This window comes from Manduca sexta, chromosome 12, assembly GCF_014839805.1.
Source record: "Manduca sexta isolate Smith_Timp_Sample1 chromosome 12, JHU_Msex_v1.0, whole genome shotgun sequence".
Taxonomy (NCBI): Eukaryota; Metazoa; Arthropoda; class Insecta; order Lepidoptera; family Sphingidae; genus Manduca; species Manduca sexta.
In genome coordinates, this window is record NC_051126.1 from 2,504,460 (window position 1) to 2,576,548 (window position 72,089).

The following is a 72,089-nucleotide window of genomic DNA, read 5'->3' on the forward strand; positions in this document are numbered from 1 at the left end:
GTCGTTAGGAGTGGAGCATCAACGAAAAATCATACAAATAACTATAAATAACAATATGACATCACGTGGGACGTTATACATCAGCCTTTGAAATACTGCCACTGCGATTGTTAGTCCGAAGGGCACACGAGTATAATAGTACAATCAATAAAGTATTTTCAAAAAAATTAAAACAAATACTGCCTCGTTGGCGTAGTTGTATTACCATACGACTATAATGCTGAGGTATTCCACGGGTTTAGCAAAGTAATTCAATTTCTTACTCAGTATTAGCTCGGAGTTTGGAATTAGTGCCTGATATGGCGATAGGCTTCTATCACATCATAGGACGTAAATTAGGTGCACCAATTGCGCTGCTGCATACCTTTTCGGAGATAAAACACGTCAGTATGACTGTAATACAAACGCTAGAAGAAATTCTTCGTAAAAATCCTTTACAAACCAGTTTGCAGTTTCAGCTCCTCTTTACTGAATAATAAGACTTCACGAGCATCATAAACCGAATCAGGCCCATATCCTGCGGGGTAAAAGCATCGTACACGTTTCACCCATTTTAAAACAAAGGCATGTTCGGAACCCTGACAATAATGAAATCACGACTCCTTTGTATACAAAGTGAAAGCCTCGATGTCATATAGAGTCGGGTAATGGACCGGATTTTTACTTTTCTTTTGAGCTATACAGCTTTTGGATTTATGTTTTAAAGCCTGTCTACTTATATTTTACTATATATAACATTATTTTAAGTATATTACAAAATGGAAATTAGTTTGTCGGTAATCAGCACAAAATTTTAACATATTTTTTATTTTATCCCAAAAACATTAAAATTCTGTCAAGCTGGTTACTTTTTGTGTTAATAAAAATTTGGCGCATGTTGGTCGCTCTCTGATACTGCTACAGTTCCTTGCGGCGGCGCGGGCGGCATGCTTGATTTATCAATTCCGCATGAGATCTTGTTATGCGATCTTTTACACCAAAATCTAATTTGGGTGCTTCGGTTTTATGGTATGCAAAAATTAATCTTGTATACATAAAAATAAAATGTTTTATTAATCACATAGACAAAAAAGTTGCACTTATGATACGTCAAAATAATTCATTCAATTTATTATTATTATTAGGTATTAAATAATATTTATAGACATAAACATTTCATCTATATATTAAAATATTGGGAAAGTAATTTACAAAGTTATCGAAAAAAGCCAGCTCAGGCTAGCAGGTGGAAATAGTTAAAAAGGTATAAAATTTTAATGTAATAAGCGGAGGACGATGCAATCCTCACCCTATATCGGCTAACCTATCCTACCAGCCTTTCACTAGCTACCTGAATGATGAAAAGCCGAAGAGGAAAAGCCAAAAATAAATCCCGGTCTTAATTTTGGCATCAATTATCCATTCAATGTTTTCTTTAAAGTCTTTTATATACACATAAAGCTATATTTTTATATAATGATAAAAAACTAAGCAAGCAAATAAAAAAAGAAATAATTACAAAGAGAATGGATAGACAAATAAATGATGTAGAAGGTGCATTCGCGTATGTACATTTACAACGATAATTATCATAATTAGTGAACTGAACTTAATGAAGACACGTGTTAGACGTAAACTTAGAAACCACTGGAATAATTTGAATAATTTCATGTTCAAATTGCAGCTATGGCTTCGTACCACATCAACGGTGTTTACTACTCAATCTAGTACAAAATATACTAAGAGGACACCGTCGTTCACTGTAAAATATTGTACAGGTATAAATATATTCTGTATTTATTCGAAGAACATTCTGGAATAAAATCTATTTATTAGTCCTTCAGACCATTGTAATAATATCATTACTTCCAAACAAACGGAGCCCTTATCTCAAAGTTTTTAAGGCACATACCCATATCACTCGGAACAATCTTTCCTAAGTTTAGATCCTGTATAAACATCTTCAGTTTGAGACCTTTCTTAGCTGTTTATCTTTTGCTTTGAATCGCCAAGTTTATTTCTTACGGGTTAATTAATCGGATTTGTTTTGTAAGGTCTGTTGGGGAGTTTATTGATTACGCTTAAAGAGAGAATTTTTGGGATAAATCTGTTTCGGAATTAAAGTTTTTTTTTAACGTCTGACTTGCAGTCAAAACCGAGGGAAACCTGCAAACGACTGGTTTCCCACGTCTTAATGATTGCAGGGGTCAAGAAAAGAAGGGGAAGGATAAGTGGGAGGGGGATGGGATGGGATCCAAAAATTAATATTTAATTTGATAACCGAGCATGTTCGCATAGGAAAAGGTAGTGTTGCGAGCATGTTCCGTTCGGTACATAATTATCGGTGAATGTGGTATGCCGATCTCAGTAGGTATACATTTCTATAGCTTATAAACTAGAGTTTCAATGCTACACATAGTATTATAATAATATAATCTGTTGTCGATGCGTGAAACAAATAAAACGAATATTGTTACAGAATATCAAAAGAGTTGTTTACATTTGAAACAAATAGATTATGAAGTTCATGATCGTGTTTATTGTATATTTTTTTTAATGTGTAATAGCATTAGTATCTCTTTTATTTTTCCAATACGTATAAAAGTAATTATAAAATGCATTAGCCTAAATGTAACGGTTAAGTAGCGTTTTTATTATACATGGTTATAAAACAGCGAAATAGTTCATTTACTTCATTAGGTCTAGTAGAAATAGTAGCCTGTTATTGCTATTGATCAGTCTCTAGTTACATGTCAGTGAAGCAACCATCAGCCGATAAGCGTTACAATTTATTACATTCTTATGTTTATAGATATGTGTGTAAACACGTACCCCCTTATTCATAGACGTTTTTTATCTAAGGACGGAGTAAAGCTGTGATAACAAGTCTGTTTCTCAGTGTTATATATATAACTCAGGCATCGATTCACAATCCCCGTGATGATGGAAGGAGAGGTCTCGGCAAATTATAAGTATATCTCCGACGTGAAGTGATCCATGCCAGGAGCCCTATGAGAATTCATGGTTTACAGATACTCTATGACTTCATCTTCCGTAAATAGTGGGTCGTTTGAAGTGTCCGGGAAATAATTAAAGGTTTGGGTCTTCCATATCAATGTTTTTAAACGTTCATAAATTTGGAACGTTTGACGTCTGTAGTTGGTGAAAAAATAGATCAGGTAATGGTAAGTGCTTCACTATTGACTACATAGAAGACGGAAGTATAATTTAACAATAGCGTAAGATAAAAAGACAACAAAAACCCTAACAGTAAAATGAAACGAGAATTCCGGTAGTCCACAGTACATATCCGAGGACTCTAAGAGACTCAGAATTATTTTGATTTACATTTTTAAATAATTACAGTGCCGCAAATGCCTCAAGCGGCTCTCCAAATATTCAGTCGCGTGAAAAAAGAAACTTTAGTCGAGTAGAAAATTTAAGCGTCAAATTTTAAAAACAAGGAACTGTCTAGACATCATTTTGCATTTAGAATAATGATGCGGCGGGCTGTGAGCGTTTTGGGAATCGATTATCGAGGTTTATTTTTTGTGACTCGAATCCTCGAGTATTTGTTCAAAACATTTATTCAAGTAATCATATTAGATGAGTTTGAGCAATAGCAAACGATTAGGTTTGTCAGTTAAGTGATAGGTAGGCAGGTAAAGAGCTATAGGTGCGTCTAATAGTATGTATTATGCAATTGAAGTTGTAGACACTTCGTACAAAATAGTACCAAAATTGGCACAAAATTTTGAACTCTGAAAGATATAAATGACAACGTACTTCAAGATTCATGCCCCAGCCTAATTATACTGCAAACATTCTTTGTTTCTAGATTAACTCAAAGTCAAATCTCGAACTATAAAATGCAACAAAAGACTCGACAGACCGCTTGCACATCACTAATTTAGAGCAATTTTCGCTAGAAGCGCGTCTTGTGGAGGTTCACAATTTAAAATAACAGGGCTGGAGTCCCGTGGGCCATTAGTTAGAACACTCTGAGTGTACTGGATTATTTGCACTACCTGCTACTGTAAGCATAAAACCTTGCATGTAATTGTATGCACGGCAATATGGTCTTAATGAGCAGAAGGAGTTTTTGTTGTGGAAATTTATTTGTGAAAATTGGAGCACTTATATACAGTTTTGTTTCAGTGATAATATTGTATTATAGAGAACTGGTGGAACTGCTTTGGTGCGGTTCATCAATCAGTCAGATTGCAAAGGAGTGAGAACTGAGAACCCAATAAATATCACCCCTTCGCAATCACTATTCTTCCATCATTAATAAATACAAAGTCTAATTTGAAACTGCGATATTTCTAACAAACTAATAGTGAATAATCTCTGCTGAATAGAACACAACGCTTGTTTTTGGCACACAAATAAATCAAAACTTAGTGTTTAATATTGCAAACTTTCTAACGTTTTGAATATTAAGCTAGACTCCTACACCGACGCAAGACAAATGGCTTCCAATAAACATTAAAGGTAATCTTGAATTATGAACGAATTTTAAATCCAGCACTTAGCACGTAACAGGTTTTATTAATCGGATTAATATAAAATTGGTCACGTTATGCTCAAATGTTATGTTTACAGCATAAATTATTGGACTTGACTGAGGCTACTACCTAATTTCTGTGGTACTTTACAGTCTTATAGTAGAACAATGTGTTAATTCGTTGCTACGTTTCCTCCAGTTGTTACGTCTCGCTTTTCTTATCCTGTTCTTTTCCTTTAGGGTCGGCAGTACAAGATTCTTCTGGTATTGCGATTTATATTATTTAATCTTAAATTACCCACTTCTTTGTGCTTAAAATGTATCTGTTATGGCTTCAGCTAAATACTTCATTGCCATTAAATAATCGTCAATATTACTCATATTTCTGTCTCTATTTGACTCGGCACCTTTCAAGAAACTTAATTTTAATAAATAAAGAAAGACAAACCACGCCTTTATCCCTGAAGGAGAATGTAAAGGTGCAACTAGTGCATCTACTTTTTGCCATGTGATTCGTCCAACGATATGACAGGACGAGCCTTTCGCCATAGCAGGCACAAATTCCATACCCTAGGCTGATACTCAGCAAGTTCACATTATTGACTAACTCGGGATTCCAACCCTCAAGGTGGTGTCGCACCGCGCTCGCGATCCAACTCCGCCATCGAGGCTGTACCTAATGAATTGATATTTACAATGACAAACTTGGTAGTCTAATTGATTGAACTTAATCGCGCAATTGCCTCTGTTGCATAGCAGCACAGCATCATGCTGAGTAGTCACGTCCTACCTGTGACAGCTTTGAAATTAAGTCTCAGGAAATATTGTTTGTTTTATTTTTATAACTAGCTTCCGCCCGCAGCTTCGTCCGCGTGGATTTCGGGTTTCAAAAATGGAGAAGGTGCTCAATTTGTCGGGATGTTTTTTTAATTTATGGTGGTATGCAGGTGGTCCGATTGTCCGGTCAGGGTCTGATGATGGGATCCTGGTGAAATCGAAGGAACTTTTAACCATTAAGGTTGCACACGAAATGACGGAAGCTTAAAAATGGAGTAACTTCTCCCGTTTTCCCAACATTTTCCATCACTGCTATGCTCCTATTAATTGTAGCGTGATGAAAAGTATATTATAACCAGCTCAGGAGTATGAAAAATAATTGTACCAAGTTAAGTTAAAATCCGTCGAGTAGTTTTTGTTTCTATAACGGTTATACAGACAGACAGACAAAAATTTTACTAATTGCATTTTTGGCATCAGTATCGATCCCTAATCACCCCCAGTTATTTTGGAAATATATTTCATGTACAGAATTGACCTCTCTACAGATTTATTATAAGTATAGATATGCAAAAGTAGCTCAAAAATTGTCCATAACGAAAACATGCATTTTAAAGTAAAACAAAAGAAATAATATCGTGAAGCCAACCAAATAACTAATGATATATTAAATTTTGTGACTGTTCAATTTAGTCGGGTCCGCGATATCACTTTTGTTGAGTTTCAGAACGCGACATTACATTATTATATTCTGTGCTCCAACGCACACTGCTTTGATGTTAGGAACACACCTACATTGCTTAGACAACAGTGAACTTTATACAATAGCAATAAAGCTCAAATTGACTCTACGTATTAGTTAGAAAACGTTTGTATGGGAAATAGAAAAATGCTGTTTTGAGGATTTTCCCGGCAATTATTCGAATTTTTCTCACCTTTTAAACCTTCCCTAGACCTCCACGAATAATTCAAGACCAAGATAAGATAAATCCGTTCAGCCGTTCTCGAGTTTTAGCGAGACTAACGAACAGCAATTCATTTTTATATATATAGATATGAGAGATTTTTGTTTAGTTTGTGTGAATTCTCTTTTTCCCCTTTATACGTTTATATATATATGCATGTCTATCTGTGACCAATAAATTTATTTATTTATTTAATTTTAGGTTCTCCAGCAGATTATACATTGATTGTGATGCACAACCAACTTAAAGGAGTACACAGCATTCGTTTAAATGTATAATAAATAATATAACAATAACAACATAATAATAATGATATGATATAACAACATAAATTATTTTTTCCTTCTTTTCTTTCTTTCAATCTTACTTACTTGTCAAGTCCTATACTTAAAACCACATCCAACGGCAATTCAATATTGCAATTGTCCTAATTAGACGACTTAACGCATCATGGTCCCACAAGTAAATTGCTGCGTCCATCGAAGCGTGACAGACATTGACGTTTATTGTCAATGCACTAATCTAATACCGTAGACTGTCCATTGTTTTGGCTCATCTAGTAACAATGTGCCGGCATATGGCACATAACAATGAGAGCATATATTGGCGACTATATGACGTAGGCGTTGTCAGTATGTTACATTAAAATTTTATTCGTAGAAAATTAAAATTATGAGCACGATAATCTCATTGGTAATGGATTGGTCAAGGCAAATGTCTGTAGGTTCATAATCTAAGGCATACACCAGTGCCTTTCAAAGTTAAGGGTGTATTGCTAATCAATTATGGTCCGCTATAACGGTGAAGAGGAATATGGTGAAGAAACCTACATAATATTATCTTTTTATTATGAATTTCTGACATATGTGGAATCTGCCAAACTCATACTAGGCCAGGGTGATGGACTAAGGCCTGAACTCCTTTAGTAGAAGATGCCTGTATCCAGTAGTGAGATAGTACTGGACCAATATTCTTATTAGACTAATTGTTGAACTAATAAATTTATTTAAAGTGGCATGGAACTTGACTTATCAATTGTAATTCATTTAGGCAGTTAATATTTTATTTACTTATGGACAAATAATTCGAAGATTAGTTGGTGCAATGTAGACTGTAGTCCTTGAAGGAGAATAAATGGTAATACAGAAGAGTGTTGATTATTCGAAATAATTGGGACATGAGAGGAAAACTAGTTTATTGAGGCAATCGAGCTATATATTTTTATGTGTGTACTCATTTACTAATAAAAAAATACATTTGTAATAGGAGTCTCGTTTACAAGAGCGGTAAGTAGGGAATGACTTAAGGAACGTAACATTAATACTTTACGTGCAGAAACCCTTAATTATGGTCAGTCGAAGCTATCCTAGCTGTTCGGTTGAGTGTCGCTCTACTGTAGTATTTCATTCGGTTGTATATAAACTTTACCCGGCCCGAATAAAAAACAAAAATAATATGACTACGGCTGGATATTTTTATTGTAGCTAGTCGTATCTAATCAGAATATAAATTAGATTTTTGTTGTGTAGTATCTAAATAAAACTTGCTTTTTTAATTATTTTTAGAAACATAATTTACTTAGAAGTTTATGGAATTTAATCTATTTTGTTGTTATACAAGATAATTTGATGTAACACCATTAAAATAAAAAAATAGTAAGCATCTTATTTATTTAAAGACGTCTTAACTTTAATACTATCTTAATTATATAGCTAATTCCTATATAATCGACATTTTGACGTTCATGAAAATTATTGTACAACGTTAGTATTATAAAACTATCTAACCTACAATCTTAGCCAAGTTAGTAAAATCAGGCCATCCCTCATCCGTATCATTAGGTGCGGCTTTCTTTTCAATTTTCACATCCTTTGGTGCTGGTGTCGTCGTTTTATCATCTGCCTTTGCCACAGGATCCCCACGGTTCAGCTTCTGGTACTTTACTATCAGATTCAAGACCTCGTGTTGCATGTTCAACCTCAAATCACTTGTCAAATTCTTCATAGCATTACCCACATACTGGCCAAACACGAAATCTTCATTAACCTGCCTCGATAGCATGTCATGCCCCAATTGTGTGAGAAGATCCTTCACGAAATTGATTATGGTAACGTTTGAAACATTTTTAACGAGTCTAGGTTGGTGTTTCCAGTTGGTTTTCTCGTATTTGGGACGTATTGGAGGCGGGCCGATCGCTACTGAAACTACTTCATCGTTGTCCATCTCATCATCTTCTAGAGGGGCGAGATGCCCAGATGGCTGGGGAAGGCTTGCTTTTTTGTTTTGCACCTGTTGAATGTAAAATTTTGTGGGTTTAGAGTAAATTTTTGAGCACATTAGAAATATCCCATCCCAAAGGATAGCAGGTTAATTAATGATCAGGATTTTTTTTTGTTAGCAGATAAAATCACCAAAATTATAACTTTATATTGTGAATAATTTTTATGGTTAATGGGGTGTATATTTGTGGATGTCATATCTTTGATCATTTATGGAGTCGAATACCCTAGAGAGGTTACTATAAAGACTCCGTGGACTTTAGGTGTAAATATCAAAATATAGTTTACGGAAATCAAGCAGAGATGATTCGTACGGTGCAAAAATCAAGAAACGAGAATCGGAAATCACCCGAAAGATATTCCAACGCATGAATATAGTTTGGTAAAACTGAACACGTAACTGGATTACCTTTTTCCTTATTTCCCTTGGTTTCTGAGTGCTCATACGTCGTTTAGGCTCTTGTTGGGGCGGCAACATGTGCCGTTTCGAATGGTAGTGCACGCCTTTTCTTATCACTCGTGTGTTTTCTTTATCTTCTATTGACGATCTCCATGCTTCCTTTGTCAGAAATACAAGAAATGTGATTTTGTGAAACTCTTTGTAAGTAGTCAGCTTGGAACTATTACAACTATTTCTACTTTTTAGGGATAAATAAATTGGCGTATTTTAAAAAACTAAAAATTCACATCCATGTATGGAGCTGCGCTAAGCAAAGGTCACATACTTTCACAAAGAAAGGTGTACGATTCTGGGCAGATGGGGCATTTTTTTTAACTCGACAGGGGAAAAGGACTGCACTGCAATAAAGTACGAAGATGCAAAACTGTCAAACAAATCAGACAATTAATTGGAATGTTTTTCCAATATTTAATAGCTTTTTCTAATGTCATACAAAATAAGAATTACACCAAGCAGATTTTGCGACAGATAATAACTTTGAACTAAAAACTGATAATTTAAGTATGGTGTAGGTACTTACCATTAATGTAGGCGATAAAATCAAGAACAACAACAAACTATTGACACAGTACATCGCGTCGCGTCTTTCCGAAGACTAAAGAGATTATCTTGATGTATTGTAAATGATATTTAGTAAATACTCGCTTTGAATGAAGGCACAATGAGAGAAACGTGTAAACAGGTCACTGTTTGAATTCTTCGAGTTGGTGAGGCTATTCTAAATTCTATGATATGAAAGTGCTAATATTATTTTTTCGAAGTCGCGGTTCCGAAGTATAATTTGCGAATAGAGCTGGTGGTAGTATATATTTTATATCCACTAGGATAGCGACCACCATACATAAGGTGTTAAAACCCGCCATAGTGGCCCAACTAAGTGTGACGTGTTCCAGGATCAGCCTGTGTATCCAACAGGGCGTCATAATTGTATCGACTGTCGAGGGGTAATCATCTTGCGACGAGTTGACATTCTATTAGATCCCACCCCACTTACCATCAGGTGCACTGAACACTGCATCAGTGGGGTCTCTTTGCTGTGCACGTATTTCAAGAAGCAGTGAATAGAGTGTTTTTAGAAGGTGAAGGTTCGTCAATTAGACATCTGCTTGTCCAGGAACAACGCCATTCATATATTTAAATTATAACAAAGTGGTGCATGGAAAGTAATTATGTTCAATGATTCTGAGAGGTCAGTGATTGCATACAAAGAAATAATCTACACGAACTGCTGCATAGAATACACCAACCAAATAGTTTCACAGCTAATTCATTAATTTAAATCTACCCCTTAGTCTCAGTGTGAATTCACCTTTACAATACCATCAGATACAATTTCCCTAATATGATAAGTTATACTCGATCTTGGAGGCCAATTTACATCCGCGTTGTACGTAAAACGTTTGTACTTAAAATGTAAAATCATAAAACGTTAATGGAATTTACACCGAACCCATAAAAGTTTTAAGTGACGTAATTTGTATTCTGGCGGAATCATAAGCCGACCAGATACGTTGATCCCTGATCTGGGACAGCAATTTTACAGATTGGGTTAAAGTTCGTGAAACATTATTTAAATTGATCTATTTACGCGCCATATGGTATATCGAATACATTTCGAAGTTAACTGAATAGCGAACACAGTAAAAATAAAAAACTTGCCATAGAGGCTTATTCGTACAAATGACGTTCCGTGGAAACTCACTTTAAATCTAATAAGAAAGAAAAGTAAACGACGACGTAGACAGTTTTTTAAGAGAAACTGTCTTTGGTTATATAATAATAAATCCTACTCTGTTCTGGGCCTAAGTGTGATGATTTCAAAATCTAATAATTCTAATTTTGAAAAAAAAAACAAAATATCATAATAAATTCTCATGTGTATGTTCGCCTATAGTAAAATTGGAAATTGTAAATTCAACTTCTGTCACTGCACCTCTAAGGAAGATCATGACGACAGGCAATCGGAAAACAGAAAGTTTCTTTCTGTATTATTGAGACACTTAAACCGAAATCGACATGGGAATTAATTAAGCAAATATTATTATTAAACCGATGAATAAGCTGATGAAAGCAAAAAAAAGTTTGGTAAACATCAAAACTGCTCATAAACAGTACAACGCCACTCCTATGCAATAAATACCTTGATACATTAGATGTTAAAGTTCATAATGCTTAACAAAAATATGGCTAAACGTGTTTTGAAACAATATCCATCAGAATTAACACATTGCGACGTAGTGTAATAAAATATGTTATTCGCAATACCGTTCTTTGTATTTTACTTGGAAATCTCCTTAATGAGTGAAGTCTGAAAGCTCAAGATATACTGGTCGCTCAACACGAGTCGTACCACACTTGTACAAGTCGAAAACAAGCTCCTTTCGTGTTTTAATTAGATCCAGACCTTAATTGAAAATATGTTCTTGCATTAAATACGAAAACAAATTTCGTATCTATGGGTACCGACAGCAGAGATTAAAGATAACTTATTCTCATATTTTTTTGGTTTTATAAGTTAGTTTACTTGGCTCCTGAATTCGATTTAGTATCCATTTAGTTATCAGTCTTTTTTATATATGATTTTACTATAATATGTCGCTGGTAAAACACACTGTCTCAGAAATATTGTAGAAATTATTTGGCTTACTTTTACGAACTATCACATTATCTTAACGCAGCTTTTCATAACTCTTGTAACTATTGAGGGTCTGAGTCCCTCATAATTTAAGGCAAGTCCGTGTTTTCAATAGAGTATATAATAATATAGAGTTTACACCAATTTATTGATTTATCTATCAGTGGCGGAAATGGAAATTTTCCGAAAGGTAACCCGACACAACTTGTAGGTACTAATTATCGTAAATGCGGTCTACAAATCGTTCTAATGATAATTAGATGCTTCATACAGGGAAGTCGGCAGGAATCGGATTATATGGAACGTTCGCCACTGTTATTTATATATTATCTACAAATTAGGCAATAATTACAATTTCAAAAAAGAGCCACCGGTCAACCAGTACTTTATCAAAACATCGCCATAAATACACATAGTTTTCATTGATATTTCTGTTTTTTTTTTCCGACTGTACACAATTGGAGTTGTTCCCCAAGCACGTACGGAGCAAGCCGGGCGTTTAACTTGTTAAACTAGTGTACCACGCCTTTCTGAGGCTCCTTGAGGGAATAATTAATTTACATCGATCTCTCACGTTCTAGTAGTTTGAGATAAATGTAAACAATTTCGCAAGTAACAGAAGGAAATGTGAGTGTAATTACTAGTTTACTGGGGTTTTACGCCCTCAGTGAAGTGAATATGCCTGATTGTGAGATATAAAGGGTCATTTTAACATTGCGTTACTGAATGAAATCACAAACTCGTCATTATCTTAGTTAACATTGAGCCAAAAATCATTCATGAGTAACGAATATTTTTAGCAAAGATCCTAATTTTCCTTTTCTGTTTTTTTACCACTATGTAGTTTGCTGCGAATATAGCGTGTGCGTGAGTGTATTTCTGAGTGAAAGTTTGATGTTGCCGCTGCGACGAATTCACTTAGAGTGTAGTAGAGGCATTAGAGTTTTACTTATTATTGATATTTATTTTATCCGAAACTTACACTTTTTATTTTAGGTTACGGTAACGTATTATTTTCAACAAGCACCATGTCAGCCTAGTTTATGAGGAGTACCTTCATTCGTCTCGAATTGACATACGTTGCCTGGAGATATCAAACAGGCAAACAGGCCGCCATAATTGTGTCGACCAACGAGGGATAATCTCTCGTCAGTCGACACTCTATCTGGCCCCTACTCCACATCAGGTGCAGTGGGGTCACTTTGCCTTACCCGTTTAAAAAAAGGAGTAGGCAGGGATGGACCTGTTTTTAAATTGCACTTAATTTGCGGTTAAATTATATAAGTCCCGTTACAAAAACATTAATTATACTTGTAACAATCATACATGAATAACATGCTATAAAACTCCTCTAAATTATAAACCTTTATTACAGGCATCAGCGCTAAAAAAGGCAAAAGCATGAATGTAAATCCAATGACACAATCTGTATTAATGACGGGATTCATGGCTCAGGTGGTTGTAGCGAGGCTTTTTATTGCGACTCGAAAAATACACAAAACAGATACAAAAACTGTGACCATTGAAGAAGATTAACTGTTTCCTGGTGACAATAGGACAGTGCTGAAAAGTAAATATGCCAGTCCCTCCTATGTGGTGATAATCTTCAACGACGAAGGGAAACGTGAAGAAGACCTAGGCAGGTTTCCTCATAAGAAAGAAAGGATTACTCACGCTGTTTTTGGCAATTCTCCATTAAAATTTGGAAGACGGCGACGGCGGCCAATCTCAACGGAAATCAGCCAAGTACGCAGAGGATGTTATAGTGCATAAGTGTGTGCGCTATACATAGGTGCACTCTCCGTTCCTTCCCTCTCATAGTCCTGTGAGACGGCTATCGGACATGACCGAAGAGAAATCAGATGCAGAACTAACGGTTTTACAAAAGACAATATTATATACATATTCTGACTGATTCACAGCCGTATTTGTATTGCGTGCGTTATAAAACTTCCACTCTAAGGTATCGGGAAGAAACCGGAGTTGTTATCAGTAATATTTGTTCTCATTTACAGTGTCAGCATGAAGTCAGAAAATTGTGCCCGATATTGCTAAAGGTTTGCCGCTTGAGACATCATGAGACGGAATACAAGGCGAAAAATGGATGAATTAGTTGCGTCTTTGCCTAACCCTTCCGAGACAAAGGGCGTAGCGAATTATGTATGTAGGAATTCTGTCAAATCGCTCTAGACCAGCGAGGTTAACTAAAACCTTAACCTACTAAAGCCAGTGCATAGCAGTACGACATATGATACAGATTTGGTCTTTTAGGTTCAATATTGCTTTGTTTTTCGTCAGCGTTCGCAGTTGTCATGACCTATTTCGTAAAACAGCGTGCGAACGATCTCCGTTTCATCTCGTATGAACACATCATGATTTATTTAATCGAATTTTTATGCAAACAGTTTGAATACGTTTTTACGGCATTAATATTCATGTTACTGCTGCTTCCTTTGACTCGATGGGTTTTAATGAGTTGGTTATAATAAACATTGTAGATCAGTGATTACCTAGTTATTGTTTTAGATCTACGCCTTTTTAAGCAGGAAGATAATGAGAAAACAATGTTTAGCTAAATAAATTATATTTTTTTTTACTTGCTGATGGATAAGACGCCGCACAGATGCTGGATTTTTGCACTAGCGTCAGACAAAATGGCCACTGGATCCGTCAATATTTCGAGTTTATAAAATTATTAAAAATATGAAAATTGCGTCAACATATTGTAAACACAATCAATTTAGTTGATATTACTGCCAACTAATTAATAATCGATATAATTTAATCGAGTTACTTTGTAAGATTATTATAATCGAATAAGTAATTAAGTGTCCAAAAAAATTTGTCAATCTTCCATGTAAATTATGGTCGGTTTAGTGCCGCGATAGTCTCGCAACTAACATCTGCTGACCCAAAAGCACGGGCTGTAACCAGTATACCGTGACCCCTGACCCCTCCCTTCTCCTCTCCTAGCAAGTCGTAGAAGGGGATGCCTCACACGTGTCTGAGGTTCAGGCCGCTTTGGTCTGTTTTTATAACCAGTCCAATGAGTGAAGAGTGAGTATAGTGTTATGTGTATAATTTATGTGAATATAATTTTTGGGTCTTTTCTTTTAATTTGGAAATCTTTGGGGGAGCTAGCAGCCTATGTTCAGCAGTGGACTGTATGTGGCTGGTGCTGATGATAATGAATTTTGGGTTTTTTAAATTAACTTATTATTATATTTAGCATTTAGGGCCGTAAAGAGTCGACTATTGATACGTCACACCTTAAGGCTTCTGGGAGAGCACAGCATATATTTCTTCTGAATGCATAGCGGCCTCTTAAAAACTGCCCAAACGCATCATAATGACTTTCATGTGTTTAGAATTTTTTACAGTAATGCAGATCAATCTAGATGATTCTGATAACTGGTAAAAGAAGTTCCATCTTTTTTATTTGACAAGTTTGGATTACAATCTATTAATAACAGGCTACCTTAGCCTGTTATATCTGTGACCTCACAGAACCAGAAAAAAAATCTGTGGGTATAATATTATATTCTGACTATGACAAATATTAACGTAAGTATTGCCTTTTATAGCATAAACAGGAAACAAAACTGTGACGTCATGGGTCACTGACTTATTTAAAATACAATACTATTTACAATTTTCCTTAAACATGTGACAGAAAATATTTCTTATGACGTGCTATTGAATTTTATAATAGACGCGTCATTGGATAGTTCAGTCATTATTTTTACGTAATTCGTAAGAATATGGTCAGTGACGTCTGACTTTCCCACTACGTGTGTACATGATTCATTGGAAAGTGAAGTGAGCAATTGATTTTCTATTACTAAGCCCTTTTATATGTTTCTTTTCATAACTATAAGTTTAAAGGATTTTCCATAGTTTCTACCGACCCTTAAACACAGCGGTAAAACAATTTACACAGGTATATCACAATTGCAATCAGATATTTGGTTTAAATAAGCATACGCATCTGATTAGGAGGTATAAACCCATTTACGATTTTTAACTCAATATAAGATAAGGGATGTGAACCTAATGTAGTGCGTGTACTTAGCATATAAGTCATGTTATGTATTGTGTTATGTTGGTATAATTAGTGCAGTCTAATAAATAGTCTAAAACCATCAACACGTCTCAATTTGTTCATCCTCCATTACACTAAGAAAGATCTCTACAACAGTTCACCCACCTGATCATAATCACAAGATATTATGAGGAGTGACCCCCAAACGCTTCCCACGTCACCCCACCGACCTCGGCACGTCATGAATAACTGAGCGTTCAGTGATTGTACTGAAACATTAAAACGCCTCGCCCGACGGATTTCACGCATTTTTACTCTATCTATATTATTCAATGCCTTTCCCTTTGTTTGATGTTTCATTGATGAATCCCATGTAATCTTTTCAATTATTTGACGTTAGTTTATTTGTTTTGAAGTGGGTTTTTAATATGATTTGCGCAGAGGCCTTACAAATAGACTTATAGTTGGGGCGAGTGAGCAACGTATCCAATAGCGGACCCTGCTCGCCCCACCTCACCCTTTAGTAATCACTAAAGACAAACATGATAGAAACACAAATAAGAAGTAGCGAATAACAAAAAAAAAAAAAAATAGACTTATAGCTAGGATATTGCTGGTGGTAGGTATATTTTATATTCGCCCATATAGCGACATTGTACAGAAGGTGTTAAAACACATAGTGGCCCACGTAGGTGTGCCGCGTTTCGAGATCAGCTTATGTATATCCGATTCCAACAGGCCGGCATAATTGTGTCGACTGTCGAGGGGTAATCATCTCTCGTCAGTCCACATTCTATTGGACCCCACTCCACTTACCATCAGGTTCATTGGGGAAATTTTACCGTGCCCGAATAAAAAAATATATATAATATATATCAATCATTGCTGTACATATTTTTTCCATTATCATTAATGATTGTAAATAGGCATCTTGTTTAAGGCCTGGGTCTGTGTTTTCCCAAGGGAATGGAAGATAAAACCAGAGGAGAACATTCATTGTTTTGGAATCCTAATTTGTCATCTTATAGTTATTGTATTTATGCCTTATATTATCTTATTGTCATTTATAATTGCAGTCCACAAGCCAAAGAAACAACTGTTTTTCTCATCTACATTACTACATAACTGGCAAAGAAAGAATATCCCATACTTTAAACCATAACGTTGAACCATAGTTTGATAGGTAAAATCTCCTACGGTAGCCAATGGCCTCTACCATCTCAAGTCTCGAAGGATTCACTCGATAAACCGTAAAGAAATACATATAAGAGAAGCCCCGCCATCCAGAGAACACTAATTCACACCGTTTTTATAATAGCTAGATTTTCACTGGCGTGATACAGTTGTCCTGAGAATTTATACTATAAAGTGGTTCTCAATTTGGCTGTGGGAAATTAGTGATAATTCATCATAAGGTCACCAAACGATGTAAATGACAGAATATTATAGGTGTTATAGTATCCTTACCTATATACCATTATATAAAGCTGAAGAGTTCGTTTGTTTGAAAGCGCTAAACTCGAGAACGACTGATACTGAAGAATTATTTTAGTGTTGGATTGCCCATTTATCTAGGAACGCTATAGGCTATATAAGATCACGTGATGACCAATAGGTGCGGAGTATCTATATATTAAATATTATAAAACTAAGGTCCCCTGCCGCATCTATCGGTCGGTCTGAACGTAATAAACATTTCTTTATTTTTTTATTGCTTTGTATGTCGAGACGAGGTTGCCGTTCATCTGATGGTAAGTAATACGATCGTCCATAAACAGAAGAAACACCTTCCAACACCTTGCATTACAACGTATTGTTTGGTATTCCACTGCGCTCGCCATCCTCAGACAAGAATGTTAAGTCTTATTATGTCCAGTAGTTACTCGGGCTACACTCAAAAACTAACGAACGGATGACCATAAAGTTTTGTATGCCGATAATTTGAGACCCTGGTAAGAACATAGGTTTTTATCTCGAGATTCTTAACCGGGAAAACCTCTCTTACCGGCGAAGACGCGAGCAAAAGCTAGTTTTTTTTTAAATAAAATTTTATCAAATATTTTTGCGCTTTTCTCCTAGATGAGTAGTTTAGTGCTCAGCAATAATATTGAAATTCTTGTTTTTTTTTTATATTGACTTACGGGAGTTGACTTACAAAGCTTTAAATGCACGCATAAAATGGTTATAAGAGTAACTATATATATAGTTACTCTTATAACCATTTTATGCAGTTAGTATAGTTTATTCTTAAGGTTTTAGGCGTGTTTTTAATCATCAGAAACGGATTTCTCGGTATCCAAGACTGTATTTGCATTATATCTCTATAAAATCATATATATTCGGAAAGTTATATTCTTTAAGATGTCCATCGTAAGAATACTCTGTTTCAACAAGGGCCCTTAAAGTTTGAGCACCGGTGGCCTAAAACATTTCTTAGTAGGGGCAAAGTTCCCGCCCAAAGAATCTGCAACTCCACAAATACCCTCGGGCGCAATATTCGTGAGTGTCAACATAAATCAACGGAGATTTTCACTTTGTTCACCTCCTCGCCCCTCGCCGCTTCGCTCCTTCCCTTACGCCCCGGGCAGGATTGAAGATTGAAATAAAGAACTCGCTCCGTGAGAGTGCAATTTCGTGAATTACAAGTTTTTAGAAATAGTCGGCCATTTATACTTGTAAGGGGCGTGGGGAGTACGTTAGATTTTAACTTTAAATTGTAAATATTTGGTATAGGAGGGTCCAGTAGTAAGATAAAGAAACCGTTGTAATACTAAAAGAAGCGACAAAAACTCATAATAAAGTGAAAAAGATTTTTTAAGTCCATAATTTTATTCGTTTGCCACAAATCGTCTTTTTTGGGATAGATCACTTTAGTTCTAAGGGTGCGATATATGAATACCTTCAGATATTGCCTAACAATCCACCAATTATTCTCCTGATTGGAACTTGCTCTTTAATTCTCTACTAATAAGTGTGATTTTGAATTGTGACTAGTTGTTATGAGAGTTCAAGTTTCTTTAGTTTTTGTGGTTAAAGGACGATAATTGAAAATTAATACATCTATAAAAAAATCATCCATGGAATTCAAGACCACAGCCATCCACTGTATATCGTTAAACTGCCATTTAGTTTATATATCGACGCTGGAAAGCATAAACGCTGTAACCCTTGAAATATCGAAAATACGTTTTTTACATCGTTGGAATCAGGAAATTTTTCTGCGTCGAATGAACCCATGCTCGTTGCTCTAGGATGAAAAAAAAATTTGCACAGCGTAAAATTTTGGTGATTTTTTACATATCTCAGACTTTATATTGCTGTAACCCACCGAAAAACTAGTGTTTTTTGTAGTAAAGGTACTTACACCATTTGATCGGTTGTAATCTAAAGTGTGACCATGGTTACTACGTTAATACGGGACAATATTATTAGACACACTCAGGTTACAACGTTTATACGGTATGTAAATAATATACACTCTAAACGTTACAACGTTTACATGGTATGTGACATGAGGAGATTACTAATTTAAATCCTTTTACATCGTTTGAAAATACGATCCGTACCGTATCGATCGTTTGAAAATATTTGAATTACTGCGTTAATACAGTCGCGTGGCACCTTTTTGCAGCCGACGAAACGTCTGAGTCGCTTCGTGTCGTGCAGTGTTGTGTTTGCTGTAAGTTGGAGCTTTCCGCCAATTGGGCGCTCTTTTAACGATAAGTTTTAATTACATTCATATATTTTTTATTGATTATATACTAATTAACCATTGTCCAATGTTTCCTTTTATTATGATTTACTGTAATAGGTAAATTATAACCTAACTACTATCGTTATGTAAAATGTAGGAGCAATATTAATTTTAGTAATACAATTTTGAAGCATTTCTTGAGATCTTGAATATCTCTTAATTGACATTGAATAAATTTTTTTAATTTTGGTAAGCAAAAGCAGTAGATAAAATAAGTCTGTGAGTTATAATAAAAACGTCCTGAGATATTTTTTTCATTTTAAGAATAAATGTTAAAATTACTTAGTTAAATAATATATTTAGTAATTTGATTTCAGATGTCGTTTGAACGTTGTATATAGAAAAAATATTTAATACTAGAGTGTAATTCCATCTCAAATAATGATGTTACGACAGATGAAACTGAAAATTGTAATAATAAAAAAATAACGATTCTCAGTGAAAAAAACTATAAAGAAATAAACGGAAAATTGATAGAAATTCTTAATACTAGATTTTGACATGAGAAATTGGCATTTTGTATGGGAAAAATACATACTGGATTTTTTTTAAAATATAATTAATTAATCAAAGTATGCGCCATTGTTATCTAAGAATTTTTGCTATTTGTAGGGAGTTCATTGATCTCTTTACTAAAAAAAACATGGGGGCGAGAATCAATAAACTTTCTGGAGGCGGTTTGGATTGCCACATCGGAGTTGATGTGGCAATCCTTCCAAGTCCAAGTCTTTTCCTTGTAAAAGTTATCGATATTACTGAAAAAATGGTAATTGTTGGAGCAAGGTCCGGGGAGAGTACGGCGGATGTCGCAGACATTTCAATTGCGACTCCTCTAGTTTAGTGGCTGTCTGTTGTGCAGAGTGTGATCTAGCCTTGTCCTGAAGCAGCAGTGGCCTACAGCGATTGACCAGACTCCGTTTGGCAGCTAGTTTGCCCATCATGGTTTGCAGTTTCTGATAATAGATTTCTGCCATAATCGTTTGGCCAGATTTTAGAAAGCGTTAGTGAACGACACCGGTACTAGTCCACCAAACACTCACAAGTAATCTTCTTTGAATCATAATGATTTCTTATGTTTACGCGAATGTTAGACATTGAAATTAAACTAATTTTCCGGATTTTATCGCGGTTTGAATTAATTTTCTCTTGGGGCAGGATTTGGGTGGTTCTCTAGGATCCAGCCATTGTGAAGAATTTTTCATTACAGGTAATCATTCGATTAAAAATCCTATAATTATTGTGTCGGTTGAGCAATGTAACGCAGCATTCGACGCGATTTTGCTGGTTTGATTCACTCAATCTATGAGGTACCTTTCAAGCTGTTTTGCTTTCCTGAATTGCGTCAAAAGGGTTAAAATACTTTTATCGCTCACACCGAACCCTGCAGCTAACTCTAAAGTGGTTTGCGATGAATCCGCTTCCATAATAACTTTTAATTCCTCAGTATTCACTTTCGTTTCCAGCCGTCCACGGGGCTTATTCTGAAGGTCAAAATTTCCAGCAAGAAAACGTTGGAACGAAAAAGGTACCGTGTTTTCTTTCACGACACCAGCTCCATACTCATCGTCAATACCTTATAATAACAATAATGTTTCTGAAGAAACAAAAGATCCTCAACAATCGAACGTACTATGATAAGGAAATATTGACCAAAGTTAATTTTGTCTATAATATTTAGTTGAAGAAAACAATTATTATTACCTATTTGTTTATTGTATTTGTTTAATTTATTTTATAAATTGTATTTATAATATTATTTGTTTTATTTAATTATTAATATTGCTTAAATAACTTTTAAAGCTAGTTGTTATGATTCGATTATGATTTTTTTTTAAGAATTTCATTTTTAATTTATTTCTTTGAAGATTCCAAAGCAAAAGAAGCTGATTCCGAGAACGCTGTTCAAAAGGAATAAAGATGTTCAGAAGATTAATGAGAAAGAAAAAGTCTATAATATAGTAGAGTTAAAAATCAGTGAGAGGTTGAATCATAAAAGTAAAGGATTACTCATTTTTATATTTTTAGATTGTTTTTATTGCTTACCATTTAATGTAAAAGAGATTTCTACAAAGGAATATACAGTAGAGTAGTAAAAGTTAATTTAATATAATAATTTTATAGTCAAAAAGGGAGTCCCTAATAAAAATATTAGTTTTTAACTTTTTAAAAGTCTTTTATTTCAACTTCTACCATAGTTACAGCATTTTATTGACGTTTAAGAATAGTCTGTTCCATTGCTTACAGCATTTTAAAATAGAGAGTATGCTAATTACAACGTTTATGCTTTCCCAAAAAAACGTGACAAAGTGAATCTTTTCTACTTTGTATAATATGGTTACAGCGTTTTCAAGGTCTCAAATAAAAGTTCTATTTGCTGTAACCCATATTAAATCTTGTCCAGGGAACTTTAGATGAAATAGCTAATGACCATATTATAGCTGAGCACAAACTGCACAACTTTGCTAAAAACCGCAAGCTTATAGGTGTAACGGTTCACGAGTTATGATTTTTTTTCTAAAATTTCAAAAGTTTTTTGGCTCTGGTGTAAAGTTCATACTTTCAGGGTTACAGCGTTTATGCTTTCTAGCGACGATATATTAATTGGTGGAAAAAATGTTTACGGTACCCCAAGATGACTCTTCAGTTTTCAACTCTGTAAATAAGAAAATGTAATCAACATAATTTATTTTGAAAGGTGACAGTTGTTTTTCATAATTTACTTATTATTCTGTTTTTGAAATTGTTTCACATTAATTCTGGATCTAAAATGAATTTTTATTAGGTTGTAGATCTTTTGCATGCAGCTGCTACAGGGACATTTTTGACGTTGCGTTAATGCAAAGTGAAAGATGCCTATCTATAAACATCAATGTTAATAATAGAAAAAAAAATAAACAGCACTGCGCTAAATATACATTTTGTACGCAATAAAGGCAAAACATGTACCTACTTTTTTCCAAAACTGAAGATCTTGTACAAATTTATTGTCTGTTTTACAAAATAATTATTTTTATCTTTAACTATGATTTATATTTTTTTTGTTCGTGCACGACAATGTGACCCCACTGCTACTGATGATAAGTGAAATGGAGTAAAATAGAATGTCGACTGACGAGCGATGATTATCCATCGACAGTCGACACAATTATATCGGCCTGTTGGAACCGGATATACACAGGCTGATCCAGAAACGCGACACACTAACGTAGGCCACTATAGCAAGTTTTAACAACGGTGGCCGCTATTCGGGCGGATATAAGATATATCCTATAACATAATCTGTATTAAGTCCAATGACTAAATATAAAGAGGACAGGCCTCAAAAGTTAGCTATATGAATAAGTTATATTTATGTTAGGGAAATCGACGCAGAATTGTCAATATATATGTCTATCTCTTTTACTCAAAGCTTATTTGGAACGCAACAAAAAGACAAAAATAATTGCTTTCTTCGCATATGGCACTATTTCGTTTACTTCAACACACTGGGACCGCCTTGCGGCAGAAACGCCATTTTATGCTGGCCAGTCGGCAAGTACATGTAGTGTCAGACGATGTAAACAAATCTTCATAAATATTGAATTTAAAGTAATATAATCATATTCTCAATTGTCCAGTGTGTTTATTAGTGTATTTGTTAAGTTTCGAAAATGACTCAGTGTTGTGTGAAAGGATGCAAATCGAATTCACGCAAGAAAGACCCCGAAATATATTTTCATAGGTTAGTAACTGTTTTTACCGAAAATTAGCAAATATCTTTGTATAATTACTTTTGGATGTGTTTTTATCAATTAAAATGATATGTGGATCTGGTTTGTTAAGCTTTGGACCCTTTTAGGCGTGATTTATACACATTAAAATCATTATGTTTGTTTACACACGAGCTTAGGGATGGGTGGGTGGATTTGTTTAGAAATTATTGATATCGATATTTTAACAGACGCCCGTTTATCAGTTACGGTTTTTGTCTTTGAAAGAATGTTAGAGCACACATCAATATTGTATTATTCAGAAGGACAAACTAAGTGAAATTAGAATATTTTTTAAGATAACCAAAAATTTAAAACCAAGGCAAAATGAATTGAGAATATTGAGCGACGTGATTGGAATCCTACACCAAATACATATTTCTTTACATTTTGAGAAGATATGCATAAACCACACGTTTAATTAACGCGAGTAAAGATAACTGTTTTCCAACAATATTCGCGATAAGTAAAATAGTAATGATTATTATACTTCACCTAATAAGTAGTAATATTACTTTAATATATTGCTATGAATAAAATTAGAATTGTTACATAAAAGAATAGATAAACATAAAAGAAACAACATAAAGATGAAATGTAAGATATATTTTTACAATTGGCGGTCTTATGTTTCGAGCAACCTTTGCATGCACGGAAATAGATACATAATCATATTGTTGTTATTGCAAATAATTATTATAATTGATTATCTTAACCACCATTTTTACGGTCATTGATTTTAGTTTGCTGAACCATAGTTATGTTTCTCGATCAAAGAGCATAATAATAAAATAAAATAAAACCAACCAAATAATTGCTGGCTACGCTATCTTATTCCATTTATCATGTATTAAATAAATATCTTAATCTGTAACTTAAATTTTTAGCAAGGAATAGTGCAACATACAAATATAGATCAAACACAACTGGATGTTTGTCACAACAGGTACTGCTTTGTTTAACAATTGTTACTTATAAATCAGTTTCAGTTTGTTTGTTTACATTATGATTTGTTATATTTATATTATGGTAGTTCCTAACCCCTTTCGTATTTGATCTTTTTGGGGCTTGTTTGTCTCTCTTAATTCTTCGATGTCGATACAAAATTTTCGGTACTAGCATATCACTATTGTAAGGGGCGGAGTCGGCACCATTTTGTTCATGAAATGTGCCGCATGTCACGTGACCATATTACCCATCCTCTATACTTCTTTTATCATTGATTAAGTCCCACTGTCAACTGACAGTTATATGTTTCTGTAGTCTGTGGTGTAAAAAATAATGTCTCTTTTCCTCGCTGGTCAACATGGAGTTTGCATTGCATCCAACTTTATCCCTATAGTAAAATAAGATTCCTGCTCCCTTCCACGCATAATAAATAATACAATCCTTCCACTATCAAATATACAGGGTCATTTTGACATTGCGTTATTAAGTAAAACCACATACTCGTCTTCACATTTGCTGACATTGTACCAAAAATCATCCATTAATAACGAATATTTCCACCAATAATCCTGGTTTCTGATTTTTTTATCAATTTGTAGTTTAATCCGCATATGGCGTGTATGTGAGTATATTTCTGGCTGAAAGTATGATGTTGCCGTTGCGACGAATTCTCTTAGAGTAGTAGAGTAGTGGTATTAGAGCGCGTTAAATTAAAATAACATTTATTAATATTTATTTTGTTCGAAACTTAAACTTTTTTATTTTACATCTACGACTCAAATAATTTATTGTAAAGTGTTATTTCCAAGTAGAGAAGTATGTGGTTTCATTTAGTAAGGAGATTTCAAAATGACCCTGTATATAGCCAGCAACCTAACAAAGTATTTAAAATTAAACTACTTTGACCATGTGACCATGAAGGCTGCAAAGTCTTCGAAACGTCGGGAGAAAACTAAAATATAAAAAACCGCGATAAAATCCGAAAAGTAGTTTAATTTTAATGTCTAACATTCGCGTAAACATAAGAAATCATGATAAAGTATTTAAACACGAGTTGGAAGTGTTAGATTCGTAGCTACTCGTGCAAATTCATTTTCCGATGCCACTACCTGCTCGTATGTTTCAAGCCTAGCCGTAACAACAAAAGCTATTAGCGTTATTGCTTACGTTAAGACATGTAGCGTGTAGTCCAAATAGTTCGCTTTAACGAATGAGCTTGGCCGCGGTGCATCGCGATGCGGCGGTGGGTGGTTGAATTTATAGACTTTAGGCTAGAAATTACTTATTATCTTTATTATTAGTTTTTAGTCTAGAAATAAATTTTAAATGTAGATGGCCTGGTACTGGAACGGTCTGCCGAGGCCTTAGGTTCAAATCTAAGGCACACACCTCTAACTCCTAAGTTAAGTGCGTACGTATTGATAAATCTTAGTCGACGTAACAGTAAACGATACTACCGTGAGGAAACCTACATATCTGATGTTTTTTTCATAAGAACTTGAAAGGTACTTGAAGTATATCAACATGCACCTCGGTACCGAGGTGGACTAAGGCCTAAACCCTTTCAGTAGTAGAGAAGGCCCGTGCAACAGTGGGAAGTATATATTTTATAAATGCCAAACTTTTTGAAAATGTTTGCATTTTGTTAGCAGTAATACAAGCTAAAGGCATTAATCGGTAAGTGGTTTTGGATAACCCGTGGGCAGATCACAGATGTTCACTATCAACAACTAATTACAACGTATACCAATATTGCGATATCTATCATATTGTGTGATGAAGGCGTCAACAGGCAAGGGAATTTAATAATATGGAAAAACACATTTTCTATTGCTTGGCTTGGAAATTGCGTGGTACGTTTACAAAGCCTGGAAGCAACATAAACAATGAATACAATATTAAATATATAATAAATACCATCTCAAATCTTTATTAAACTACTAGCTTTTGCTCGCGGCTTCGCCCGCGTGAAGGTGTTTTCCAGGATAAAATTCCACTGTTTGATAAAAGTCTTGCTATATATTTTCCCGGTACTTATAGGTTCAAACTAATTTTATCCCCAATCTATAATTTCAGTTCAATCAGTCGAAAATCTAAGAACATTTATACAAACTTTCATCCCCTATTTTATCCCCTTAAGGGTAGAATTTATCAAAATCCTTTCTTAGGGGATGCCTACGTCATAGTAGCTTTATGCATGTAAAGTCTTAGCCCGATCCGTCCAATGGTTTGGGCTGTTCCTTGATATATCACTGTCAGTCACCTTTGAGTTATATATTATATTAACAACTGAAGTTAGCTAAAATTGAGTTTCTCGAAGCCGACCACTATTTATGTACTATGTATTTTGAGACTATGCAATTTTGTCGCGTTCGCGATTCACTTTCACTTTTGTTGAGTTTCAGAACGCGATATTAGATCCTCCAACGCGCACGCGAAGTTGAACTTTATGCAGCGGTAATAAATTACAAATTGACTCTCCATTTTATTTAGAAAACGTTTGTATGGGAAATAGAAAAATGCTGTTTTGAGGATTTTCTCGGCAATTATTCGATTTTTTCTCACCTTTTAAACCTTCCCTAGACCTCCACGAATAATTCAAGACCAAGATAAGATAAATCCGTTCAGCCGTTCTCGAGTTTCAGCGAGACTAACGAACAGCAATTCATTTTTATATATATAGATCTGTGGTGGCTCGTAATTGGTTTATCTATTGTGTTTATTTCGACCTATAGCTGTGAGCCACACAAATAAAATAAAAATAAATATTCTCGCTACTGCCTGTGACTTGCGCCGAGCACCATATGGCGGCTTTTCACGCACATTCAACGATTTAAGTGATTTACAAAGGCCATAAACTAAACAGCCGTCGTCGACTATTGCCTTGTAAGTACCGCAACGGAATCAAACCTTTGTCTATATGTTGCGTGTTCGGCTTACATGTGCTTTGTTGATTTGTGTATACATGTGTGTGTTCACATGGCTATTAAATTGGTAATTTATTTATAGAAGTTACATATGCTCATGCTATTTATCTCCAAGGAAGGCAGAGGTATAACTAGTTTGTTTGGATAATGATTTATGTTCACGCGAATGTTAGATATTGAAATAAAAATATTTTTATGAATTTTTCGCGTTTTTTTATGTTATAATTTTCTCCCAGTGTTTCGACTTTGCAGCCTTCATGGTCACGGGGCGGACTGAGGTGTTAGTGGATGATCAAGTCAAAGTTACAATATCTACCTACATTTTACAGTTATATATTTTTTTTTTTGTTTTCTTTAAAGCTGAATATTTTTTGCGTGGACTTTTTCGAGTACTTTGGTTTGGTGTCAGACATCTTAGTGCTACTCCTTGTAGGTCGATATTAATCAGGTTAAAGGACTAATTTCGTCCGTTAATTTGCCAATATAAGCTCATGAATGAACTCATGCGAAATTAATCGAGCACAGGCTAGGGTCTGATTAAAATATTCCTCTTTGAATGATAGTTTAATTCATTTTAATAGATTGCTTCGATGTCGTAGTTGTATGTACGACTACAGTGCTAAAGTCACAGGTTCAATCCTCGGATCAGGCAAAGTGATATATTTTCAACTCAATATTGGCATCAACCCGGAGTCTGTAATTCGTGCTCGTTACGGCGATAGCCTCGCCTTCTATCACATTATGGGACGGAATACACACGAAGGAAAGTGAGTGTACCTGATACGCCTTTGGCTACTCCTTCGGGGATAAAAGGCATGAGTGTGTGTGCGAAATGTGAATTGATAGTTATAAATGTGTGCCAATCTTAACATGATATCTAAATTGACAAACGTAATAGTTCTCTTTATTTGGTTATGAGATCTGTGGCAAATAAATTAGACAGTTTTTGCTTTGTATGTGGTAATTGGGATTGCGTATTGGATGTTTGCAGATCAGTTGATTACTAGAAGTCTCTGGTAATTAAACAGTTGGTTTGGATATTGGAAAATAGATATTGGACCAAATGTTTGATATTAGTTTGAATAGCGACAATAATAAACATACGATTTCTCCGAAATTGGACTGCGATAGGACGTTAGATTTGTTGCCTATATGGGATGGATGTATGCTTGGTTATCCGAAGTATTGATAGAATATCTGGTTACTTCGGATTAAATAGTCACTGTGGTTGTATCGTTATTAGTAACATTGCATACTAGACGGGTTTCTGGTATACGAATGTACTTTCTGATTGTCCAGATGTTTTGTATATTTCGAGGTATAATAATATAAATAAATATATTATTTATAGTAGCCCTGTATTATATCGTCCCACTGCTGGGCACGGGCCTTCTCTACTACTGAGTGGGATTAAGCCTCAGTCCACCACGTTGGCCTAGTGTTGATGGGTAGACTTCACATACCCTCAAAATTCCTATAGATAACTTATCAGGTATCTAGGTTTCCTCACAATGTTTTCCTTTACCTTTAAAGCAAGCGATAATTCGCTATTCGTTATAGTGAATTAAAAGAAGACACACATAATTTTAGAACAATCAGAGGTGTGTGCCTTTGGGTTTTGAACCTGCAAACATTTGTCTCGGTTGTCCGTTCCAACTAGGCTATCGCGGCTATTTTGAGGTAAAATTATCTTATTTATTTGTAATGTTTATTGTAATTTACAGTACAGAGAAAAAAATATATATACAAGAGAGATTATGCAAAACAAGACATGCAAACAACATGTCTTAACGCAATTTATTTTTTCGAAACACCCTATAGATAGACTTACATAATAAATAAAATACAAACCGCTCATAACAGATACTAAAAGAGAATAATAAATGGTCATTGATTCTATTTATAAATTTAATATAAACAGAATTCTAGAAACCTGTTCCTTACACTGCACATGAAAATTGGCTATACTGGGCTTACTTTATTAAAATAGCTTGGGTAAATAGTTGATATTCTTGCAGTCGATAGGGGATCCGTGGAATTACTGTATAAACGGGCAGGTAATGGGGATGAGACTATTTAATCGCGGGAGGGGCCTGCGGTGCCCTCTAAGGCGAGAAACGCACTGAGCGATGCAGATATCTTATACTGCTTTATCAAGGATCTTTTCTATATGCGTGCACGGGAAAATGACCCCACTGCATCTGATGGTTGGTTGGAGGGAGGTCCAGCGATATCTTACAGCAGTCTATACTGCCTTGTCAGGGACCTTTTCCATAGTGCACGGCAAAATGATCTTACTGCACCTGATGGTTAGAGGGGATTTCAGTAGAATGTCGACTGACGAGAGATGATACCAGCAGTCGACAATTATGCCGGCCTGTTGGAACCGGATATACACAGTCTAATCTCGGGACGCGATATACTTACGTGGGCCGCTATGGTGGGTTAAACACCTTGTGTGCGGTGAGCGCTTTTTGAGCGAATACCACCAGCAAATCTTCATTATGGTTCCATCTTAATATACTGCTTTATGGATCACGCGACTTGGTTACTGCAATTTGCCTTCCTAAGGTTTCATACTTCAAATAGATTGCAGGTGATGGGATTTTAGTGTTCCTCTGGATATATCACGGTACAAAAATAAACGTCTTTATCCTTGAATGGGTAGGTAAGGCGGAAATAGCTCCCACTTTCCTTCTTAAAGTTTAATCTCTTCTATACTATATATAAAGCTAAAGAGTTTGTTTGAACACGCTTATCTCAAAACCTACTAGTTTGAAATTAATATTTTAGTGTTAGATAGCCCATTAATCGAGGAAGGCTATAAGCTACACAATATCACCCTATCACAAACAGCAGCGGAGCATCAATGAAAACCATTGCAAAAACGGAGAAAATTTATTCCTTTAAAGTCCTTCCATTGCGTGCGCCGCGTAATAAATTATAAAAGTTTAATTGACAAGCGTAAAATAAACCCGGAACAAATATTTGCGGTGTGTACAAACATTTGTTTACTTGATGAGATCCTGTGTCCACAAAACACAACTAAAAACAGGTAACTGAACGTATCATTAAAATTAAGTATACTGAGTTAAAATAAACGTACTACAGGACATGTTGCTATTTAAAGTTGGGAAACTAGAAGACTATTTTGTTGTGGGAAATTCATGTATAATGTTCATAGTAATTATATAGTTTATTATCGCGTTCAAACGGGCAGACCAATGCGGCGGAGGACTTAATTTTACCATATATTTTTGGAACTTTTTAAGAGGAACAATCACGCTTCAATTTTATAATCTATCTATACATATACATAAAAATGATTCACCGAAGTGTTTGTACGCGCATAACTTTCAAACGACTGCACCAAATTGGATAAATCTTTCTTTTATGTGTTCATTATTATTAAGAGAATGTTTGTATTAAAAAATATATTATAAAAAGTAATAGCAAATATTAAAAAATCTCACAAAAGTGAGTGTCCGAATGAGACAGAGGACGACGATCTCAATATGTTGAAGAGTCGTTTTCTATATATGGAAATAACTCTGATAGTTTAAGACAAGACAACGTCTATCGGGTCAGCTAGTCTATATATATATATATATATATATATATATATATATATATATATATGTCGGAGGAAGCTATGTGTCCGGTTGATTGTTGTTTGCGTGCATAACGCACAATAATTGTTAATCTAATTTTATTAGATTTTTTACATTTTTCTATTACTTAAAACCTTACGCATTAGCCATAATGTAATAGAAGTTTATTTAAAAATTATAATTTACGAAACGACCAATCAGAGCAAGGCACGTGCCTCGAGCGGGGTCGAGGCGCCATCTTTACTATTCAGGTAGGCCATGAGTGCTTTGGACATTCGTTGAAGGAATCATGATAGTGACTGGTCGAGTTGATCGAGTTGGATCGTTGAGAATATTTGTTGGTTAAAGTAAGATCGGTGCCCTGAACCCGCTGCTCGGTCTTAATTGTCCACTTTTCTATCTTCATTATTGTAAAGTGACAAATATTGTTTAATTTGAATTCGAATATAAAAATATCTGTGATCATTGTGTTTTGTGCTCGCATTTTACCCTGATAACGCCCACTAAGTCCGCAACCACTAATGATGACGTCGACGGGAATAATGCTTCTCCGACATATATATATATATATATATTCCCTATTCCCTTTGGGCACGCCATCACGCGTGAACGGCTGGACCGATTTCACTATTATTTTTTTCCTGTGTTTTTTATTGTCAGGAGAAGGTACTTATAGAAGAAAAAATTCAAAAAATTGCGCGAAAAAATAGAAATTTAAGAAAACTTAACGAAAATATTAATTTTATATAACTGTAAATTGTTTGAAATAACTGTCAGCGATTGACAGAATGCGCGCTGCAAATTCATAGTTAAGACGGGACAACGTCTGTCGGGTCGGCCATTTAATAATAAAATACATCATTATGTTACTAACATGTGAGATGTGGATTCTATAAATTTCTTGATTTTCATTACTGTCCATTGGTTGATCATCGAGCCTCGACCAACATCGCCAGCAGCTCTCAATTGGCCGTTGGGTTAAGAGTTAGATGCAGAAGGCAGTATTGCTGGACACCATATGCATTGTGAGCATATACGTATATTCTATAGACATGAAAGTCCATATAAACTATTTGTTCAAAATCTGGAGTTAGAACGTTAATTCGCTGCAACACTAAAACATCAATCGTCGTCTAACCAAACTTAAATCATGCAGTGCTAAAGCGCTTTAAATAAAGTATTAATAATATTATGGCTACCAATTCCGGATTACATTACACTTTCGTTGAATATTGAGTGTTCGAAACGCCAAAATATATAGTATATATCGATGATTATGAGGAGATTCTTCACTTTGAATCTCTAACCACAGATGGTTTGGGACTTGAGCCTCGCCATCGGAGGGTGATTTTTTTGCATTAATGTGTTTTAGATATACACAAGAATATATAAAAATAACTTTCAAAATAAGAGTAATAAATGAACGCTAGATTATTTTCATGATCCAAGCTCAGTGCACCAACAGCCTTAAACACATACAGGCTTAATGAACAGGCCGGCTTATTATACAGACAATTTGACGTGCTTTACAGGTATGTGCAAATAAACGGTATGTTTTACAGACAGCGTTAAAATGTTTAATAGACTACGTTGAATATTATGAATTTTCCGATGACGACGACATTAATAGGGAGAGGTAGAAGAAAAATGTAAAGAAGGCTGACCACGCCATCATGTGGGAAGATTACAGGAAGATTAAAGAAAGAGAGAGTGTTAAACATTATGAAGAGGTTTGTAATATGAGCTCTTTATGCACTATCTAGGTGATGGGCAATGACTTCTGACTTGAGTAGTTAATCAACGACTCCAAAATTGGTAACCAGTATATAGATAATGTTATTTTTGTTTTTTAGTGGTTTTCGAAGGCGGTATAATATTTTGTTAAAAAGATTTTGTTGCTTTTTTTTGTTAGTAAAAAACAGTATACGTTGCGGACATAATAGCTGACGACATAATTTTAAGAGTTTTCTGATATATCGCCGATCTAACAACAATAAAATTTATATGAGACTACACAGGAAGCATCAGCTTTCGAATAAAAAAGGGATCATCAAAATCGGTTTACCCAGTCAAAAGTTCTGAGGTAACAAAGATAAAAAAAAATAGAGTCGAATTGAGAACGTTTTCTTTTTTTGAAGTCGGTTAAAAAGCGCTCTCAGTATCTGTTTGGTAATATCTGAATGTTGATCACACCTACTATCAGTTGGGTCATGCTTTATTCCTTGTTAAATAAGAATTAAAACAAATTCATAGTAATTTAGAATCGAATGTGTTGGTTAGGTTAGGTTAGGTTAGCAAAGATCCGAAAGATGAAGACGATGTTTCGCATAAATTATAGATCGAAGAGATGTAGACTAATTTCTATCCCAGATAATTGCACTTTCTATAGAACCTTGGGTAAAAGACTTAAGTGTAGGCGCGGGACAAAAGCCTGTGAATATTTTCAAATTCAAAATACAATACAGTAATACTCATTTCTAGTAAAAGCAATACACAATAAACTGAAGAAAATAGCCACACATGTTTCAAGTGGATTTTTAGTTCTAATAAACCGGAGCCCGAGCCACGGAACAGCGCCATCTATCGGTAACTACATGACAACATAAAACTTGCTATTTTACGTCTCCAACTAGATCAATTCACTCGTAAATATCGACTCTTGTTTAATGTTTTAGACGCGGTCGTATTCTGATTGTATCGATTTGTATTATTTCAAAGCTTCTGCTTGCTTTCTTGGTCGTGTGGAAATTCATTACCGATCCGTGCACTTTTCTAAGGCAAAACTAGCCCAAGAAATTAGTTTTTACATATAACAAAATTTATTTAAATAATGATTTCCTATGTTAACGCGAATTATGAAATTGAAATAAAACTATTTACGGAGTTATTCCGTTTATTCATATTATTATATTCTCTCGACGTCTCGAAGACTGCAGCTTTTTTGTGATCATGTCCGTCATGACTTCAGGTCCGCCCCGTAAATGCTGCATAGTCTTTGAAACGTGGACAGAAAATAATAATATAAATAACCGCGATTAAATCCGTAATAGTTTCATTTCAATAATCTAAATCGATTAAGATGTTTGTACTTTTAAAAATATCAATAGCAATCCTGTATTTTGAACAGCCGAGTTCTAACGTATTTTTAATATGAACAAACTCACGATGAGGTCTCAAAGAAACTCCTAACACAAACAGATTTAGAATAAGGAGGTGGTACCGCGGGCACGACGTGACTGCAGCCTCGGCCCGGGAGAGCGCGTTTTACCGCGCTGCAACGTTCAAGCACGTTTGCACACCGATATTGAATACAGATTCTATGTTTGGGCTATCGAGCTTAGTTGAATCTCGGTTGCTTGTAAAAATAGAGACAATCCATTAATATTGTTGTAGGAATAATAATAAATAAATAGTTATAATAATTATTACTATACTATTATAATTAAGCGGCGATAGCCTAGTTGGGTGTGGAACGGACTGCCAAGACGAATGTCCGCAGGATCAAATCCCAAGGGCACACACCTCTGACTTTTCTAAAATCATGTGTGTATTCTTTGTGAATTTATCGTTCGCTTTAACGGTGAAGGAAAACATCGTGAGGAAACCTGCACATCTGAGAAGTTCTCTATAGGAAATTTGAAGGTGTGTGAAGTCTACCAATCCGCACTAGGCCAGCGTGGTGGACTAAGGCCTAATCCCTCTCAGTAGTAGAGGAGGCCCGTGCTCAGCAGTGGGCAAGTATATAATACAGGGCTGATATTATTATTATTATTATAGTTATAATAATTAATATCCAGTATCACAAATGGCATGACAAGTAAGACAAAGAGAAACAATTGTAAATAATAAAATTACACTATCTAAAACACTAAAACGATTTTTGGCGAAATTTTCTACGGATTTGAAATTAATTGAAATCCTGGGTCAGGATAAAATAATTGTGACTGAGTTTTTCCATCTTAAAAAAATTCTCAGTCGCAGTTCGGAGTCAGGAAGTTGGCGGTGTGATACTGCCGTGCCTCGGAAAGCACGTAAAGCCGTTGGTCTTGTACCTAATCTCTCTCCGGTCATGTCGGATTGCCGTCTCACCAGACTATGAGAGTGAAGGAACAGAGAGTGCACTTGTGTATTGTGCACACACTTCTGCACTATAATATTATATTCTGCGCACCTGGCTGATGTGCGTTGAGATTAGCCGCCGTGGCCAAAGTTCAGTTAGGAAGGAATCAATCAATAAAATGTTTTTTATATTTGAAACAAACCGTATTCTGTACGGTCACAGACGCGAGTAAAACCTAGTAGCTTATATTAGGGTTAGAAATGTCACTATTAAAACTTATTTGAATCAATTCTTTTGCCACTCTGATCGGGGTCGTAACCAAGACGAATTTACCTTCTTTACAATACCTATCGATAAGTTTATTGCAAGGATATGTCATTCTCATACATAATGTTAGCGTTAGCGATTGTAAAAAGGCATCTTAGCTACGGCACCAGGTTCATGAAAGTTCGTGTGTTTCGAACCTAGATCTAGATCTGATCATCATCATCACTTAGAATAAACAGAGCCTGAAATTAAATCTGATTACAATCTCTTCTACCACTTAGAATTAGAATTACAAAGCATTGCATGATACTGCACCGTGGTCGTCGTCCTGAGAGATTTCAATAGTGGAGTATTATCTAGATCTATTAAATTGCACCAGATACGGAACGCAATAATCATTTTGCTGCTTGGCGGTAAAACAAATAAAGATACTGCGATACGGGCCTGGAGTCTGGTGCAGTGGCCGCCGTGAACTGATCTCATATGTTCTCGTATCTTGTTTAATATTTAAATAAATAATATAAATCATCTCATCGCACATTCTTTCCCTCTTGTTCAATGTTCTTTTTAATCCCACTACTCCTCGTTACCTTGAAAATCGCTTTGAACTTCTTCACCTCACACACTCACATTCCTTGCGCTCTTCTCAGAATCTTCAACTAAAAACACCTTCTCATTCGTCACAATTTTATGATTTATCTTTCACTGTACAAGCTGTTCGACTCTGGAATGCATTACCTTTAGCCATCAGACAAGCAAAATCACTACCAACGTTCAAGAGAATGTTGAAAACCACTATCTATTTATCTAATTAGTCGATAGAAAAAATTACTCACTCGTTTATTGTACACCGCCATCTATTTTTACTCTTGTTTCTGTCCATCCAAAGGTTGTCTGGAAGAAATCGCTTTTAGCGATAAGACTGTCCATTGTGTAACCATGTCTTGTATTTGCTTTCTTTTGTTTTTTTTTATGTTTTATCGCTTGTGCAATAAATAATTATATTATACTATTATTATTATTATAATATTCCAGAGAAATTTTGAACACGAACCTACCCAGTAAATAATCATAAGATTCTTAATTATAATCTTCATTCCTTCCCTAGTCTATACATTTAAATAAACCCAGGAGTTTAATCCAAGCAACTCGTTAACACTAACTCATCTCATTACAATAAAAAAACAAGCATACAAACGTAGACGGTAATATTTCTTAAAAACCCCATTCAGAGTTTGCGTTCCGTTCCGCGCAGCAAAAAGTAGCGGTGAGTGGAAAACTCTGCGAGAATTTATGGCGGTGTCGAGTGAAACGGAACGCGGCGAAGCGTACTCGTGCTCGAGGTTCCGTAGAAGTGTCACGTATTATAATGGACATGTTTTGATATTGGTTGGTTTTCTATTTAATAGAAATTAAAGATATTTTCAATATAGGTTTGTTGAGATTAGTTCTGTGCTCAATCATATATTTTTAGGTAAGGATTTATCAATGTTTACTTATCACTTGAGAAATTTATTTGAGTTATAGGCATAGGTCTACCGAGAGGGAGGGAGAAGGGAGTAGGAAGGTAACTACTCGCCCCTAGTTTCAACATAAGTATTTACTTTTGTATGTAAGTAATTGAGTGTAGAATTATTGGGACTACCTATATAAAATTTCCTCTTTGCGTTCCACTGGATCAAAATATGAGAATTCATTTTCATTCATTCATAATTTTATTTAGTAGGTGACGTACAGCATGTAAATAATGGGGTTTTGGGTTCGATTTCCGGGTGAGGCCATAGTTAATCGATATTGAACTACCTATTTGCCAAATTCTATCCAAATCTATTCAGCGGTTTCTCTGTTTATTCGTTATTTTTTTATAATACTAATAAGTAAATTGTAAGCCCTTTGAATTTTGAATAAGTCCTTTGCTTTCTACAAAGTTTCATGAACGTTCTCAAAGACCCCTAAAATATCCCACATTTTGACTCTAACAGTACCTTATATTAATCCGTTTGATGAAGTTTCTTCGTTCCGCAGTTCCTGCTTTAGAGAGTAAAGCTAGATTTAAACTAAGATTGCTATTAACTGGGTATGAATTACTATGACTCGGCAACCGTTGAAAATAATGGTTGGAAACTACTACTATTTGTGAACTGTTTAATGAATAAAGAGACGACCAGGACGAGCAATGAAATGACAACTTCACAATCTGACTGGCGCGACCGTATGGGCCTTTGAACTTGTTACACAATTATCCTCAATTTATTAAAATACATACATTACAGTTAGTATTAGCCGTTTAAATAAACGATCCCAATCTCAATATTCAATCCAATTCCGAGAATTACCACCAAAACAACTCATTTGTAAGCATAAAAAAAAATCTGATTAACTGATTTTAGAGATAGATCCAAAAAAAGATTGCGATCGTCTATTGAAAATGGCGGCAGTAATAAATTTCTTCTGGATTTGGTATATCCTGGTATTCTTTGCTAATGCAGCCATTATTTTTTTGAATTGACGAAGCAAATATTTTATGTTACTGAATAAGGAGGGTCAAGCTGCACGTGTGATAGCAATTTTTTTAAATGTCACACAATCGAACATGACATGCTTTGCGCCGAAATTATGTCGGCTTGTAAAGAAATTGTGCCATGTGGCGTACTTATAATTCATACAGGTCGTGGGTTTGAATTCCGGGTTAGAACAAAATATAATTGTGACTGGATCTTCCCATCTTAAAAATTATGGAGTCAGGAAGTAGGCGGTGTGATACCCCCATGGATTTTCGGAAAGCCACTAAAGCCGTAGGTCCTGTGCCATATCTCTCCGGTCATGTTGAATTGCTGTCTCACTGGACCATGAGAGTGCAAGAATAGAATGCATCTGTGTATTGCGTACACACTTGTGCACTTTAATCTCCTGCGCACCTGACTGATCTCCGTTGAAATTTGCCGTCGTGGCTGAAATTCGGCTAGGAAGGAATCATAGTGTATAGAGCAGTGGCGCAATGTGAAATTTTCCAAAAGGGAACTCGACACAATATAGGTACTAATATGCATTAATGCGGTCTGCAAATCATTCTGATGATAATTGGATTCTACATAAAGAGAAGCAGTGATAGCTTAGTTGTGTGTGGAACGGGCTGCCGAGACGAATGTCCGCAGGTTCAAAACCCAAAGGGCACACACCTCTGACTTTTCTAAAATTATGTGTCTATTCTTTGTGAATTATCACGTGCTTTAACGTTGAAGGAAAACATTGTGAGGAAATCTGCTTACCTAAGAAGTTCTATACAGGGATTTCGTGGGTGTGTGAAGTCTACAACTCCGCACTAGACCAGCGTGGTGGACTAAGGCCTAATCCCTCTCAATAGTAGAGGAGGCCCGTGCCCAACAGTGGGACAGTATATAATACAGGGCTGATATTATTATTATTTTAAAGAGAAGTCGGCAGAAGTCATGTTATATGAATCCTTAGCCACTGATTTAGAGTAAGCTTAATGGGTTGTTCATTTCATGTGATTGCAGTTGGGAACATAATATTCTATATGCATTTCCTGAGGCACCATCGTATTCATCTTACATCAATTAAGCATATTACTCGAGTCGATCTGGCGAGCAACACAAACAGCCCACGTTCGATATACATAAACGATGGAATCCAATTAGTACAAAGACTGAGTAATGATATATCGGTCTGTCTGTTCGCAATTAATATTTAGTATTGCGGAAACGTTGATATGTGGTTAGATCTTGATTGAATATGCGTGAATTCAATAAAATAAATAATTTCAGAAATCAAACAGTTACAGTTAGTTATAGATTGGACATCAAGATCAAATTTGTGCTCTAAAAGTTAATACTACTTGGTAATAAGTCTTTGTAAATTTGAAATGTTCGTGGGACAAGATTGATATCTTCGTCCTAAGATATTAATACAGAAATAATGTATCCCAAATATGCTAATAGTCGCATTAAAAATGTGCAAATCATGATATGGAAAAAATATGAAGTATATTATATTGGTATTTCGCTATTTGCCGGTAGATTGAGTAACGATCGCTTGAGCGCAAAATTCTTGTATGACTATTGTTTCCATGTTTACTCTTTACAAAGCGTTCTAAGATCATGTAGACCGAATATTGATTTAAAGGATATATACGTGTGTGGAAGGGAAAAGGATATCAACATCATTTACTAGTGGTAGGTCTCTCATATGTGAGAGCCCGCCTGGGTAGATACCACCGCAATGACAATTTCTGCCCCAAGCAACAGTGTGTAGTCAGTGTTGTGTTCCGGTTTGAAGAATATTGTAGCCAGTGTAACTACTGGACATAATAAGACTTTACATCTCAGGATGGCGAGCGCAGTGGAATACTAAACAATACTTTGTAATTCAAGGTTTTGAATGGTGTTTCTACTGTTAATGGGCGGCCGAATCCCTTACAATCAGGTTAACGGTAAGCTCATCACGGCATTCAAAATTTAAAAAAAATGACGATTGAGTTTTATTAACAACGTCGAATAACTAAGAGCAAGCTCTTAAACTACAGCTTGAGTTCTCTTTATTAGTTCAATACTTTATCAGTCTTATACATTGTTCTAGCGTTAAGAGGTGATTAAGAATTGCTTAAATAGCTGTCAAAAACATCACCGGTTCCTAGTTTAAACCTTAGTTAGAGGCATGATGGCGGGTTTTGACTTACAGCTTGATCCAGTAAATTTGTGTTTATACTAAGCATAGCTTTGAGATTTTTTTTATAAGTAAGATTATAAGTGTTTACTTGAGATTCTATTTAAACGTGTGATTGATTTATTAATAAAGTCCTTAGTGATGTTAATGTAATTGTTAGAGCAACCAATTTGTCTTCGGAATTAGTTAGTAGGCTTTTAAGATGCCACCATTGTCAAGCAGGAAACGGTTGTGACGTAACAGCTGCTTTGTGCGGTCGGTGCGGCCGAAGTGCAATCATGCGCCGGTCCTGTTATTACAATCAAGTCTTTGTAGCTCAGTGGTTAATGAGCCGAATGAAATATAGATTCAATTCCGGTAATATTTGTAAAGATAGGTTCAATTTTATCATTTTCATCTTTGTTTGAAATAATTCTTAGGTAATCGTCTTTTTGAAAGTCGGATAAAATTATAGCATTAAATCAAACCGTAAATTTCAAATCAAATATTGTATGTCTATAGTAACAACAAATACGCTTTATTTTATTAAATTCGTGAGTAATACTATTGTTAAAATAATTATATATAAGAATGGAACTCTCTCTTGACATACAGGTATTGGAACCTAGTTCAGGAGGTTGTACCTTACTACCATATTATAATTTACTGGTGCTCAATAAAGGATTATTATATTATTATAATAATGAATGTCAAAAGACCTTAGTGTAACCATACGTTAAATATTATAGTCTCCTTACATAAAGATGCATTTGTATTGCAGGAAGAGTACCCTTAAAATACTTTTACTAAAATCACAGTATAAACGATAAATAAGGCATTACCAAATAAGGTCCACAGAATGTAATAGAAAATATCTTCGTATCCATACAGAGATCATATATTTTGCAAAATCAAAAGCACTGTTGTTTATATTATATTCAACAGACGAGGCGCACAATATTGAATAGCGAATGAGTATTTCGGGCTTCTGGTGATATACGGAGATACAGTAGGGCGACTTGATTTTTGTTAAAATTTTTAAAGCTTGGATTCTCAAAGTGGTCCGGGAGATTTGACGGGAGTCTACGCCGGCGCGAACAAAAATGGGGGTCCATAATTCCTAAGTGAGGGTCCACAAAAAATTGTCTGATTTGATAATAAAGTACTAAAATTGGCTTGACTTCACCTATCTAGGTAGATAAGAGGCCGTAAGAAGCATGGTGACCCCAATATAACCCCCAGCGATGGCTGGGCGTTAGTTGTATTACACTTCCTATGCGAAGTCTAAAAAAGGTCCAACGGAACGATAAAATGTTGAGATTGTCTATGAGAAAATAAAATTTGGTTACCTCTGGTTCATAGTTATTTTTGCTTAGAAAGTTACTACGTACGTACTCTCTTTATAAAACCATAATGAGAATTTTCTGAAGTTCAATATTCTTTATTGCTTTCGATCGTTGAAAATTGAAATAATTACTTTGTTCATTATTTATCGTAAAATAAAGAAAGCTCAGATCGTAGTTTGCAGTAGTATCAATAGTGTTACACAGCATATAATATTCCTGCATAGTAAACGAGTATATTCTGAATATCTATATTTTTTATTAATTTCGAATGTTAGCCTATGTCGATTTTTTTATCTATATATATTAAAGAAAGTGATGTTAGTTACACTATTTATAACTCAAGAACGGATGAACCGATTTGGCTGAAAATTGGTGGAGAGGTAGCTTAGAACCAGGAGACGGACATAGGATACTTTTTATCCCGTTCCCACGGGAACGGGACGTGACATAAGACGTGATATACGAAAGCAAACTTTGGTATGGAGATCGTATAAGACCCTGGAAAGGTTATAGGCTACTATCCCGGGAAAATATATAGTGGGACTTTTTCCCGAAAAACTACTTCACGCGGGCGAAGCCACGAGTAAAAGCTAGTTATCTTATAAAAATATCTCAGACCATGCACTTTGTAATAGTATGTTGCATAAACTATAACAATTTTTTGTGTTTAGATAATCCATTCATTAAATCAGAAGTGAGAACTCGGCCATAATATATTTAGTAATGCAATCTCGACACACTGTTCTCTCTACCCGTGAGCAGGTAAAAAAATCCAACCTCGTGAATAATTCAGGAACAATCACTGGCCGTCTCATTTATTCATACTGTTGGCCGCGAATACATCCCGTTTTTGTGCCCGCAGGACCTGTGACCTCGCGCTGACCCCAGGGTTGTCACTTACTAGTATTACTTTATTTCCAGTTATTAAAAAATAAATTCTGGTAGGTGATACATGTTATTTTGTCTTGTCTGGATATTGTTGAGATATTTTATTTTTATAGGCTTTTATTTTTATATCAATTAAAGGCTTATATAAGCCGGTACTACTGTTAATACTATGGCCCTCAGAGGTGCAACTAAACTGCTGTTTTGTCTTTAACATTTTTTTTAAATAAAAATGTGGTAACCCTATTCCATCGGTCATAATTTGAACTTCAGTATATGAGTGTGTGATTGCTTTTTATAAGCAAGACAATGACTTCACTGTACGTGATGGTAAGTGTATTCTCTATATACATTGTCTGACTCTCTAGTCAAACGATTACTAGAGATTACTCCGCGACAGTCGACACAATTATGTCGGCCTGTTGGAACCGGATATGCAAAGGTTGATCCCAGAGTGAGACACACATGGGCATGGTGGTCGCTATGTGAGCGTATAACTATATCCTATCATCAGCAAGGATGTTTAAAAGACATTATCAACAATTAGTCTACATTGTTTACAAAACTAGTGTAATTGACTGGACCCCGTCAGTACACGTACAAAGAAAACGGCGGAAAATGATACCTATGCTATGGTATTTAGGTTCATTTCCTAAAATAGATGTTTTAAATATCTATTAACTGTCAACAAGCAATTCAAGATGAAGGAGGCTCATTGTATTCAATATACGCGTTATAATGTAATTTAATTTCCTGTGAGATCCTTTTGCCCAATTTTCTGTCTCTTTCATGACAGGTCCGCTTTTTATGTTGCGGATAAACTTAACAATCAGACTTTTTACAAACTGTCTGTTTTAATTAAATACAAAGGATGAGATGATTGATGATGAATATTTATTTAATTGTTCAAATATAACTCAGTATATTTTAATCATGCTAGATTTTGAAATACCTTACTTAATATCAATAAATTGCATTTTCTTTTAACTTTAATCATAATATCTGCGATGAAGTTATGTTTGGAATTTGAGCTCATAAGAATATATTATTTAAGTTGAAAATAGGCTATTCTCAGGCGTTAATTTAAGTCTGGAGCAATTTAATTTTTATTTTGACTAACATGAATTATTAATATATCAGCCCCTTATTATACTGTCCCACTGCTGGACACGGGCCTTCTCTACTACTGAGAGGGAATAAGCTTTAGTCCACCACGCTGGCCTAGTGCGGATAGGTAGATTTAACACACTCTCAACATATCTATAAAGAATTTTTGAGGTATACAGGTTTCCTCACGAAGTTTTCCTTCATCGTCAAAGCAAGCGATAATTCACAAAGAATACACACATGATTTTAGAAAAGTCAGAAGTGTGTGCCCTTGGGATTTGAACCTGCGGACATTCGTCTCGGCAGTTGGTTTCGTTATTTATTAATTCAAACAATGCACGCGTAGTGCTCTCCTAGGAAATCGAACGCTGGACCACCCGAATTCACAGTCCCTAATATAAATGTATTTTGATTAGACCAGTTATACTCAAAATGTGTTCCTTTATGGTTTCACGAAGCCTATGTAGGGAGTGTTAGTGGAACACTTGGTGGTCATGCGACTTCAAGTTGCTTTGATCAAATCTGACAGCAAGCATTTGATGGAAAGTAAATAATTATGTGATATATCCCATTAGATTTAAAATGTCAAATAACACGACTGTAAATGAAGAATACACAATAAAATTATAGAAACAATATTTTTATTAATTTAGGGTTCCGTTTAATATTTAGTTTACATAGTTTTGTGGCTAAAAAAGTCTTAGAACAGTTACACTGGAGCAAAGTATTGCGAACTTTTGTATAAGTACAACACATAATAATACGTATCAAAGTGTCCAGGCATTTTAAAGAAATCCTTATTTTAAATATTATCAGTGATGTATATTTTTTCCTCTCCCTTTTTTGTGATAAATGATTGAATTTTGGGGACGCCTACGCTAGGAATCAATGATTTGGTAAATAAAGTTTTTAAACATGTCTTTTTATATGGGTTAGTAAAGTGATAACTGGATCTTATAGTAAATGGAGGAGCGTCCAGTAAAATATCGACTGATGATCACCAGTCGACACAATTATGCCGGCCTGTTTAGACATTAAATACACCGGCCGATCCTACAATGCGATATATATTTTTTACCCGTCACGGCAAAGGATATATCAACTAACGAGAGATGATTACCCCTCAACAGTCGACACAATTATGCCGGCCTATTGGAACAGAATATACACAGGCTGATCCCGGAACACGACACACTTACATGGGCCACTATGGCGGGTTTTATACCTCGTTCGCGTCGAATTTAAATATTCTACCAGATTGATTAGTTAACGTGCAGGATTGCAACTAAAAAAATAGACTCCCATTCAACGTAATGCCGCCATAAATGGAATGTTTTGAAACTATTTGGATGACATTCAGCGAAACGTTGCCACGCTTGTTAACAATAACATAGTGGCAAAGTTCGGTCACCGGCGGATAAAGCAGCAATTCTATCGGAACTATGTGGAATTTATTGTTATTCTGGCAATTACATTTGTTAGTTTTAAAATATTGTTTCAATTTTACAATGATATAATACCAGTGGTGGAGGGTGGTTTTCAGAAAGGGATCCCGACGTAATATCTAAGGACTATGCATGAAAGCGATCTGCAAATCATTCTAATGATATTTTTTTTATTCTAAATAAAGGGGAGCCGGCAGGATTCGGATATAACCAATATTTTTTTTCCAATAAAGATTCAACTATAAGTACAAAGGGAACCTAATCAAATCTAAATAACGATCCATAACATGTAAAGACACTGGTCGTAGGATATATTTAATATCCGCCCGGATATCGACCACCGAACACAATGTGTTAAAACCCGTCATAGTGGCTCACGTAAGCATCTCGCGTTCCGGGATCGACCTGTGTATATCTAATTCCAACAGGCCGGCATAATTCTGTCGACTGCCGAGGGTAATCTCTCGTCAGTCGACTTTCAACCCCACTCCACTCAAGTGCAGTAAGGTCAAATTCCCGTGTATAAAAAACAAACATAAACGCAGACGCAGGATAGTCACAAAGCGGTGCGGTGTTAAAGCATTAAGGTAAGTCGAAATAATATCTGAACTACCCTCGATCTACTGTTGTGACGTCATGGAAATCCTTGTAACTTTTTACGTGGAACTTGGTGCTTATTATTGTGCGGTCTGAGTTGGGAGATGGTAGCGGTAATGCAATTGAGATTGAATCTCGTGAGTTATGTATGTTCTGGGAGCTTTTTATAAATAAGCCAAGCGTAGATTTCAAATAAGCGCGTAGACCGTTCTTTAAAGTAGCAATTGTGATGTAGATTACAGGCTATCAATATTTAATTACATTTACGCAAGGTCTACAAATGCCTACGCAGCCTACGCCGTAGCTCGTAGATTGCATATACTACGAACATAACAGCGTAAACTGTAATTTGAATAGCACATTCGTAGTAATTCTGAATATTTAATTGCGTGTAAACATGCGTAGACGTAGCATCTTATTTACTGCTATGCGTTGGTAATTTCTCTTATCATTCACGCCACACATCACCGAATGTGTGCATAAATATTTGCGCAAAACTGATGGGAACGGCGCTCAACTTTCTATTGTTTACTTTCCCATTATATTTAGATTGAGCAAGTTTGGTACACAAAACTTCGGCGTATATCGGTGTTGCGGATTTGATAGAAGTTTTAACACACTTGATGGAATAAATATTGTTTGTTTTAATACGACGTAATTTAAAATTCGCAAATGTTTTATTTGAGACAAGCGAGTGAAATAATATACATAATTAAATTAAAAATTATTTTCATGTTGGGAGCGTCTTCATTGTAGTACGTTTCATCGCGTTATCATTAATTATATATTATTTAAACGACCTAGCTACCAACGAAATAGAAAAGAATAAATGCTATTAGCAAGTATTTATATGAATAAAAAATCATGTAAAGGAAATACTACTTCAATAATAATGGTGCGAAAGAAAAAAAATTGTTTGAGAATTTAATAAAAATGATAATTTATCGTTCGAAACTATACTTTGTACTGTCCACTTTACAGAAGTTAGCAAAGAGAAAGTTTTTACATAATTAAACTTCACAACTCCAGCTGTCGACTAATTAACGATAGAACTTTGCGAGAATAAAATCGACAGAGAAAATTATTCGCTAAGAAAACTATAAAATATTTATTAGAAAAATCCAATGTCCGGTCACTAAATAATTTGTTGCCGACTTCCGAAGCAAATTACTTGAAAACGAAAGAAGCAGTATCGGATTCCTTTCAGGAGAAAAATTAAACGGGTGCGGAGGCATCCACTCCGATGCCGGGAACGGGCATAGCAAATAGACGAGTTGGAATTTCGCTATTAGATCGAACTTTATTAAACACGCAAAGCGATGGTCGCTCGGTATCTAGATGCTGAGTTTATCATATTTAAGAGTGCTTACTCACTTGATTGGCGTTAACGATAAATTTAATTATATTACTGACTGCCTTGGTGGCGTAGTTGTATTGCATGACCGGTACAATAGCGCTCTGAGGTCCTGGGTTCGAATCCCGGGTCGGGCAAAGTGATATTACTTGGGTTTTTCTGCTCAGTATCAGCCCGGAGTTTGAAATTTGTGCCCCATATGGCGATAGGCTCGCCGCCTATCACATCATGGGACGGAACATACTTGGCGAAAAGTGGGTGCCCTAGTTGCGCCTCTGCATAACCCTTCGGGGATAAATGCGTGATGTTATGTATTTATGTATGTATGTTAATTATATTAAATATAATAATATCATTTATATTCGATAGAAATAACATTTAACACTATAAAAGCATTGTTTCATCTCTATATTAAGTGACATAAAAAATGAATTACAAATATAATATTACACATAAACATTTTTTTTTGTTGCTATGAATGATGAAACGAGTTTGTCGCTCGTATGATGGTAGATACTTGGTATGTTACACGTAAACATTTTGTTGTTTTGAATGACGAGACGAGTATGCCGTTCGCCTGATGGTATGCGATACGACCGCATATAAAGAGGAGCAACATCATACAGAACTTTGAATTACAAGTACTGTGTGGCACTCTACTGCGCTCGTCACTTTAAATATAAAGTGTTAAACAGTTATACTCTTTGTAAGAACCAACATTTGTAAATGATAGTTATTTCAAATAGTGTGTAATTGTCGAAGTTATACACATATTTGGAAAATGCATTAAATGGCGTTTATAAATCGTCAGAATATGGCATTTAAACCGACTGAAGGACTTTAAACCAATTTTAGAACATAAAAGCTTTGTAGATTTAGTATTCTTAGTTCTTTTTTACGAACAATTTAATGTAAAAAAAATATTTTTTTTCCTACAATTCTGTATGAGGTTATATAATATTCAAAACCGATTTTGTGCCATCCATTTTTAGGTCTTTCAAAGATTTATAACAAATTATTTATTTGATTTAGACTAAAGAGCATCACTAATTGTAAGTAGACTAACGGATGTTATTTTATTTACATTATCGTTTGCAAATATTATTAAAAGAAACGAACTATCAAAAAGCATGAAAGGAAAATTAGGCATCGATCAAAGTGAGCGTATAGCGCAACATACACGTAACATACGACAAAGCTTCTTAAACAAATATTTAAAGAAATGCTTAGCAAAAAAAACTTGCAATTACAAGTTTCATACTTGTTAATATTACCATACAGTTGATGTTATCATAATCGATTTGCTATTTTTCAATACACATTTATAGATTTTACAAATCACTTAAATAGATATACTGACATTTTATCGATTGTAAATACAGTTAACCGCGCGACAAATCGGCGAGTATGTAGGCACCCTAACTCATTTTGCTGGTTTGTCAAATAAACGAGAATTTAATATGTATATTAGAAATGGATGGAATTATTAAACGTTATGATAGAGCCAGCTGGAATTCTTAATAGAAAATGTTTGGGCTATTATAACCCTTATATATAGTGCATTTAAGTGGATAAGCTTATTATAGTTAACTCGTGATTATGCGATTGAAATTCCATTGGCTTACTATTACAAAGTTCTATGTTATATTTGATAAGCAAATTAAATTCCATATGTATATCACATGATTTTAGGATTTTTTCAGTGAAAATTTCCAATCATGCCGAATGATAAATAAAGGAGGAAGTGTGAATTATTGACTTTTCTAATTTATACTAACATAAAAAAAATATGAGACATAAGTAAAAAGTAACATAGGACTTTGTAATAGTGAGAGAGCGTTTTAAAGTTCCAGAGAGATTAGTGAAATGCAGTGTAGTGTTTGGTGCAACGGCGAAGGATATTTGCCGGCTTCTCTTTATGTAGAATCAAACTATCATTAGAACGATTTGCAGAGCGCATAGTACATAATATATGTTGTGTCGAAAAATTTCACCTTTCGCCCCTGCTTTGGTATATAGGCATATTTGGTATTAGCAGTTAGGGCCAAATACATTAAATAGTATAGTTAGTAAGGATTTACAATAGTGGAAATAAATTGTTCGTCTCGCCATCAGTTTTATAATATAATATAATATTATGCAATCAAATATGCTAACGTCGTGCTCGACTTATTTCATTTCGTAATAAAATCACATTTTTAATTAACAATCCATTACGTTAGCTCTCTTAAATCCTTAAAATCATAAAACTATTTTCATTTATTTTGTATGTTAAAGCATAACAAACAAAGCAACTTAGGGTATTGCTTCAACCCATTAATATGATTTTGTTTTACACTCTGATTTTAAAAATTATATCCCTCTAATAATAATAACATCAGCCCTGTATTATATACTGTCCCACTGCTGGCCTCGGGCCTCCTCTACTGCTAAGAGATTCACAAAAAATACACACATAACTTTACAAAATTCAGAGGTGTGTGCCCTTGGGATTTGAACCTGCGGACATTCGTCTCGTCAGCCCGTTCCACAACCAACTAGGCTATCGCCGCTTTTTATATCGCTGTGGCGAAGTCGTATTGCGTGCGCAGTACGACTAACGCTCTAAAATTGGGTTCGAATCCCAGGTGGGGTGCGATATTTGGAGTTTTCCATCCACATCTTAGGATGGAATACACATGCAAAAAATTAGTGCATATTTGCGCCTCTGTCTACCCTTTTGGGAATAAATGAAAGGTGTGAGTATGTTCATGATATAGCTTTTATAAATTTTGCTCGCGACTTTGCTCATGTTGTCGGTTACTAGGACAAAAATGCTTTATGAATTTGTCTTCTTGGAGTAGGGTGTTTGGATTAGTTTGGATTAATTTTCCAGGTGAGGCAATATTTAGCGTCTTATAAGATTTGTTTGGAATTGGATCCAAAGAAAAGGTTAGTGTAAGGCAAGAGTCGGTCGTAAAAACTAAGCTATATATTGAACAAGGTTTCATCCATGTTACATTAAAGTGGGTTTTTTTACTTTGATCTCGGCGAAACGAACCTTATGTTAAACGAATTAAAGTAAAAAATCTACTTGCAAGTTACGCTGGATTTATATGAGATAAAATAACTTATTGGAACCTGTAAAATGTTATATATTATTTACATTCTCGTAGTTTACCGGTGGTAGGTCTCTCATATGTGAGAGTCCGCCTGGGTACCACCGCAATGTCTATTTCTGCCGCCAAGTAGCAGTGTGTAGTCACTGTTGTGTTCCGGTTTGAAGGACATTGTAGTCAGTGTAACTACTGGACATAATAAGACTTAACATCTCATGTCTTAGGATGGCGAGCGCAGTGGAATGCCAAATAACACTTTGTAATTCAAGTTGTTGGATGGTGTTTCTGCTGTTCATGGGCAATCGTATCACTTACTATCAGACGAACGGCGGGCTCGTGCAAAAAACTGGTGTTACTCTTTTCACAATTTGTATATGGTACCGATATTTTCTAATGTTTTCAAAAACAGTTGTTTTCATAGCGTCAGGTGTACAAACCCATTATTTATTAACAGTGCATTAGCGAGCTAAGTGCGACTAATAATTGATGGATGTTCATAGTTGCTTTATGTGGGCCGGGCAGACGGTCGGGATGTTTCAATCTAGGCTTATATGATAACGTGGCTGGAATATTGCATTATTAACTCTATTACTTGTATTTATTAATTAACTCTTATCGCATACTAGCTATGCCTGCGGTGCCGCCCGAGTTAAAAGTATTCCGGGATAAAAATAGTCTATTGCAATTGTGAGTAATGTAGCTACCTATTAGTAAAAAAAACATCAATATCGGTTCAATAGTTTTTGAGATTAGTGCGTCCAAACAAACAAACTCTTCAGCTTTATAATATTAGTACAGATTATTATGGTATTTATAAGTTTTTTTTTATTTATGTGTTGTAGTTGTATTACGGTATGATTGTAGTCCTGAAGACTTGGGTTCGATCTTCGAGTTGGGCAAAGTGATATTGGGTTTTTATCATTCAATTATTTTTATACGGGCAAGATGAAGTGGCCCTACTGCAGGTAATGGTAAGTGGAGTAGAGTCTACATATAGTTTCGACTGACGAGTGATTATCGTTGCCAGTCGACACAATTATGCCGGCCTGTTTGATACCGGATGTACACAGGCTGATCTCGAAACCGACATACCTACGCGATTCATTGTGGTGATTTTAACAACCTGTGCACTGTGCTGGCTATCAGAACTGATAAATATACCTTACTACTAGCAGAGATTTAAAGTAACTGATGTTCAGACGAGCAAGCCGCTCATCACTTAATAACCTTGCCCGCCCATGATTTCTAGCACCATTAACAACTTTGTATTAAATCACTACATGGTACTAGTAGCAAAGGGTGAAATTTGCCCAAAGGGAACCCGACACAACTTATAGGTACTAATATGCATAAATGAAGTCTGCAAATCATTCTGATAATTATATTTTAATTCAATTATGGAAGCGTGACGTCAACCATCCCACAGATCCTTCTCTGTAGTAGAGGAGGCCTGTGCCCAGTAGTGGGATAATATAGAATACAGGGCTGTTATTATTATTATATGGAAGGGAAGCTGGCTGGAATCATGTTATATGGACCCTTCGCCTTTTATAGGTACTACACTACCCTTATAGTCTTGATACAGAAAAAGGCGTAGGCGCAAATAAGGCACTCATTTTTAGCCCTGTCCGTCCATCCCGTGATGTCATAGGCGGTTAGACTATTACCATATCTGGCATTCCAGGCTCCGACATAAGATGTTAAGTCAATTAAGGAATAAAAGTATCAAGGATTTATGGTTTTGTCACATCGTATTTAAATGACGGTAATGTCTTAAAAATGGCAGCCCGACGGCAATTACATTTAGCCTCCATGTTATTCAACATTTTTAATACTACAAGGCCTAAATACCTTTATAATAGGTTAATGTGGAGGCAGGAACGTCTCACGCATAGCATACGCTCCACGACGAGTCTATTGTCAATTCCACGCCACAGGACAACTGCATTTAGGGGATCCTTCAAATATGCCGCCACTCGCTGTTGGAACAATATTCCACCGCCGTGTCGATCTAAAAACAGTAAATTTAGTTTTAAGCATAATTATAAACAATACTTGTTACACAATCAGAAGCAACAATATATTAAACATTAAATAAAATATAGATGTGTTTACTTGCCTTCGAGTTTTTGATCACATGGTGTGATGGAATGTTTGGTCATTCACGGCGTAGTCGCGACAGGACACCATTTGCCTGTATTCTCTCACCATATTACACTCATTACTATTTGCACTAGTCTTGTGGTGTTTGTGTATTTATTCATTAATTATTATTATTATTTTACAACCTTCTGTTATGTACCGTTAAGCACTTAATAATATTTGTTATTAGCGCGGCATGCAGTTCGCACGCTTATGGTGGCGAGAGTGATGGCATGCGTTATTGTCTCGGTCCCCCCTCTTCTGTCGCTCACGGAGTCAAATGCGAGCGACATTTTTTATAATGCGTGGGTAATTATGCAACATTCTGAATGAGCATTCATGACTTGTTCTGAATTGTTCGTTTTACTTGTATTTGTTGTTTATGTTATGTTTGTATACGTACGTATTTTATTTTATCTTTACTTGCGTAATACACCTGAATCTGAATGAGGGTTCCCATTGTTGGCACAATAGGTATAATATATTTCTTTTTTAATTTTATGTTTTTATTCTTTATTTGTTACTATGTGCACGTTATACTGTTTGTTTGCAATAATAAATGTTTTCTTTTCTTTCTTTCTTCTTAAAACTTCTTCAAAACGAACTTTCAATGTCAAACTAATAATTTTATAAGAAACGTCTATGAGATAATGTCATTGACATGGCGTGGCGTGACGTCATCCAAACATATTAAGGGTATACGAGCGTTTATATTGAATGAATTAAAATAGCTTTATAATATATCATTTACACAGCTATGTACATATCTTAATAATTTTAGAACAACGGGACAGTCGGCTATTAAGGTACAAGTCCCACCGAGAACTAATAGCGAAGCAAGGCAAAATAGAAAATATTTATTTTTCAAAGTAGCACAGGCCCTAATGTATAGTACAGTATTTCATAATATTTTTTTCAAGCAACAGGTCCGCCTGAACTTAAACAGCATTCGCCGCCCACGGAATTTAGCAATAGAGGCAAAGGAAAGCCGTTATCCACCGGGAGGTGAGCACTCTTAGGTTTCGTTTAAAGAAGGACGTGTTTAAGTGTTCGGGGAAAACCGAACCGGAATTCATTCCAAAACTATTCTACCTTTTGGCAATAAAACAAATTAATTTAGTGTTCTTAGTGGTAGTCATGTACGAAATTTATTTGGTACTCTCGTCTTTTCCGCGGACAAAAACATTGTGCAGTACAATGAAAAGCTAGCCGATAGCCAGCAGCTATCAGTAGGACAGTTGTTTAAATAACCGTAAAAGGTCACCTTCTGCTGGCCACTGCGAAGTTGATCGACCGTTATAGTAGAATGAGGCTTATTTTATTATTAAATTGTTGAAGTTTAAGAACCATTATTGCTTGATGGAAGGTCAAATCGTGATGTAAAAACTTTTATGTTAAGTTCGTAAGCCAATTATAAAGCGACTTAATTACGAATAATGTATTTATTCTACGAATTGTTTTCTACATTTTATATTTGCTTTTTATTACAGAAATTCTCGCTAAAGAGTTATGTAAATGGGTTGAAAGAAATCATCAAGATTTTGTAGTTTTTTCGAGGTTAAACCGGCTCTATTTTACCATAGTAATTAATGTCAAATGGTTGTGATTTGGGGAGATATCTTTCTTAATGGTCACTTTTTGGGTAGACAGAAGCATATCCATTAAACAAATGGATAAATTCACCAAACGGATTAAACAAATAAAACAGAAACGAAAGTAATAAATATTCAGAAGTGCTGTAACATTTTACCGAACTCATTCTAAAATGCATAACAAAAAAGAAATAATACGCAAACCGCAAACAATCAACTTCGGAAGCAAACTCCGATCAAACACATTACCGTTTTATCCATAAAATAAACAACCGAAAGGCTTTAGAGGCAAAATAATCCATCGAACGCATTCAAATGAAAAGTAGCTAAAAGGCTAAGTCAAACAAACTGGCATATCCCCGCAAGCCTACAAAGGAGTTCGGAAAATATTGTCCGGTTGAAAGCCACAAAGTATCCGGTAATACCCGTTTAAAAGCCGGGTATTCGTGCAGCGATTTATGAGAAAAACCCGGTTATAATGCACGGTTCGTGTATGCCTTATGTACTGTGATCTGAGTCTTGAATTTTGCGTTTATTCAGAATTCTATTTTTGAATTGAGTGTTGGTATTCTGTGCAATGCGCGTACTATTTTAAAAATAGAAACTTCCGGTTTCCTATCTGTAACATTTATTTTAGAATCTACCATTTGTAATATTATTATTAAGTAAGAAGTAAGGTTTTGAACAACCTTTCTCGTGAAATACAAGTAATTTTACCACCCGTCCTCTTGGATTGGACGTCGTTAAGGATTAGAATTCGATATCCAATATCACGGGCCATTTACTGTGGTCTTCACACGACGCCTCGTCGAAACTCGAATGTTAACACGCATCGGATTGGACTGGTTAAAACTGGATTAATCCGGTTGGGTGAACGTATTGTTTTAGGCGCGCAGAGAGTGCAGTTTACGACCTATGCTATATTTGTAGTATTTTAACAGTGGAAATACTCATCGACAATTGATAGGTTAGCGTGGAAGCACATTACGAATAGCAAAATAAGGTTGAGGTATTTCTTTGCTTCGTAGCTAGTTCTTTGTATTTCTTTTGCGAACGCAAATAGTGATTGGGGTAAAAAACTCAACAGAAGTAAGTTTTTATCGTACCGGGCCACTTATAAAGTTTTGAAAGAATTATTAAATTTTAGTGATATAAAATTTATTACAAAATTAGAAATTTCTCAAGTTTCCACCTACGAGGAAGACTTTTCGCGGAACCAAAGACCTACTGGAGTATATTTTCGGGCTAGAAGATGTCTGTAATGAATATGTGAATCTAGGACATAAATCATCTCTGTACTAAAGTTCATACAAAAGTCGCTAGTATATCACATCCAAATATCTTTACAAACTTTCGTATTTATGTACCTATATAGGTATAGCAACAAAAAGATAATACGGTATTTTCCTATGTGTGATTTTTTTTAAATGTGGATAGATATTGTAACTTTGAGTTTTTGGATGATAAACACCCCAATACGTTCCGTTACTATGAAGGTTGCAAAATCTTGGGAGAAACTTTGAGAAAAAAATTTAATATAAAAATTTGCCATAAATTTTGTTTTAAAATTCGCATAGACATAAAAAATCACCATATTACATAAAATAGTATGAAAAACAAATTATTCTTTAAAATCAGCATCAAATTTAGTTGAATAATAAAGCATTAATTTATAAAATATTGTTGAGAAAAAGTTGGGACGCGGTATCGCGCTATCTCTGTCATGCACGCAATATTACGGCCGGTGACACTCGTTCACGTCACAGTGTGCTACAACTGGGCAGTATTGTTATTAGACAACTACTTTTAGACTTAGCTTAGCATCTTTTACTCTTAGCTAGCAGCTTCTTACTTTTAGATTCGCCGGGATATTGATAAAAATCCTTTTTTTAAACATGGAGTTACGTTTGTTAGCCTGGCAGGGCCGGTTTATACAAACATACCGGTTTTGCGGGTGAGTGCTTTAGGCACTGCAAGCCTTTAAGTGGCCATGCTGAGGGCGACCCTCTAAAGGGTCACGGCCTCGGCTCAGAACGGCCTCTGAGAGAGGATGAGACATCAGCGATTATGTGAAAAAAAAATCATTAGATTTTAGATCACATTCATTTTTAATATTTTTAAAAAGTAGTCGTCAATCTAAACTTAACGTACCAAATTATTGAAGACAACATTCTCGCCTTTAGATTTCTTTCTTCAACACACAAAGCAAATAAAAAATCTAATTAAAGAAAAACAAAAATATCACAGCCGATTGAATGTCGCGGACGATGACAATGGCGAGCGGAGAGCGCTATTGTCAGAATAAAATGGTTGAGACGTTTCAACGGACAATAGAGACTTATTACAAGAGCACTGGATTAGGTCCAAATATGTGATTTAAAAAGAAAGCTAATAATGCAAGGCTTTAAGACTACTTTTGTCGTGGCTCTCGGGGGTAAGTTACCATATTTTTTAATGCTTCATTTTAGTACATTTTGATTATATTCAAGGCCGTAAAGCTGAGATTTTTGGAAAATATTGGTGGAATTGCTACTACAAGGGACGCTATTGTACAATCAGCCACAAAAGTATATGAACGAATTCAAAACTTTAAAACCCTTTGACACATTAACTTCGATTGAAATATTATTATTTCTTTATCTTAATGTTAATCCTTTGAAAAAACACAAAAGGTTAAAGGTGATTTGATTTTTTGCATTGTTCACCTACTTTTATGGCTGGCTGTACATAGAAATCTGTATTCTAAGCGCAGTGACCATTTATGACCTATTATATACCTATGTTTTGTATAAAGTTCTCTTTCAGAAAATTTCTCCCTTCGCCACCGCTAGCGTTTCAAGACCCACACGAAACAATCCCAGATCCTCAGTATTCCAATATCACACAGAATCTTAACAACAAAACCCTTATGACTACCTTGGTGGCGTAGTTGTACTGCATGCGAGGTACGATAGCGCTCTGAGGTCCTGGGTTTCAATCCCGGGTCGGGCAAAGTGGTATTTGGGTTTTTCTGCTCAGTATCAGCCCGAAGTCTGAAATTTGTGCCCGATATGGCGATAGCCTCGCCCCCTGTCACATCATGGGACGGAACACACTTGGCGAAAACTGGGTGATCTAATTGCGCCTCTGCATACCCCTTCGGGGTAAATGCGTGATGTTGTTTGTGTGTGTAAACCCTTTATGCCGTATACAACAATCAAATACAATCCGAAAGGCAATTAACAAAACATAGCGACATAAAATAGGAGCACATGTAAGCCGTCTAAACAAGCAGGCCCTGAGCGTAAAGATTTAATTAAAGCACAAATGGACATGGACGGCTGCGACCGCACGCTCTCATGTAATATTAAAATCATTGTGAGATACGTTAATAATTTGGATCTTTGTTATTTGTATGTAGCTATATAAGAATGAAGGATGGACTGTAGAGTAGGTATATATGTCTGGTAGGTCTCTCATATGTGAGACGCCGCCTAGGTAGGTAATAACGCAATGTCTATTTCTGCCGCCAAGCAGTGTGTAGTCACTGTTGTGTTCCGGTGTAAAGGATATTGTAGCTAGTGTAACTACTGGATATAATAAGACTATACACATCATGTCCCAGGATGGCGAGCGCAGTGGAATATCAAACAATACGTTGTAATTATTCAAGGTGTTAGATGGTGTTTCAACTGTTTATGGGCGGTCGTATCACTTACCATCAGGCGAACGGCAAGCCCGTCTCGTCATTCAAAACAATAAAAAAAAAAATTGCGATCAAAAACATCTTTCGCTAGACAATTTGATTTGAGCTTCACTTTACTCTACAATGTGCCGTATGTCGGTAAAAAAAAACAAACGTACGAAGAATCCGATCTAGAAGTTTTTTAAAATTTACTTAGTTGTATTATAGATTAAATATTATAGAGCTAACTATCCAATAATAATAATAATAATAATAATAATAATATCAGCCCTGTAATACTTGCCCACTGCTGAGCACGGGCCTCCTCTACTACTGAGAGGGATTAGGCCTTAGTCCACCACACTGGCCTAGTGCGGATTAGTAGACTTTACACACCTTCGAAATTCCTATAAAGAACTTCTCAGATGTGCAGGTTTCCTCACGATGTTTTCCTTCACCGTTAGATCCAAACACAGTCTTTAATGTATAAAATGGTATTTGTTTTGTTAATATTTTCTTACTAACCGACTATTTCATCAATCTTTTAATGTTAACATGAAATAATGGAAAGTATTTAGTTGTCGATTGTATTCTTTGAAAAATGATATCCTACGATGTTAACAGTCAAAACACAGACAGGGGCCTTGTTCTCTATCCCGCACGTTATTTTGACGGTGCGTAACAAGCACGTAACACAACGCATCATGTTTAGGACTATAGAAATTTGGCTTACAGAATACCATTCCACGCACATTTCTCGAAGATAACATGACACGGCCGCGTTACGCGTTTACACTATCATACAGAATAAGGGCCCAGATGATGTTGATAAACGTTAGGAATGTTTGCTCGCAACAGCCTCGGCATAAATATTATCTTTTCATTTATTAAAATATCCAATTTTAAATGAAAATAAGTTTATAGTTTAGGGACAGCGTAGATTCCGTAAGTGAAAGATTTTTTATTATCGGTTTGTAGTTTTAGAATTTTTTCCTATATGTCAACAAAATATGTTACCTCTTTATATTACAACAATACATAGTCTTGGTAATTGTTTTCCAAAACAGCATACAAAAATTTACCATAATGATAAGCCCTATAACGAGGTAAAAAATCGCATCTAATTCGAACGCAATCTAATGAATGTCATGGGAGAAAATAATAATATAAAAAAAACCGCGATAAAATCCGTTTAAATAGTTTTTAGTTTTTATTTCAATGTCTAACATTCGCGTAAACATAAGAAATCATAATGTCATGGTTATTAAATCCCTCGAATGAATTATACCCCAGTCACCACAATAATACCCCACGCGTACCTCACTCATAATTGGAGAAAGAACAATCAACGCAGCCGCAACGCAAACAAACGAAATGCAAAATCAAATAGAAATCCACAAACGGAGATATTAAAAACCATAATTAAAAATATCGATCGTTCAGACGTGAAGGGAAAAACGCTTCGTCCGGGCACAGTGGATTCAATTTCTCATCTTTTCCGGACTCCCGTGGAAATTATTATGTCCGTTGCAGTCGGAGCCGTCTTCGGGCTGGTCGATTGCTCAATTTATCAATATAGACCCCGGCAAAGAGTAAGCGTAGTTTAGATTTTTGGTGTTTCTATAGTGGCTTTACCCCATACATTGATTAAAAAACTGTTAGATGTTATTATGTGATTTGATGTCATTACAACGAAAATAGATCAAATTTGATTTTAGGATTAGTTGAAGTCTAAATCAGAATATCATTTAATATATCTGTTGTGATATATTTCTCCAAAAGATGGCGAATGTCTATATATAAATTGAATTATATAGACGTAATAGTTTCTGATTTAACTACTATACGAAATCACTTATTTCATGTAAACAAATTATTGTTAAAAATTAGATGCTAACTAATCACAGTCTTACTTATAAATTTGTTTTAGCGTTAAGAGGTGGTTAAGAATTGCTTAAATAGCTATCAAAAACATCACCGGTTCCTAGTTTAAACCTTATTACGAGGCAAGATGGCAGGTTTTGACTTACAGCTCGAATAAATTTGTGTTTTAACTAAGCATAGCTTTGTGATTTTTTTATAAGTAAGACTATATGTATTTTGCTATTCCTCCCAGAGACGAATTTTTTAATTCTGCCTACGTCCCCCTCTGCAATCTGATTAAAGGCCGTAAGAGGACCGTTTTATTTGCAGCGTCGACGGGCTGTATCTCTTACGTAAGGTTTACCCCTATTCCGCCACTAGCGGCGTGTCGTGAAGATATTGCCTCTGATACTCCATTTCAATACGTTTGAACTGCAATCACGGATTGGTAAGTTTGTTTGATTTTAGAGATCGTTAAATTTTATTGCGACATTTCGAAAATGGCGTAAAAATGGTTAGCGTTGAGAAATGTCGAATATTATAAATACGAAAGCTTGTGAAGGCGTTTGGATGGTTCTCAGAAATAAGAGATGATATTGATAGATTTCGATTCAATTTGCCACGTAGATAGACAGCTTTTTTAACTGAAAGTATGCAGTGGGTTTTTCATATTAAAGGTTTTTCTCACGAGTGAAGCCACGAGCAACACCTAGTTAATTACACGAGGGTAATTAAAACGGTCTGAAAACACCGCACTTAATCCCAACTATTATACGATAGATACAAGTGCTCACTTTTCATATGAAATTGCGACGCAAACCTACTTCTCTAGGCGGACTAATTACCCCAATTAAAACCCGTATTCACCCCTTAAAGAAAGAATGAATGAATACACGCTGTCTACGTCGCGGTAATTAAAATGGCCGTACTTTAGTTTTAAGCCTTACCCCAACTATTAATAGGGAATATTTTAGTTAAGTGAGAAATTAATTGTCTAAATTAATATCTCACCCCGGTTAGGGTCTAACGAGCTCGATCCCCCCTTTTTTACTTTGGATTGGGGTGAAATACGGCCGTTTCTTGTACTTAAGCCATGGTATTTCATATAATTAATGGTAATGTAAGGAATGGGTCGATACCCCAATATTTATCATTCTGCGGTTAGAGCTGTTACGGGGGAGCACAAATCATTAGAAATTATGGGGGTTTAGTTGATGTAGCAAACTCACGCCTTTTGTCTCCAAAGGGTTAGGCAGAGGCGCAACTTTCGGTTAATTAACGTGTGACGTCTTTCGCTTACTGGTGAGAAAATATTCTTTGAGGTATTTGATAATAAATTATTGTATAGAGTCCTGCAAATAATGTTTCTGATTTTTAGATTATTTCATTAAATTCTATACGTATATGAGGGTAACGTAGTTTTTTTGTAAAAATGATTTAAGTACAGACACTGTAATTATAATATTTTGCATTGTACATTTACCAGTAGCTAAAACAAATACATTACCGGAAAAAATGCAGTAATTATTAAATATAAAAATATTGGCTTAAAAGTAAGATAGTTTCCACCAAGAATTCGCTATATGATAAATATTAAACATTTTTTGAGTTTGTGGAATTATTTTCCGATTCCTAGAATAATTTATTTGATATTTGAGAGAGAAATAAAACATCCCATAACAATAAAAATGAAAGAACACTGCCGGGGGAACAAATCAAGAAATTCTCGTGAAAGTTAGCGTTGGCCGGCAACAAAGGTATAGGTTATATTCATAAGCGTAGCGTTTTTGTATAATTGATTTATAATGTTCCTTTTGCCGATCCTTATAAATGGACCAATCAGAATAAATAATATAATAATATCAACCCTGTATTATATACTGTCCCACTGCTAGGCACACGCCTCCTCTACTACTGAGAGGGATTAGGCCTTAGTCCACCACGCTGGTCTAGTGAGGACTGGTAGACTTCACACACCCTCGAAAATTCCTATAGAGAATTTCTCAGCTATGCAGGTTTCCTCACGATATTTTCCTTAAAGCAAGCGATAATTCACAAAGAATACACACATAATGAAGAATGAATGAAGTTTGAAATACATACAGATTATTTAGAACACATTTTTGCGCAATAGTATACGCTTTGATTTCATATAATATGGAAATTCAACAGCGCCCTGTGAACTTATTTGGAACTAAAATACCCCAGCGGCATTGCGCGCGTGTACACTTTCCCCCTTATTCATAGACGTTATTTATCTAAGCTCTACCTTTGCTGTGATAACAAGTCTGTTTCTCAGTGCTGACAGCAGCCTTCGCAGTGCGTAGAAATAGGGCCGTTGTGATTGGCTAATATTAAGATACAACTTTAATCTAATTAGCTGTCACATAAACAAAACTGACAAACAGACTTGTTATCACAGCAATGCTCCGTCCTTGGATAAATGACGTCTATGTATAAGGTGGTTTGAATAGTAAATCGTGTAATCATGGTAACAGTTAACTCAAAATGTATAGGAATTGGTCGTACGAATCTTTTGATACGAAAGGTAAATTATTAATTATTTGTGATTGAAGTACAGATTAAGTGGTTCCTGCATACCAATAACACGTAATTTGCGGTTGATATATTTTTGAATCGCTTGTAAAAGTTACCTTATTTAGTCAAGTTTATCGCTGGTGGTAGAATATGTTTTATACACAAGTAATACGCCATAATGGCTCTCTCAAGTGTGTTGCATTCCGAGATCAGCCTGTGTATATCCGGTTCCAACAGGCCGACATAACATTTTATCCCATAAAATAATAGAATATCTTTATACGGTACTTATATTTGCTACCTAAATTTCATCGCCACATTCTCTCAATAAGAACGTGCCCGTAATTTTGCAATATCAGTCGAGCCGGTCTAACTATCGGCTCTCGCTAATTTGTTCTGTAAAGAGTGCCTTAACTATTGCTAATTTATGGACGAACAAAGTGCGCTCGGCTCCAGTTCGTTATGAAATTAACAACTTAATGAATGTTTTAAAACGTTTTATTCGCTCAACTGTTGCAGATTCTATGTATTTGCTATACTTTGTTTTTATTTGCGAATTGTTTTTATCATTAATCCGGGCTTGATTAATTGGAGTTTTGTTTGTTTATTAACAATTTTAACAGAATGGATATAGACAGAGTAATATTTGTTAATATCGTTAGTTGTTACATTACGGGGTCTGGGTATTCTTATACATTGGTTAGACTTGATGTTAAGTGAAAAGAAACGTAAAGTAAATATCGAGCGTCACTATTATACTCGCATGGGCATAATATTCTTTCTTCACGTACTAAAGCGCCCAATATTTTAAAAGGAGGTGCTGGTGAAATTGGTGTGTGGTGTTGGTGATTTGGGGGTTGTGGCGCTCAACAGGCGAGTTTAGTCGTTACGTCATTAAGTAGTATAAAAAAATGATTTATCGATATTTAGGAATCTGAACATCATCAATTGATGATAAAAAAGTAAGCTCGGAGTTTCTTTCTGCCTTTCTTCTACAGGTAGTCACGTAGCTCGCTAGTGAAAGGCTGGTAGGTTAGCTAGGCTAGGGCTCATGTTTTCGCCGGTGAGGATCGCGACGCGTTATTCTTTTATTTCCTCCTACCTGCCAGCCCGAGCTGGCTACTTCGGTTTGTACCTTGTATTCCTTATAAATTTTATGCCTAATTTAAAATGTCCATAGTTATATAAGTAATTTTAATTGTTATTTGGAAATAATAATTATTATTATACATTGTTTTGACGCAACATAAGTGCAACTTTGTTCGCCTACGTAGTCAATAAAGTATTTTATTTTAAAGATTAAACAATGTTTAACCTATACTACTTAATCATTTGCCTACAAAAGCCAAAAGACAACGACAAGATGGCAATTATGACCGACAAATCAACTAGCAATTACAAATTATCTCGTTGTTTGTATTTACAAATTATATCTAAGCGGGCTGGCGTTCGGGAGACAAACTACGTCTATATTTCAAAGAGAAGTCGCGGTTCCCGGGTTAAGTTTCCACCCTTACTCTTGTTCACGCTGTGGTGTGAGTTGTGAGTGAATGTTTGAGTAATATTTATTTACTTTGACTTCGGTAGCGTAGATTTATTTTACATGGTACGACTACCTGGGTTCGAATCCCTGGTCGAGCCATAAATTGATTTTTCCATCTAAAAAATTACTCAGTCGCAGCTCGGAGTCAGGAAATTAACGGTGTTATACCTCCATGCCTCAGAAAGTAAGTAGAGCAGTTGGTCCAACGCATGATCTCTCTCTGGTTATGTCAGACTGCCGTGTGTATTGCGCACACACCTGTGCACTTTAATATCTTTTGTGTACCTGGCTGATCTCCGATGGGATTGGCCGCCGTGGCCAATATTCGGCTAGAAAGGAATCACCATTTAGGGATACAGGCGTGCCGTGTATGAGGAATAGCTTGGTTATTCTTTTTAAGACAGCGCTCTATTTTTATAACTTGCTGTTTAAAAATGTATTCAAATATTCAACATTTGTCAAAGCGAATTACTATTGTTTTTAAATTGATATTTTTATTCATTATATTTCTTGCAATTGTAAACATTTTTGCGCGGAATATCTCTCCTCATGACTTTTGTTTGTATCTTCAAAACCATTCAAATGCTCCTAACTTACCCCACAGCGAGTCTCGCGCGTGAATGTCTGTGTAACAACAATGAGTGTGCTCGTAGTTTGCTAGTTCCGATGAAATTTCATGTCTTGCCGTTCGCTCAAAGAGTATTGGTTAACTTGTTATCTGTTAAAATATTGACGCGACCCTCGCTTTTAGCTTTGAGTGTAATTAGATAGATGTGTTAGAATGGTAATCATTTGAACCAGTGCGGAAGGGTGAAGTTTCCCGAAAGGGAACCCGATACAAAATATAAGTACTAATACGCATAAATGTAGGCTGCAATTCCTTCTAATGATAATTATATTATTATTTTTTAAATAAATAAATAAAAAAAATACAAAATGTAAGCTGGAAGGAATCAGATTTTATGGACCCTTGGCCACTGATTTGAACGAATATTTTGGATTAGATAGGGCCGTTTGGAGAGAGAATCATTAAAATAAAACTATTTAGTTGATGGTATCGCGGTTTTTATGTTATGATTTTCCCCCGACGTTTCGTAGACTGCAGCCTTCATGGGGACTGTGGTGTTGGTCATCCGGAAAGTCAGTGTTACAACTCACAATATCTATCTACAATTTAACCTCCTTATTCATAGACTTTTTTTTTATTTAAGGACGGAGTAAAGCTGTGATAACCAGTGTGTTTCTTAGTGCTAACGGCATGGCAGCCTTCGCAGTTGTTGTATCTCAATATTAGCCAATCACAACGGCCTTATGTCTACGCACTGCGAACGCTGCCATGCCGTCAGCACTGAGAAACATACTTGTTATCACAGCTTTACTCCGTCCTTAGATAAAAAGCGTCTATGAATAAGGGAATAAAAAAATAAAAACCGCACTAAAATCAATGGATAAAATCCGCTAAATAGATTTATTTGAATGTCTAACATTCGCGTAAACATAAGAAAAAAACATGTTAAAGATAAATAAATTAGCAAAATTAGGTACATGGTATAGACAAGATCAAGAATTGATATAAAAATACCGGTATTTAATGAATATGATGAAAAAATCTATATTACAGAAGTAAATATTTTTTTAAAGGATCAACCCTAAAGAGCATCTGTGAATCGGGGATAGGCGCGTTTTTTATCAATAGAAGTAAAGTAACAAATAGTTTTTCAAAGTAAAAATATTTAAGCAATACTCAACCTTCTAATATATAACTTAAAATAGACAAACAAACAAATATCAAATAGTATAGAGATTTATCGGACTTCAACAAAGTGTCCCTAATGTTTGGAACATTCCATGTTTTCGAAACTCAAAGTTTGAACCCCAAGAGTAGCTCGTAAAGATATGATTTACGAAATAATCGTCAAACGAAAGCCTAGTGCGGCAAAACTCATCGGATTACTTAACATCTTAACAGTCCAACTTGGACTGAGAACGGGGTTATGCAATAATGATGTTTAAGTCAAGATGTTAGAATTTAATTTTGAAAAATAATCGTTTTTTTAACTTGTCACTTTTTTGGTCTCGCGGCAGCATATACAGCATAATGTGGATTAAGAGGTCGTGGTTCGAATCCTAGATTAGGCAACACTGGACAGATCGACATCAGACAGGCAGTTATGATACAAAAGCGAAATGCTTCTTCCAGGCTTGAAAACTGGTATTGGAAAGGGCTGATGAAAGAAGTTTTTTAATATTCTTTAAGTCAAATAAAAAGTATTCATTCACATTTATATAAGCTGAGGTAAAAGTAAAATAACGTTCATATAATTCAAATTTCCTATTATTTTTTTTTTCGTATTTAATCGCGGTTTTAGTATTTTAGTTTTCTGCCGACGTTTCGAAGACTGCATTCTTCTTGATTTGATAAAACTGAAATATTAAAACCATGATAAAATTCGAAAAATAATTTAATTTTAATATCTAACATTCGCGTAAACATAAATCAAATTTCCTACTAAATACTAATGTTAAAGAAAGAAAGTATTATATATTCGACAAACAAAAGTATTTATTGTAGAGACATCTCGCAGCCGCCGTCCCAAGACATTTGACTCCACGAACTCATTCAAGTTCATCACAAATGCAGTCGCTTATCTTTCCGACTCGCTCCAACTTATAATGTCCTTAAGGATTTACGAGAGAATTATAACTTTACCAACTCCTTACTATCTGCCGGCTTTGTCAGACAATAGGCGTTGAAAAGTTTAAATGGTGAAATGCTGGCTCGAATTGATATCGAAAATCTAGGAAAAATTCAGTAGTATGGTTTGGATAGCCACCACTGTACTCGAGGTGTTAAAACCCGCCATAGTGGCTCACGTATGTCGCGTTCCGGGATCAGCCAGTGCATATCCGGTCCCAACAGGCCGGCATAATTGTGTCGACTGTTGAGGGGTAATCATCTCTCGTTAGTTGATATTCTATTGGACCCTATTACACTTACTATCAGGTACAGTGGGTTACTTTGCCGTGACGGATATAAAAAAAATATCGGATTGTGGGATCGGCCGGTATATTTAGCGATCCAGGGCAGTGAAACAGGCCGGCATAATTGTGTCGACTGATGATCATCAGTCGATGTTTTAACGAGATGCTTCTCCATTTACTATCAGTTCCAACAGGCCGGCATAATTGGGTCGACTGATGATCATCAGTCGATGTTTTAACGGGATGCTTCTCCATTTACTATCAGTTCCAACAGGCCGGCATAATTGTGTCGACTGTCGAGGGGTAATCATCTCTCATTAGTCGACATTCTATTGAACCTCACTCCACTTACCATCAGGTGCTGTGGGGTCACTTTCCCATATATAAAAAATTCTATCCTTGTAAATATTATGTTGCCTATGTACTCTGAAACGGCTAGAGCGATTTTTAAGTTTTTTAGGTTATCTTCAAATTAACCCAATAAGTGATCCTATGTGTTTTAGTATAAATCGTTTTTTATTGATGTTCTTTGTAGCATCATCGGAATTTGTCGTTAGCAGATTATAAAAACGTTTAAGTTTGCAAAGTCTTTGAAACGTGGAGAGAAAATGATAATATAAAAAAATCGCGATAAAATCTGTAAATATTGTTTTATTTCAATATCTAACAGTCGCGTTAACATAAATCATAATGTTTAAGTTGCTGAAGATGTTTTGATGTTAAAAAGTACATTTCGCGAGAATTGCGTATAGTATTTTGCATCTATAGAACAAAGACAGTAAATTCAGGATTAAATTCCAGTTTAAGTTGTTTTATCTCGTAGAATACACCAAGGATGTTTTTCGGAAAAAGGTTTTCACATGTACAAGACTACAAGCTAAACCAAGCATGAATATAAAATTTCTTTCTGACCTGATAAAGTATATGAATCCTGATGTTTTCGCATTATCATTTTAAAATAATGAGTAACAAAAATTTGTTAACGGTCGCTAGGTTATTTTCAATTTGTAGATTGTTACACGTGTAACAAAAAATAAAACAATAAATAAATTCTTCTGTGAAATCTCCATCAAAATTGGTTGAAAATTGCAGTTGCATATTTAAAATATTGTTGTGAGTAAAAGTGGAGACGTGGTGGGGTTATCACGCTATCTCTTTCTTATGCACAGTGTTACGGCTGGTGACACTCGGTGACGTCACAGTTTGCTGTTACTTTAATTTAACAGGTATCTCTTGACTCTTCCACCAAATAACAATGTTTTAACTTTATTTTATAGAATTCTTGGAATATTATTTTTGTGTTATTATTATTATTTATGTAAATTCCATTTGAGTAAACGAAAAATTCGAGACTATACTTTTCAATGTCTTTGTAAAAATGTTAAATATTTTTTAAGAAGCAATTATATGCGAATATAAAACTGATCATAGAGAAATAAGCATTATTTAAACAATGTAAAAATCTATGTACCACAACTGAATAAATGATTGATTGTTTGATAATTATTGTAGTATAATTATGTCGTGTGAATTTTGAAAAATATTTTTCCGTCAAATTTTGGATGATAAATTGATACATTTTTGATAAATGTATTTAAAAAAGTAGTCAACTACGAAATTATTACTGTTATCAAAATGGAGAAATACGATGTAATAAAAACAAATCAACAGATACGAAGGAATATGAGAGTAGCTTTAACGCTTTCGAACTCATTTGCTACCGTCACACATCGATCGCTCGAGCACATTCCCGCGACCTCAATATTTTGCGTTTATATGAATTCTCGACAAAACTCTATCGAAAATTAATAGTTCCACCACATAATGTCATCCGACGCCGGTTTGAAATATAGGATCGGCTTCATCTAACACTTTAACGTTAAAATCGACTTTACGCCAATGATTTAGAGTCTCCTTCAGTTTGGATAGCGTTGTATACAAGACTGCTAAACTCGTTGAAGATATATCACTGACACTTCTCATAGTTTCACGACTATGTCATTGTGCATTCGATTCATTAAAATTTATATTTGCCGTATTATTTGTTTCGCGTGACTTCGTTTGAGACATTGTAAGTTTGTTAGTTGGTATGAATGATAAATTTATTAAGGTGCGGGTAAGATCGGATAAGGGATAAGATAGTATAACGCAAAAATACCACTATGTTTTTTTTTAGTTTAAGCTACAAAGGCGGCTACGCAGTTCCATTTTGCCCAGCCCTTTATCTATAGCGAAGCTGATGCTACGACCAAGAACAGGTGTGCTGTGTGCAATGAAACAAAAAGGTGGATTTTGCTCATCTCAAGACTATTCGGGAATTCTACTTAGTTATGTAGACCTTATTATACTAACTTTACAAGTGTTATTAGAACGAAGTCCGAACTTATCCTGTGAATGTCCGATCTTTTCTAGAGGTTTTTAATTTCTATAAAAATATGATTACCTAATTTTAACCTAAGCTTATACAGTAAGAGTTGATGGATAATTAAAGTATTACATAAAGAAGGTTTAATAATTAGGACTTAAATATTTTATGAGAAAAAAAGTATTTTGGAACCTCTCCACTCATCGAAAAATCGCCCAGGCACCAAATGCACCTCAATGACATTTATTTTGCAAACGAAGTGTCGTATTACTACCATCTAGCTTTCGTTGGGAGCGACTATCAGGTATGTGGGGTTCACCATGGCTTGGACTCAACGTTGAGCCATCCAAAGAGATGGTAAACGTCTGGCGTCATAATTGTGACGTTTGGTGAGAGACAACGGATCGCGGTAATACAACGTATTTGAACAGCTTAACAGGTTCACGGAATTTTGAGTAAAAAAATTCCAGCTGTTATTGCCAAGTTTGACTTGTTCTATATTAAAATAATACTCAAAAACCTTGAATAATTAAGTTTAGAAGGAAAACACAAAATTAACAATAATACAGAAATGATAGTCTACAAAAAAAATGTCTCATCCAAGACAAATCCTCCATCATGGTGAAGGAATACATCGTGAGGAAACCTGCATACCTGAGAAATTCTCCATTAGGAATTTTCGAGGGTGTGTGAAGTTTACCAATCCGCACTAGGCCAGCCTAGTGGACTAAGGCCTAATCCCTCTCAGTAATAGAGGAGGCCCAGCAGTGGAACAGTATATAATACAGGACTGATATTATTATAAGACGAATCCTAACAAAATTATTGTCGTATAAAGTATTTCTTCCCATACGCTTATGGGTTGAATTCCACACACATGTACTTAATGAAGACATGGTGGAACATAAACATAAACATTCTTCAACAGGTCGCGTAAACTTTATATTGCCGTGCGTAAGCCAAAACAAGGCGTGTACGTAAAATTGCCTGTTCATGTATTGTTTTTGCGCATTTAAAGCAATTTAGCAATGTCAGTGTAACTCCTGGACATAAGACTTAACATCATATGTCCCAGGATGGCTACTTGTAATAAGTATTGACTATTAGTAATTAGTACTGGTGGTAGGTCTCTCATATGTGAGAGTCCGCCTGGGAAGGTAGCACTGCAAGGTCTATTTCTGCCGCCAAGCAGCATTGTGTAGTCACTGTTGTGTTTCGGTTTAAAGAACATTGTAGCCAGTGTAACTACTGGACATAATAAGACTTTCTCGTCTCTCAGGATGGAGAGTGCAGTGGGAAACCAAACAATACTTTGTAATTCAAGGTGTTGGATGGTGTTTATACTGTTTACGGGTCGTATCGTTTACCATCAGGCGAACGGCAAGCTCGTCTCATCATTGAAAAAAGAAGTTTTTGTTTAATGTCTGGCATTTGTTCAAGCATTATACAATATACAGGGAAGTTACTGGTGATAGGATATATTTTATATCCGTCCGGATAGCGACCACCTTACACAAGGTGTTAAAACCCGACATAGTAGCCTACGTAAGGTGTCGCATTCTGGGATCAGCATGAATATATCCGGTTCCAATAGGCCGGCATAATTGTATCAACTGCCGAAGGGTAATCATGTCTGGTCAATCGACATTCTATTGGACCCCACTCCACTTACCATCAGGTACAGTGGAGTCACTATGCCGTGCACTTATAAGAACAAACATTACATTAGACCGTCGCTAAAGTCTGCGCTACTCCTTAAAATCGTAATGTGAACAGCCCTACCCTAACCGCTACGTCGTTTGAAGTCTCTCAGCTTGTAAAGAGTAAAAATTTTCATTACTCTTAAAATTTTGTAGGCGCTCTTGATTTGCGCGCTTGTTCCAACGGCGTAATTCAGATTTCAGTGTCGTTTACGTTCCATTTTACGTTTATCATGATGTTTCATGTCTTTAGACTGACGAGTTGCGGCATAAAAAGGGTTTTATGTTTCCAGTTGTTTTAGCTATAAGTTATGCTGCCGTGATGAGCTTCTGGGAAATTAAACCGTATTTTCGTGAGCTTTGTTGGTTTGTCAGTACGCGTTTTGTGTATTTATTGATGTAATGATTTCTTATGTTTACGCGAATGTTAGACATTAAAATAAAATAATTTTTAGCGGTTATTTATATTATAACTACCTTTTGCTCGCGGCTTCGTCTGCGTGAATGAGTTTTCTGGGATAGAAAGTAGCCTATAACCTTCCCAGGGTCTTAAAATATCTCCATACGAAATTTCAGTAGATTTTGAGAACATCGATAACATACAGACACGCAGAAAAGGGGACTTTGTTTTATAATATGTATAGATTTTCTACCGACGTTTCGAAGACTTTGCAACCTCCATGGTCACGACGTGCAATTGACTGAACCTTTGATAAAAATTCTATAGGACTGATATTACAACCAATCTAAAATATATTGTTAATAATAATATCAGCCCTGTATTATATACTTGCCCACTGCTCAGCACGGGCCTCCTCTAATACTGAGAGGGATTAGGCCTTAGTCCACCACGCTGGCCTAGTGCGGATTGGTAGACTTCACACACCTACGAAATTCCTATAGAGAACTTCTCGGATGTGCAGGTTTCCTCACGATGTTTTCCTTCACCGTTAAAGCGAACGATAAATTCACAAAGAAAAATTAAATATATTGTTAACAAAGAATTTTCCGAATCAGTTAATAAATGACAAAGTACTGTCACGTCGAATCAAGAGACTCCCCCCCTCTTTTGTGTTCGGTTAAAAAAGAAATCCCTATCAAAGGCCATTGTTTATTATTAATTCGAAAGCTATAGCATAGTAATTTTAAACACACACTAAATTTTGATACTCTCAGTCGAGCTTCGCAGCTGTAAGCGTGACCCACTTACATAAATAGCCAGTAGTAAACCGATCTTAATTACACTACTTCCGGTATAATCTCGCTGTTGCCCCGACCAGCACTTCCGTTCCACCGGTGAGTTGGGCGCCAGTAAATCAACTCGGACAATACATACTTTTTAGTCGTGATAGGTTGACTAATAATGGGTGTTTCAGCTGAAATTTTTTTGTTCTTGGGTATCATTTCAAAGTTTTGAAACAATCGAAGTGTTTTATGGCGTGCAGGCGTATCAGAATTTAATTTTTATCAAAATCGATGGTATAAAATCTATTAATATGTATAGACTAGGTTTGGATTAGAAGGAATGAAAAACGTTTTTAGTGTAGTGAATAATTTACAATAAATTTAAGTACATATGAGGTAGGTGAAACAGGAATAAAAATAGTAAGGATACATAGAAGTATCTAAATTTATATTAAATAAATCTACTCGCGGCTAACATCTGTCTACGCAGAATCTTGGATTACTTCAATCATATTGCAAGAAAAGACGGTGACAACCTCGTGAAGCTCATCATGACCGGCAAAGTAGAAAGGAGAAGGCCTCGTGGACACAGGCCAATGCGTTGGTCTGATCAGATCCGCGCTGCTCTTGACTGTACAGTTTAAAGCGCCCTCAAAACCGCCGGAGACAGGAACAGATGGAGAAAGCTCGTTCCTGAGAAAGTGATACAGAAGATCACGTTGCTCGATATTGAGAAATACGACGCAAAGAGTGAGACAGATATATAGGTACTCACATACTCACCAGTGTGGATGGTATATGTCTCAGAACAAGAACAAGCAGGGCCCTTATTCTGTATGATAGTGTAAACGCGGGACGCGGCCGTGTCATGTTATCTTCGAGAAATGTGCGTGGAATGGTATTCTGTAAGCCAAATTTCTATAGTCTTAAACATGATGCGTTGTGTTACGTGCTTGTTACGCACTGTTAAAATAAAGTGCGGGATAGAGAATAAGGCGCCAGTATATGTCCCATCATAGCAATGTCAATAGGATTTAGATCAGCATATGGCAAACAGGCCA

At 35.5% G+C, this 72,089-nt stretch overlaps 1 protein-coding gene across 2 annotated transcripts; it reads right to left on the minus strand.

Annotated features, from left to right (window-relative positions):
- Positions 1–7,788: 7,788 nt before the first annotated feature.
- On the minus strand, positions 7,789–51,461 carry LOC115448686. 2 transcript variants are annotated; one of them, XM_037437720.1, is made up of 3 exons: positions 51,306–51,461; positions 8,917–9,066; positions 7,789–8,517 (listed from the first exon to the last, which is right to left on the minus strand). In XM_037437720.1, the coding sequence occupies exons 2-3, from the start codon at positions 8,983–8,985 to the stop codon at positions 8,011–8,013; spliced, it is 576 nt and encodes a 191-aa protein (XP_037293617.1). In that variant the 5' UTR covers positions 8,986–9,066; positions 51,306–51,461; the 3' UTR covers positions 7,789–8,010. The 2 variants fall into 2 exon arrangements, with proteins under 2 accessions (XP_037293617.1, XP_030032059.2); XM_030176199.2 differs by lacking the exon at positions 51,306–51,461 and adding an exon at positions 9,488–9,724 and having other exon boundaries at positions 7,792–8,517.
- Between the last annotated feature and the right edge of the window lie 20,628 nt (positions 51,462–72,089).

What these genes read in the sequence shown, in the direction of transcription:
- LOC115448686 (XM_030176199.2), bottom strand. Translation starts at nt 9,541, where the DNA reads ATGTACTGTGTCAATAGTTTGTTGTTGTTCTTGATTTTATCGCCTACA. An exon ending in TTTTATCGCCTACATTAATG is followed by an intron (nt 9,067 to 9,487) that starts GTAAGTACCTAC and finishes TTTCTGACAAAG; the next exon opens with GAAGCATGGAGATCGTCAAT. An exon ending in CAAGGGAAATAAGGAAAAAG is followed by an intron (nt 8,518 to 8,916) that starts GTAATCCAGTTA and finishes TACATTCAACAG; the next exon opens with GTGCAAAACAAAAAAGCAAG.